The sequence below is a fragment of the Protopterus annectens genome, chromosome 9.part0 (assembly GCF_019279795.1).
Source record: "Protopterus annectens isolate FY-2018-M chromosome 9.part0, PAN1.0, whole genome shotgun sequence".
Classification (NCBI taxonomy): domain Eukaryota; kingdom Metazoa; phylum Chordata; order Ceratodontiformes; family Protopteridae; genus Protopterus; species Protopterus annectens.
The window spans coordinates 1,241,098,593-1,241,170,681 of NC_056743.1; positions in this window are offsets into that span (position 1 = coordinate 1,241,098,593).

Below are 72,089 nucleotides of genomic sequence, written 5' to 3' on the forward strand. Positions count from 1 at the left end.
AACCTGGTTTAAGGCTCCAGAGAGCACCCCAGCACTATCAGGATTCAACTCATACCATTCCTTTCGGCCCCAGAACTCGGACCGGAATACTAAAGATGGGGGAGTATCCATTTTTATCAAGGATACCCACACCTTCATGTTAGTGGCACTGCACGAGGCAGTGGAGACCATCAGTGTGTAACTAACAGTACGTAAAACTTATTTTTAGTTCATAGCCTGCTACAGATCACCCACCCTGTCTCAGGATCCCCACTCTGCATTCCTGAGAACATTGGAGAATATGAAGGTCTCACCAAACACCATGATATTGGGGGATTTCAACTACCCAAACATTGACTGGGAAAACTACTCAACTCCCAACTCTTTTGCCCAATGGTTCCTGGAGTTTATAAACTCAAATACCATGGAACAACTGGTCACCACTCCCACAAGAGGGGACATCATATTGGACTTGGTCATCACCAACATGTGGGCTCAATGTTCTACACTAGAGGTAAATCCCTCATTGGTAAGATCATACCATAAACTTATCACAATGGACATCCACATCCCGACCCCACCCCCAGCCAAGGAAACCACTGTGAAAAATTTCTCAAAAGCAAACTTCACACTTCTCAAGACCGAGGTGGAAAGTTTCAAAGCCCCCGGGCTAATGGAAAATGCTACCCAAACTGCAGAATCCTTTACAAATGCAATCTATGAGCACCTACAGGAATGCATGGATTGTGCTATCCCAAGTAAAACCAAGACTCACTCCTCCAAGAACAGGAGACCAGTCTGGTGGACCCCGGCCATAAATAAGCTATACAACAGAAGGAGGAAACAATCACATGACAAGGCAAAATCCCAAAAAGGGAAGGCATCCTTGATCAGTACTAGCAAGAAACTTCGATCCCTCATAAAATCATCAAAGGCCAGCTTCGAAAGAAAAATCGCCAAAGACTCTAAAGATAATCACAAGACGTTATTTAGCTACGTCAAAAATCTGGGTGGCAGCTCTCAGATCTGCTCTGAGCTGGTGCAAAATGGTACAAAATACACTGAACCCACAGACATTGCCAACATCCTGGCAGACAGGTTCAGTGCAAACTTCACCCCCGTTTCCCCCCCAAAAGGGCTTGTGTCTATCCCAGAAGAATGCAGTCCCCCCAGACATGACAGATACACAGGTGAAAGCAGCCCTCTCCAAAATAAAAAACACAGCATCAATGGGACCAGATGGTATCCCGGGCTGCATCTTACACGAGCTCCAAAACAAATTAAACCCTCACATGAATTCACTGTTCCAACTCAGCCTTACCACAGGTTATGTACCCAAAAAATGGCATACAGCAACAGTGATCCCGCTCCACAAAGGTGGCGCCGCAACGGATCCCAGGAACTATCGCCGTATAGGCCTGACTAGCCTGGTCTGCAAGGCTATGGAGCGCATCATCATGGATCTCATAAACAAAGACATTGGGAACTTCCAAACACTGGACCCCACCCAATTCAGCTTTGTTAAGGGCAGATCGTGCCTCTTAAACCTAGTTGACTTTTTTGAAACAGTTACCAAAGCCTTAGATGAAGGAAAGGTAGTCCACACAGCCTACCTAGTCCTTGCAAAGGCCTTCGACACAATACCCTACTCTGGTATCATAAATAAGCTTACCAGCTTAAATATCAACCCATATATCACAAGATGGGTTGCAAACTGGCTCAGGGATAGAACTCACATGGTCAGAGTCGCAGGTACCATGTCCGACTCTAAACCAGTTACAAGTGGCGTCCCACAGGGATCAGTCCTGGGACCTCTCTTGTTTGGTATATACTTCTCTGAGGTACAGGCTAACATGGGAGGACTCTGGCTGACCAAGTTCACAGATGATTGCAAACTGGGAGCCATAATCGACTCTCCGGCTGATACAAGCATCCTCCAGAAGGGGCTTATGGAAACTGATACCTGGTGTCAGAGACATAGCCTCAAGCTAAATGCAAAAAAAATGCATAGTCATCCCCTTTCGGAAAACTAAAGTGCCCACAAACTACCATATTGGAAGCAATCCACTAATTATGGAAGAAGTAATGAGGGATCTGGGGACCCAAGTAGATAGTAACCTCTCCTTTGGCAATCACATTGCCAAAGTGGTTAGAAAAACCTTCTATATAGCCCACCTAATCACAAAAGGGTTCTCATCTAGATCAAGAGAGGTCATTGTGCCCCTCTACTCATCGCTCATCAGGCCCATAATTGAGTACAATGCCCCATTTGAGATGTACCTTACCCGACACCTGAAACAGCTGGAGAGACCTCAAAAATACCTCAACAAGAGGATTGTGGGCCTCAAACAGATGCCCTATGCAGCTCGACTAAAGAAACTCCAGCTCTACACAGTTGCTTACTGCCTACTCAGAGACGATCTCTGCCTGACATACAAGGCCATGTCTAACCCGGAATTGTTGAACATGCTCCACCTCAAGAAAACCAGATCCATTAGAGCTACACACTCCAGGGATTTAAACCTTAGCACAACAATAAATAGGACATGCTGGAGGGATAGATTTATATCCCAAAGGCTTCCTGTGCTCTGGAATAGAATCCCAGTCCATGTTAGGCAAAGCCCCTCGCTGAGACTCTTCAAGAGAAATCTTGATGAGTGGATGGGAAATTGTAAATTTGCTCCTGGGATCACTTCTATAGCCCTGCTGGACAGATGCTCCGGAATCTAGTCTAAAAGGGAGGCGAAAGCCAACACATTCTGGCTAGGCTTATAAATGCCCTAGGGCAGATAGCCTAGTACCTACCTATGAACCTATGAACCTATGAAAAGTGCTCCAAATCTGACAGATTGTGAGGGCATCTCTTGTGCACAGCCCTCTTCAGGTCACCCCACAGATTTTCTATTGAATTTAGGTCTGGGCTCTGGCTGGGCCATTCCAAAACTTTAATTTTCTTCTGATGAAGCCATTCTTTTGTTGATTTGGATGTATGCTTGAGGTCATTGTCATGCTGAAAGGTGAAATTCCTCTTCATCTTCAGCTTTCTAGGAGATACCTGAAGATTTTGGACCAAAAGTGTTTGGTATTTGGAACTGTTCACAATTCCTCCACCTTGACTAAAGCCCCTTTCCAGCTGAAGAAAAGCAACTGCAAAGCATGATACTGCCATCACCATCCTTCACCATGGGAATGGTGTTCATTTGGTGATGTGAAGTGTTGTTTTGGCACCAAATGTACCTTTTGGAATTGTGGCCAAAAAGTTCAACCTTATAGAAGAAAAAATCTCAGTGTCACCACCATGGACCAATGTAAAATAATTCAAGAAATCTTTAACATCCAACAACACGATAAAAACAAGTCTCCTTATTACAAACGATATGCGTTTTCGGATTTCTCCTTCTTCAGATCGTATAATAGGAAGGGGAAACTCTTACATTTAAAAAAGGTATAAAACACCAATCAGGCATCAATTTCAGGACCAGCCCTGTGTCATTAGTCAATGAATAATTGCACCAATGGAAGACTGTGAAGGGAGACACTCCTTCTATTCAGCCAATCACTGTTCTCCTATTCTTTAGCATAGGTTTTAATGGTACTATGGCATTAAGTCCTGGCGATCTATCTGCCCTTAAGTTTATAATCCATTTAGCTTTGTTTCTCTCAGTATTATCCATGATATCTCCTTGTCTCATACTTTGAAAAGTAATTTCAATGGCTTGAAATTTAAAGTGATGTGGTGGAAATTGTGCAACATGACATGCTAATGCATTCCTGTTGACTATATTCCGAATATTACAAAGATGTCTTAGGATTCTATTTTTGAACAGTTGGTCCATTTTTCCAACATAATATGCTGAACAAGCCTGATGTACTGCAAGATAAACCAGGTGTTGTGTGCGGCAGTCAGCATAACAAGAAAACGAGTATACTTTCCCAGTGGTAGGATGCCTAAAAAAATTTGTTGTGTCTATACTGCTACATGCAGAACATCTTCCACAATGAAATGTACCTTTCTTCTTGCTAATAGTCCTGTGAAAGAAACCATCTTTTATACAGAGTATACGCTTTAAGTTCTTTTTGTTCCTAATAGTAAACTTAGGAGTATCAACTACAATTGCACGCAGCCTGTTGTTCTATGTAAGGACAGGCCAAAGCTTTTTTATCATCTCACAAAACTTGCTTGTTATTATTTGTGTAGGTTAAAATTAAATTAAGTGGGTCTTTTCTAGGAATATTGCATTTAGTTAACCCATTACTAGCATTGTCGCTCCTATGAAGAAACGGGAAGCCTTTGTCTTTCCTAAGTTGAGCCCTTTTCTCAACACTGATGGTGGTATCTTTGAGGCTGTAACCTCTTTACCCTAAATTGGCTTGAAGTTGTTCTAGCTCTCTATGATACTCAAATTCTTGAGTGCATAACCTGGAAACCCTAGTTACTTCATTCACCATAATATTCTTAGACACATGCTTATGATGTAAGCTACTTTTATGTAAATAGTGGTTTTTCCATGTGTCCTTCCCATGTATAGTAGTACTGACCTTTCTTTCTTGATCTAAAAACACCTTCACATCTGGAAAATCAATACTTGCAGGAGAGCTTTGAGCCATGAATTTGCAGGAGTGCTTTGAGCCGTGAATTTTAAAAAGGTGGTAGTTCCATTCAAATAAATTGCGAAATTCTCCAATTGCTGTGCATTACCTCTCCATAGGAGAAAGAGGCCATCAACAAAACAGCCATAGTAGATTACATTATTATACCATGGGTCCGAGGTGTTGAATTGACTTGATATATTGTTTAGAAAATTTTAGTCAGGCCTGGATGTTTTACTGTGTAAGAAAAGGCTTCCGTCTTGCAACCCTACTCCATAGGCCAGATATATGGAGAGTACCTGAGATTGTTGTCACATGTAGTACACAACCAGTACTTGCCAGAAATTCCTGCAGCTCCTTCAGTGTTGCTGTAGGTCTCTTGGCAGCCTCCCTGACCAATTTTCATCTTGTCTTTTCATCAATTTTAGAGGGATGTCCAGTTCTTTCCAACATGACTGTTGTCCCATATTTTCTCCACTTTTTGATGAGTTCCATGGTATATCCAATGCAGTGGAATTTTTTTCTTACCCTTCTTCTGACTGATACCTTTCAAAATTGAGATCCCATTGATGCTTTGTAAGCTCTCTGCAAATCATGGCTTTTGCTGTAGCAGACAACTGAGTAAATGTCAGGAAACTCCTACTAGAACAGCTGAACTTTATTTGGGGTTAATCATAGTCTCTTTAATTTATGGCAGGTGTGTACCCAAGAAAACTGAATGCTGTAATTAAAGCTAAAGGTGCTTCAACAAAGTATTAGTTTAAGTGAGTGCACACTTATGCAATCAGTTTATTGTACGTTTTTTATTTTTTATATTTTTTCCCCTAACAGATTTGCTTGTTTTTCAATTGAATTGTATAGGTTGTAGGTCACATTAAAGGTAGGAAAAGCTTTGAAGTGATTTTTTATGGTCTCATTTTTTATATCACAAAAACCTGGCATTTTAACAGGGGTGTGTACACTTTATTATATCCACTGTATGTTGCCACTTTTTCTTTACTTATGCTTGCTAGGGTCTTCCTCTCAGGTCACCACTGAAAATGGGTTTGTTTTCAAACTCATTTGGAGTAACCCAGTTAACAAATGTGAAATAAATAAAAATAAATAAAAATGATGGGAAATAGAAATACATTTCACACTATCATCCAATGTGGTAGTGATTAAATTATTCAAACCACACAGAGCTATTAGTGATAACTTAGATTACTTTCAGTTTAGTACTGCTCATCTGTGAATTCATCATCTGGTCCCGAAAAGCTGCTAAGGTTTGTATATATATCTATATCTATATCTCTCTTTCTATATAAATATATATATATATATATATATATATATATATATATATATATATATATATATATATATGGGTTCACTTCAATTCACTGAACTTTCAATTCACTGACTTTCATTTCACTGACACAATTTCACTGAAATTCATTTCACTGAAACTTCATTTCACTGAAAGTTCATTTCACTGACAAGTATTATTACAAAGTAAATGGAATATGCCCCCTTCCCCACTGTAGTGCAACCCTGGAGTTAGAATATATAGTTAGGGGGGTGGGGGCAGAGCCCCACATCGGGGGTGTGGGCAGCCCCCACTTACTTTCTTTACTAAGCAATATTATATCAAAACGTAAGAATATCATATGAAATGAAGTGGGGGGCTGCGCCCCCCACACCCCCCGATGTGGGGGGCTCTGCCCCCCCCCCCCTAACTATATATTCTAACTCCAGGGTCGCACTACAGTGAGGAAGGGGGAATATTCCATTTTATTGCTAATAATAGTTGTCAGTGAAATGAACTTTCAGTGAAATGAAGTTTCAGTGAAATGAATTTCAGTGAAATAGTGTCAGTGAAATGAAAGTCAGTGAATTGAAAGTTCAGTGAATTGAAGTGAACCCATATATATATATATATATATATGTGTGTGTGTGTGTGTGTGTGTGTGTGTGTGTGTGTGTGTGTGTGAGTGCGCATGTGCATATATGCATACACAAACACATGTATATATATATATATATATATATATATATATATATATATATATATATATATATATATATATTTTGATATAGATATATGTCTGTAGATAGATATAAATAGTTAAAGATATAGATAGGTCCGTGTGTATATGTATATGCACATTTTTGTATGTGTGTGTGTGTGTGTGTGTGTGTATGTATGAAGATAAATATCAATAAATATATACATATATACAGATATACACACGCGTGCACGCGTACACACACACACACACACACACACACACACACACACACACACACACACACACACACACACACACACACGTGAGCATATTAAAAAAAGAAGAATTTCTACAATAAAGCACAATTCATCTAAAATATTCAGCAAGTTTACCTTTTGGCAAACTGCTATGTTCAGGAGTCAGCGCATTGACAGAAAAAAAACTGTTTCCTTTTTTGATAGGTTTAAAAAACAGACAACTAATTTGGAGACATCATTTTTGGTATAGTGGTAGAGTAGTTAGTACCCTAATTTGTAGGGTTGGGGTTAGGAGCAGTGGTACGTACTGGGTTGGAGAAATCACACAAGAGTAAGGTAGATCAGAGGCCTTATAAATGGAAGAAATTGGCTGCATAGTCTAAATGCACTATAACAAACTTAAGGAAGAAGTTTTGGTTATGGTTGCTATAAGTCCTGAAGTACAAGCAATAATATTTTATAGCCAGACTTCTAACACTGATAACTTAGTAAGCACACAGATGCAAGATTAAACATGTTTTAAATCTAAGTTTAAAAGAAAAAAATAGTACAAAAAGACCCATGGTGATATTAGAGAAAGTAAATTTGTTGTTTAGAACCACCGATACAGTGGAAGATATAGCAGAATCTGCAGTACCACTGTTTTATGGAGTGCTACATCTTTCACCTTGAGGCAAGTTACTAATGAGAGTAACCCTGAGTTAGTGGTCTTACAAATAAGCCACATATTTTTTAAAAATGGCATAATGATAAGATGACACTGTAAGCAGGGCAAAAGAGGAATTAGAGGGAGATGTGTGTGTGTGTGTGTGTGTGTGTGTGTGTGTGTGTGTGTGTGTGTGTGTGTGTGTGTGTGTGTGTGTGTGTGTGTGCATGTTTGCATGCGTGTGTGTGTGTGTGTGTGTGTGTGTGTGTGTGTGTGTGTGTGTGTGTGTGTGTGTGTGTGTGCGTGTGTTCGTGCGCGCATGTGTGTGTGTGTGTGTGTGTGTGTGTGTGTGTGTGTGTGTGCATGTGTGTTTGGAGGACTAGATATCTATTGCAGAGATACCATTTTAAAATCATCATCTTCTCATTATAAAGCAAAGTATTTCTCCTACACCATTCAAATGTAATCTGAATGAGTGGAGGGATAACCGCAAATTCAACCTTAGCTTGGTGCTGCTATCCCTCATGCATAGAGGCAAGATGTACATTTTTTGCTCATCTCTGGGTTATTCCTACTTTAAATATAAGGTCTGCAAACTTCATGGGAATGTATGGCTAGACATCTAAAGATGCTGACAGGTCAATAGTTTGTAAGTATTTATGCACTTATGAAAATATAACCAGGGTTGTATGGGAGGACAGTGTAGATGTTCCCATTATTTCTTACCCTTAATTTGAGTTAAAAATGACTTTCTGTATGGTAGAAGCAATGAAAGAGAAGACATGTTGCACTAGATACTTGTGTCAAAATCATTTAGGACACTACTAATGAAACTAGCTCATAGTCATGTGTTAGGAGGTCAATTGTCGAGAGACAAAATTAATACAAGCATTTAGCCATATTTTACTGATCAGGCATAATGAAGGAGATAGATAACTTCTTGTCCAGAAAACAAAATACACCCCAACCTGGGTATAAATGTCCCCATATCATAATGTCTGTCTAAAAGGTTCCACTTAAACATATTATTATGGACATCTTGGTTCCTTTAGTAAAATCGCTGAATGGATATCAATATGTACTAATCATAATGGACAACGTTACTAAATTCCCAGAAGCAGTGCCATTACACAAAGTTATGTTAAGGCTATTGCTGAGAAGCTGGTACTGTTATTTGCTAGAGTGGGTATTACCAAGGTCATACATACATACTGACCAAGGTATTCACTTTATTTCAGGAGTGTAGCATCATTTATGTCAGGGCTTTAAAGTGAAACAGTTGAGGACATCTATGTGCCATCCGCAGATTGACTGGACAGATGAAATATTTAATAAAACAGTGAGAGCCATATTAAGGAAAGTTACAGATACATGTGGAAAATGTTGTTAATCTATTTTTTCTTTGTTGGCCAGGTTAGTCTCACTAGGCTAGTAGCTGCTTTTCAGGGGAGGCCCACGGTGGTATTTATACTATTATGAAAAATTTGGCTAGGGCATTAGGAAACTTCCTCTGCTCTTTCGTGTATGCTGTGAGTTCCTGCATTACTTTCAGCAGCAGAAATGTCATGGTGAGCATGCAGGAGACATGGCAGAGGAACAAGATTTCTGGGTTGTTGTGGATAATCTGGACAATGGCATTTTTGTAGAAAGAGAAGCTGAGGTGCAAGATGTGGAATGTGCAATCAGTCAGCATTTAGCTGACTTGTTGGATGAAAATGCAAATAATGCTGTAATGGAGATTGTGTCAGGTGATATGATAGACATTCAATTGTGTTTCATGTGGAACAAGGACAAACTGGGTGAAGTATCTAAAATGTTATGGTCAGAAGTCACTGACAGAATGGCAGAAAAGGAAGATGCTGAATTTGTTCCAGAGACTAGTAATATACATGAAAAGGTGTAAGTAGCAAAAGAACATATGCTGCTGTTCGGAATGAAAGGACTACACATAAAGGCACTGCATTAACTGTTACAAAAGGAGAAAGTGTACTGTGAGGATTCCAAGCAAAGTTTATGCAGGGATTGATAGGTACTATGTATGGGACAAGATTGTTCCATCAGGCTTTACAATAAAAGACATAAGATCATGTATTCATTTAGTTAAAGAACAATTTTGTGGCATGACATTTGAGATTGAAATTCTTATTGTCAATTTTTTTATGTTATGCCAAAACAATATATACATACATATATATATATATATATATATATAGAGAGAGAGAGAGAGAGAGAGAGGCTGGAATAATTTTGTGTTTTCACTGCAATGAAATAGGCTTAAAAAGAATATTTGTTCAATTCCAGACTGATTTGATAGAAGAGTGTGATGTTAACAATGCATGTTTGATATACGTTTTTCTGTTTCAAACATAACAAAATCTGAAAATAAAAATGGTTTCTGGAATGGAGTACAGGCTTAGAAGCAGTTTTAAAAAATTGGAAATGATTCAGTTAAACATTTACCAAGTGTGATTTTATGGAAGGACAGCCTTGACAGGGCTAGCCAACCAGCAGTGTGAACCTTGGTTCTAGATGATTGTCACCGCTGAAGTAACACCTCAATCTCCTGTGCAAAAATGACAAAAGGGGTTGTGGAGGGATGGATTTTGTAAATAGAAACAGGAGAACAGTTAGATATATAATTACTGTGATAACTTTAGGAGTAGTCAGTGTGGAGAGAAAGGCAGCATGATGAATAAATGTGTGAAAAGTGCAGAATTTGTCATCTAAAGGGACACGTGAAAAAAGAAGAAAATATTAGTAAAGATAATGTGGAAGCACAGATGCTGAAGAAGAAGAATACAGAGATTGGGAAAAGGCAGAAAAATGAAAGGAATGATATTAAAAGTGGGGAGGGGCAGGAGGAAGAAGTTGAAGATATTGATAAAATGGGTGATGATTGCAACAGTTGAAAGTGAGAAACAGAAGAAAGGGACATGCATTTTGCAAGGAAAAAGTATGACTGTGCTAGGGTAAGGATATGAAAAAGGAAAATTATTATTTTTTGACAAAATAATAAAAAGAAGAGGAAAGCGTGATGCCTTTTCCTTTCAGCTAATGTTAATAGCTTAATGAATAGAAGAAGGCGATTGACCATCTTGCAGTGGTGTAAACAGTGTAAAGCTGATGTAATTTGTTTATTGGATATGACCTGTATTACTGAACAAGAGAGATATTACAATTTAAATCATTATGGGAGGGTGAGATAATATGGAATTTGGAAAAGGATAGATGTTTAGAGTTTCTTTAAAGAAGAAATACAAGTATTACATTTCAAAAACGCACTCTTCCCTTGTAGTCCAAACCCAAAAAGCAGCAATACATGAACTAAAGATCAAGAACTGAATTTATTGAGCGCTTTCATTTCACTACAGTGGAAACTTCATCAGAAGTTTGTAGTTTAGGCAGAGCCAATTTTTGTTTGGTAAGAAGGATAGGAGAAATGAGAAATAGTAATGGTGATTTAGAATATAGGCAAAAGAGATTATGGAAATTGTAGAACATTTTGTAAAGAATTTATATAAAAAGATAGGTGAGGAGAAAAAGGTTTATGGGGGTTAAAACGTTTTTGGATGGAAACAATAAAGGATTTAGAAACACATCTTGATTTGGATGAATTAGAGATGGTATTAAGGAAGGTAAAGGAGGAATCTGTATCAGGTATAGATGATACAGGTTATGGGGTATAGAGGCTATAGAGGTTTGGCAAAAAAGATTATTTTAAAGATAGCAAGAGGTTCTTTAGTTTGATTCTCAGCTGAAGTGCCTTCTGTGTGTATAGTCTGCATGTCCTTCCTATGTTTATATGGTTTACTCTGGGTGGTCTGGTTTCCATCCAGATTCCAAAGACATGCAGTAGGTGGATTGGACACTATAAACTGGCCATAGGTGTGAGTGTCTTTGCATGTGTGTGGTATGGAAGAACAGCTGCAACAGGGCTAGCCACCCAGTGGAGTGAAGCTTGGGTCTAGTTGATTGCCACTGTTGAGATGACACCCTGACCCATGTGCAAAATTGGGAAAAGGGGTCTTGCAGATGGATGTATGGATGGTTAGAGAAAGGGCAAATTGAGGTAATCTGTGAAGACATTATATAATTTGCATGGAAAATGAAAGGGGAATCATTTCAAATTGAAAACTGGAGACCTACAAGGCTAAGCACTGCCTTTGTATAAGATTTTATTACAATTCTACAGAGATGAAATGGTATATTACAGGACATCACAGGTGAATGTATTTTTAGTATAAAAGGAAGAGGTAGTGAAGATTGTTTTAAGGTAGTCAAGATTTATTGGTTTTAATAAGTGAGACTGTGGATAATTTTGTTCATGAGAATAATGATGTACAAATGGCTGTAGGTGACTTGAACAAAGCATTTGATTTTATGGAGCTTGATAGTGGAAAATGTTGAAAGAGTATGGTTAAGGTTAAAAAAAACTTTATTAAAGCCAATTTATAGTTATAATAAGGTGAAACTATTGATTAATTATTGGTTTAGTCCTTAGATTCTTTTGAAATGAAGGGTAAATCAAGTATGTGTAATGAGTATCATGTAATTTTCTTTACTTACAAATGTGGTAGGGAGAAAAGTTTCAGCATGGACGAAGGGTGCTAGATATTATGTTAAAAATGATGTAGAAATTCCTTGTTTTTTATCTTATACTGATGATTTAGTATTTATTGCAAAAAATAAAAGTTGGATGAAGGAATTGTTGATGTATGTTATTAAATGGTCGAAGGTGGTTGGTTTATAGTTAAATAATGAGAAGAGTAGAGATTTAGGAAAATAAAAAAAATATTTATGGACTTTCTTTTTGTAAAGAGGAGATTGGTAGTTTGGGAGTAAAATTTGGAGGTAGTGAACTAGTGGTTGGGCAATGGAAAGCTTTAACTGAAAAAAAAATCAAAGTTGTGATAATTTATGGAAGTTATTTAGATTATCATATAAGAAAAAAGTATATTTGTTAAATTCAGTGATTGTGGGAAGGACTGGTTATTTGGCTAAGGTTTTTATGATGCCTAGCAATAAAAAAAAAGGAATTACTGGGAGCTGTGCTTTTTTATCTTGGGGGGGGGTCTAGATTAAATCAGATAAAGGGAGACGAGTTGTAATTGAAAGAAGGGGGGTAGGGTCAATAATTCCAATAGTATACACAGCATGTTTGTGTTGTTTATTTAAAATTTTAGAGAATGATAGTTTAGTGTTTAAGGTTTTTGAAGCTAAGTATAAAGACTGAAGAAATTGTAAAGGAAAGATAAAAAGAAAAAAAAGGTGTTTGAAAGAAAGAAACTTTAGAATTCCAGAATAAAATTAGGAGCTGAGATTTGAAAACTAAAGGATTGAAATAACCAGAAAAAAATGGTATATTGATGTGGTGGGAGGGTGTTATGGGATTAGTCCTTGGAAAGGATTAAGTAAAAATATTATTGAAGCAATTAGGTTAAGAAAGAAAATATTTAGAAGGCTAGTGAAATGTCAAGATTTCTTAATGGAAATTAGTGATAAATAGCTTACCAGTGAACAAATATGAAGTATAACATTTGCTTACAAAGATTATACCTATTTTGCAATAATATATGTTGGAGACTACACAACCAGCCAGATTCAATAAAACCTACATGGTCTGTTTACACTGTGTGTATGTGTGTGTGTCGCAGCACAGAGTGCACATGGTAGCAAACTATTTTAGATTTAGTAAGCAGCTCTACATGGTGTGTAGAGCATGCACATATGAGGTAAACACTGTGGCAGGCTAACTACAGCATAAGCAGCTGAATTATGTGCTAATCAACCAATCCAAGACGGAGGAGCTATACAACAAGCTATAAAGCAACAGTGTAGACTCAGTGCTGGTTTTCCCTGCAAATTCCAAAACCTATTGGAATGCAGCCATGGAAAGGAGTCTACACAGAAACAATGTTAGGGTCTGCTGTTTGTTTGTTTATTTATTTTTTTATTTTAGATTTGTTTACCAGTAAAGTCTGACTGGACACAAGTCCATTTTCAGCAGAGGCCCAGGGAGAAAAGCTCCAGTTATAAGCGATATAAGTTTTGTAGAAGTTGACAAGCAATGGCATGTAAAGAATTACAGACGTATTCACAAACAATAGTTACATAATAGTGAATAATGCAATTATTAAGAAGTAGACATTTACATCATGCATCCCACATGAATACATACAATTTGATGAGAAGAGAACATTTTCTGTACAGTAGAGAACTATTTTAGATACAGTACAGGTCAACTTTTGGTGTAGGTAACACTCAATAAAAATTAGACAGACTGAGGTAAGGCCTACCAGGACAGTTGCAAAAACAGAGCCAGGTATCTCTTAAATGAGATTTTAGGAGCTTTTTGAATTGTAGTACAGAGCAGGTAGAGGTTATTGGGGTTGTCAGTTCATTCCATATTTTAGGAATGAAGTTTGAGAAGAGTGAGTTTCCAGCTGAGTTGTTAGCTTTAGTGATGTTTAGGAGGAGTTTGTTACTGGAATGCAGGGCTCTGGAAGTGGTGTATGGTTGTATAAGATTTTGGAGACCAGGATTTTTTCTGGTTGATGCAGTATTTTGTGGGCAAAGGTTAGTTGATAAAAGTTTAGCAGTTGAGGAAGTTCTAGCCAATTTAGCTGTCTTAAGAGCTGTACAGTGATGTGTCCTGTAGGAGGCATAAGTGGCAAATTTGGCAATTTTATTGCAACAAGATACAAGTTTGGTTATATCAGTTTTGCAGAGGTTGTAAGAATTGTGGAGGCATATTGGAGAGTTGATAAGTGGTGTGTGCAAACGATAGTAGCTTTTGTGTTTTTTGTTAGAAAGTGCTTGTTTCTGTATAGAAGGTTTAGTTTCTTGTGGACCTTCTTAATAGTTTGAGCTATTTGAATATCAAATGTAAAGTTATTATCAATTTCAACCCCTAGTAGTTTAGTGTGAGTTATTGGGGAGATAATAGTTTTATTTTTGGATAGGATATTGAAAGACAGGGAAGATGAGGGGGGATCTTGTGGGGTGGAAGAGAAAGAGCTTTGTCTTTTTGGGATTTAGAATGAACCTTGAGTTATGGTGTTGAGGTCTTTCAGGGAGGGGGCTGTGCATATTAGAGTTGAGTCATCTGCATATTGTACCACTGAGGAATGAAGTGCAGAGGTGTGGCGCTGGTTGGTAAAGAGAGAAAATAACAGAGGCCCAATGATGGAGCCTTGTGGAACCCCTATGGCAATTTGGAAAAGAGGGGAAAGGTGGTGCTGCCATTTGATGGCTTGTTATCATCTAGATAGGTAGCTTTGGAAGAAGGAGCTAGAGTGGCTACTGAGGTTAAAGGAGTTGAGAACATTGATGAGTTTATTGTGATTTACCATGCCAATGGCTTTTGACAAGTCCAAAAATATTGCTGATACAAAATGCCCTTTATTTCTATGGTGGTTCAATGCTTTAGCAAAAAATATATTAGGGCTGTGGTGGTGCTGTGGGGGATGAAAACCATGTTTAGTGTTTAAAAGTAGTTTATATTCATGAAGGTAGTCCATGAATTGGGAATGTATGACCGTCTCAAGGATTTTTGATAAGGGTGACACGATGGCAATTGGACAATAATTAGTAAGTTCAGTGGAGTTAACTTCCTTGTGTAAATGTATAATTTGTGATATTTTCCAAATAACAGGTACCATACTCTTTGACATTGATCTATGGTTACTGGGTATGCTATTGCTTCTGCTGCGATTTGCAGAAAGTCAGCTGGGAGGCTCAGAAAGTCAGTTGGGAGGCTGTCTGTGGCTAGTGTGGTTGGTTTGAGTTTTTTGAGTAATTTTTTTATGGTATTAACAGATACTGGTTGTAAAGAAAAGTGATTGCTGCCATTTTGGGAGTTGGAGCTGTGCTGGGGTATTAGAGGGATGGTGCTGTTGACAGTGCTCTGAGAAGTAGCAAGGGCCTGGAAAATTTCTGTAAAGTATTTATTGAATTAGGTTTCAATATTATCAGAGTAGGTGGTTAATGATGGAGTGGGAGTAGCTGATTTATCTGGCGTAAGTATATTGTTAACTGCAGCCCAAACCTTTTGAGGGTTATTCTGGTGTTTTTTCTGGATGTTGTGACATTAATTGATTTTGTCTAATTTTACTACTTTCTTAGCTTTGTTTCTTAGTTCAATGAATGTTTGTCTTGTGGCTTGGGATTTGTTTTTGTGAAACTGTTCCCAAGCCTTATCCCTTGCTTTGATTAAGGATCTGCATTCTTTATTTAGCCAGGGTGCATAGTTAGCTTTTACTCTAATAGTTCTAGGGGGGTTGTGACAGATCAGCATGACTAAAAAGGTGACATTGAAGGAGTTAACAGCATCTTCTAGGGGTAGCTGTCTGAGATGTTCTCAGTTGCAGGTTTTTAAAGTGGAGATGAACTTGCTTGGGTTAAAGCTTCTTTTATTTCTGATTAAGCAGTAGGTGGTTTGGTTGGTTTGGTGAATGCTGGTTCATAGAAGAAAGGTTAGATGTTGGTCACTCAGGCCATCTAGGAGACAGCCTGAATGAGATGATAGTGTAGGGCTTTTAACTAGAATCCAGTTGAGGATAGATTGTCATTTGGAAGATTTGTCTATGCTCATAAGAGTTGTGATGAGTTAAGTGAAACCATGGAGGTTAACATGGGAAGCTGGAGTCTGGGAGGAGCAGTTGAGCCAGTTAATGTTAAAGTCACCCATCAAGACTGTTTCCTGTAGGAGGGAATTGGAGATCCAGTGTAGGATGCTTTCTAGTGTGGGAAAATTATTTCCTGGTGAGATATAACCACCTATGATATTAATGTGCTTTTGGGGTTAAGTTTTAATTTTACAAAGATTATTTCAGTTTTTCAAAGTCAGGGATGCTTAATTCTAAATAGTCAACTGTTAGATGATCTTTGAATAAGATTGCTACACCCTCACCTCTCTGGCTTTCCTGTCTTTATGTAGAATATTATACCTGGGAGGTACAATTTCATTATTGTTATTGTCAGGTTTCAGCTATGTCTCTGTTAATATTACAATCTCAGGAGAACAGACTGAGGGTAGGGAATGCAGATCATGAAGCTTATTTCCAACATGTCTTACATTCATATTAAGCAGGTGAAGGAAAGAATTTTTTTTGGTGTAGTAGTTCAAGGTTGAATGAGCTGCTTACTATATTATGAAGGGAAATGGGACCAGGATTTGGGTGAATGTCCCTGAAATGGTTTAATTGTTTAATAAGTTGAAAAAGGAATTTGGAAAGTTTTTTCTGTAGTTTGATGTGTTTTTGACAGGTATGGGACATGGTTGCTAGTGGGTGGAAATTGTGTGTATGGTAATCTATATGGTTTCTATAGGAAAGGAGTTGGACTATAGTATAGTTTATTGGTCTATTAAGGTAGGATAGTGATGAGGTTTGCTGGGGAAGATTGGCAGATTGAAGTAGAGTATAGTATGATGAGAGGGAGTATAAGAGTAATAGCAGTGAGTTAGTTGAGATGTGAAAGGCTGTTTGGTGCAAGTTTTTCCTGTTAAGGTGAAGCATTTTTATGGTACCATGTTATTATAGAGTATGCTGGGTGCAGAAGAGTTGGTGGCTGATGAATTAGATGAATAATGTTTTGTGTGTGGCTTAAGGGTTTTGAGTATTTGGGAAATGTGAAGACTAAGGTACTGTTAATTAATGGGGATGTGTGGTTTATAGTAGTTATGGTTATTGGATTTTGTTAGTTGAAAGCAAGCTTGTGATTGGCTGCTAATATGTGGGTGGGGTTTGTAAACTATCAATTTAGATGAAGTGGGGGGTGTGGGAATGGGGGTAGGGTAGGGGAGCAAAGTTAGCCCGAGCAAAGTGAGGGGGAATGGAAAGGGATGAGTATGAAACCATATTGCATTGAGCCGCAGAAACAATCTGTTACACAGGTGGAGACCTGTGATATGCAGTAGAATGGGGCTGTTATATTTAACAATGACAGCTGGACATAGAAAAGTAAGAAATATAGTGAAAAATGGGGGTGTGGGAATAGGATTCCAGAGTAGTTCCGAAGATGTGCAACTAGTGACTAGAGATACAGATAAATTCAGTGTTTTAAAGGATTTAAGACTAGCAGTGAATGAGCAAACATACATAAACTTATTCTTTGGGCTTCAACAGGCTTACAGCATCAATATGCAGTGGGGTATTTCAGTTGCTGGAGTTAGGTCACTTTGCTGCAGTTAGGTCACTTTCCACTGTTAGAGAATGTAGCAGAGTACCAAATAATAGCAACTTACAACACAAACTTATTCTTGGGGCTTCAGCAGGCTTACATTACCAATGTGCAGCAGGGTAATTCAATTGCTAGAGTTAGATCACTTTGCTGCAGTTGGGTCACATTCTACTACTGTTGCTTTAATTCATGTGTATTTCAACATGCTGAACTCTATCCTTCTGCTGCTAATAGGCCAAAGCCAAGAAGGAGAAGAGTTTTCAGATTGCATTTAACTTATCATAATCTACGTGATGTGGAAAATGTAGAGCACTACAGGTTGGATAGAGAGACTACAAGAACTCTGCAACCTCTGTCATCCTGAATTCAGAGCCAGGGAAAACTGAGGAGAACCCATACCAGTGGAGACAAAGGTATGTGTAGCACTTAGAACTTTAGCTACAGGTACCTTTCAAGGACCAACAAATGACATGCTGGAGGTGTCATGGGCATCAGCATCCAGGATCCTCCATCAATTCCCAAATGCTATACTCCAACATGCCAGTGACCACATATATTTTCCATGTACTCCTGAGGACAGGGCCAGAAATATGCAGGAGTTCTGCCCTGTAGCACAATACCCTAAAGTACTGAGTGCCATAGATTGCACACAAATAAAAATTAAGGCAGCACCCATGGATCAGGCAAGGCTCTACATAAATAGAAAGGGCTTCTACTCTACTAACTACTAAGTCATATGTAATGCCAAGGGACTCATCCTGAACATGTATGCTGGCAACCCAGGCAGTTGCCATGATTCATATATCTGGTATGCCTTGAACTGTATCAGATGTTCACTAGGGGGATATCCCACAGGGTCATTTACTGTGGGGTGCAGACTATGCACTGGAACCATGGCTGATGACTCCCATCATAAATGCACACACACACGCACGCACACACACACACACACACACACACACACACACACACACACACACAGACACACACGCACACACGCACACACGCACACACGCACACACACAAGCACACACGCACACACACACACACACACACACACACACACACACACACACACACACACACACACACTGAAGAATGCCATAATGAAGCACATGCTCAAACTAGAAATATCGTAGAGTGTGTGTTTAGGCTGCTAAAGTCGTGGTTTCAGTGCCTAGATACATTTGGGGAAGCTCTGGAGCACAATCCACATACATGTTCTGAAATATTCACTGTATGTGTCATGCTACACAACATCATCCTGAGTAAACAGCTTTATCAGGATGAACAAGGGGAAAGGGCACACATCCCACCATCAATGGTTAGGTCACCACAGCCACACACAGGTCAGGAGTCAGAAAGGGAATCCACAGCTGCTGTGGGTGTAGGCAGACATAGGCGTGCTCCATATGCCCTTGCATTGATTAAGAGGCAACACATAGTACACTCACTCACCATCTAAGGGGCTAAAACCTTCCTCCTAGGTATATACATATAATAACATTGATACCAGGCAACGTTCACAGTCTTTACCTACCCATGTAATGGCTGGCTACTGCTAGCATCAGAGTTATCCCTGATCTAAAACTGTTGCAACTGTTGGATTTACAAGGTAAGTGTTGACCCTGCAGTGTATTGTGTAATAATATGAATGAATGGTATATCCTTGCATGTTGTTACTTGGTAGTGTAAGCAAGTAAAAGGTGGGTGATTTGTACAGAAAGGATATGACATCAGAGACTTATGTGACTTATATGTGTCCATTATCAAGTGATAGGCCTCAGGCATCACAGATTCACATAGTCATACCTCGAAAAGTAGTGATGGTCACTGAATGTCCTGAGTTTAGAACCATTCATTTGTAATATAAAATCATTGAAGAGAGAAGTTAGAAAGTAATGAGACACATTTCAGTTTCAGGCTTCACAACCCTCACAGGATAACTAAGAATACTGATGCAAAAAATGCTCGATTCTATCAAGTGAATAACTTTCTAAGACCAATACCAGTCAAAGGTACAATTACCAATTCAACAACACAAATGCAGATATACTAAGCACTAAGTCAGCTATGCACCCTGAGCATCAGGCACAAGTGTTATGTATCCCTGAATCCAAAAGACAGAAAACAGGGATATAGCACAGTTGTCATCACTTGCACAGGGTGTTGCATGTATGTGCATGATGGGGAGGGGGCAGGAAGCCTAGGGAGACAAAAAAGTTGGTGGGTGTGTATGATTAAGAAAGAGAAGCAGGCAGACATTTGGCTAAAGTAACAAATGGCCAGTGAACAAAATGAACTTTACGCTTCAAAGCTGAACTATGTTACTGTTTTGTGTGTGTGTGTGTGTGTGTGTGTGTGTGTGTGTGTGTGTGTGTGTGTGTGTGTGTGTGTGTGTGTGTGTGTGTGTGTGTGTGTGTGTGTGAGTGTGTGTGTGTGTGTGTGTGTGTGTTTGTATGGGTCCTCCGGGTGAAATTGTGTTGTGTGAGTGTCTGTGTGAACACAGCCAAGCTCTGTGCTAGTTCTATGTCTTGGTATGTTGAACAGGTGTGAGCCATGCATGGTAGAGGTGGCAGTTCATCATTGTTGTACCCAACCATGAAAACTAGCTCTGCCAGGAGTAGCACTGACAGATCCATGCCCACAGTCAGATGCACTTCTGCTACCTGAAACTGACTGATGTCTGGTGAATGAGTTCCTGTCATGAGGATGCCCTGGACCATGACCCCATGGCCTGCCACATCTGGGTGTTGACAGCTCAACCACTGATGGAGCAGTGAAAGTGCTGCCAGTGTGGCAGCACGATCAGGCAAAGACACACTGAATAACAGCAGATGATGTGCCTGACCTATGCCCATGAGGATGCTTTTCCCCTCCCAGCAGACATTCCATCACAGACACTGCCCATTCCAGCATGTCATTCATATTCATCCGATACACTGAACATCCGATACACTGAATTGGCACATGGTGGAGGCAGTCACGCATGTCAGCTTGTGCTACATGTACAACCCTAAGCATGTCTCTGGAGGGCCTACGGGAACATGTCTGTGCCTCCATGATGGCCCTAAACCTTTGCTGAGTAGCATGGGAAGAGACACCTGGATCACGTAGAGACTAGGACAGCATTCCTCCTCTAAGCACCTGTAACTACCCTCCTTTGTGACATCTCACCCACACATTGGCTACTGACAGAGTCAACAGGTACAGAAGCCTCAGTAAACACACTTACCTGTCCAATATTTGAGGGCTCACTGGAATGAGTAGGCATAGGCCTACTGCTAGGGTTGCCAGCTGTCCGGTTTGTGACCGGACTGTCCGGTTTTCTGACAAAATGTCCAGTTAGAAATTTCATTTAAAACCGGACATTCAAAAGTCCGGTTTTGTGCCACAGTGCCACTGTTACATAGGCGCCAAAACCATAGAACGAGGGGGAGGAGCACCCCCCCCACTTTTACAGCTGCAAAACTATGCTATGGTATGGTCCAGTACATCTTTGTGTGTGTGTTCCTGCCGCCCGTGCAATTTAAAAATAAAGGACAGTACAGCTTTCATCTCATCATGGAGAGTTTAGTTACATATGCTGTCTGAATTGTCCAAGTGTTTTTGCTGCTTCCAGGTAAGAGTTGCTGGGTGAGGGGGTATGCTGACGTTTTGTGCTGACATACGCTGCTCTGTGTGTTCACACACAGTGTTTTATTCAATCTGTGGTGTGGAAACACTTTAATTTCTGATAGCTAGCACTTACGGGATTGAATAAAACACTCTTTGTCGACTTGGATCAGCGTTCGATTTATTATTTTACATTACATTAATTAGTACGTGGTGGTGCCAATTGTTTCGAGTCCAGACTTATTCTTTTGTTAATTCAGCTGTCATGAAGCCTCTTATTCTTCCGGTTACCGGTACAAAATTTTACTGGCTGAGTCATTTACGTCATGTGGTCTTATTGATGGGTTCCTAAATGCCTGCTTTTTTTTTTTTTTTTTTGTTTAAGTTCCTTAGTATCTTTAACTCCAAACAGACTGTGCCACCTTGGAGTGAGTTTGAAGATTTGTACATTACTAAAAAAAGAAAGCATTGCTTATTTATGCAGTTCTGCTTCTTCTTAGCCAAACAATGTACAAAGTTGTTTGCCTTTTGAGCAATAATACTCTTAAGGTTTAAGTGAAAGTACAACCAGTCAAGATTGTACATTTTTGTAGTGTGTTCATACAAGGATTTAAGGATAACTTGCAATATTCTACATACTCCAAACCCTGATTTTTCTGCGTAAATTAGAGTAGTTTGACATAGGATTTTTGTAAACAATAAACATGAGAAACAGCATTATACATAAGTCAACTGTATGCCTCATTGTCAGCAGTTTAAAAGTACATCACAATTTGTTTTGACTGTCACACTAGCAATTATCAATTGCAAATAGAAACCTTTCTCTAATGCAGTCAGTAGAACACTGAGTAGTAGGAAGTGGTACAGGATTCCCTAACTGCCCTCACACACAAATCAAATCTGTTTCTGCTTCTTCCTCAGTTTTCATGTTATGTGCTCAGGATAAGATATCTTTCTAAGCACTGCCTTAGATTATAGTTAAGCAGAATAAATCAGATTTGCTATTTCTTGGTGTACAAGGTTCTAAGAAGCATGGAACTCCGATTGTGACTTTTGAGGGTAAGAAAAATTCATACAAGAGACTGAAGGGGAAGTAAAATCTGTCAACAAAACTTGCAAAAGTAAGGAATGTCCTATGTAAATATTTGGTCTTTGAACAGTGACAAAGTACAGTCCTATTTAAGGAGGAGGTTAACAGTACAGAGGACCATAACTTTCACATGTGACACATTATGTGTTTTGGATGAAAATCTTCACCTTCAGCAACAAAATCAGCTTACTTTTTTGTCACTCCTATGGAGATGTTCCCTTTTCTTGAACTAAAAGGTATGAACATTGTCCTGAGATTGTTACTGGTTTATTTCTAGGTACTGGACAGTCACTCTCAGTGCTCAATTAGTAGCGCATTTGATTTGTAGGTAGAAAATAATAGGGCCAGTTACCCCACTCCTTGTAATCGGAGAGGTGCCACAAGTTTCAGCTGTGCTTAGCCCATATAGGAAACATCTGAGAAGACTGCTTGAAATCATTAAAGACATTTTTGAAGAGGAAAATAACACCATTTAAAAGTGTTTTTGAGCAATGTATTAGTTTGCAGGACAGATTAATGCTGGTAATGCCAATAGTAAAGCAGCATGTGTAGACAACCCAGGACATGAAATAAATTTGTGGCAAGAGAAGCTCACTATAGAGTCTCTCAAGTACAGTTTATTTAATGCAGAAATTAACACAAGCATATTTTTGCTAACATTCAATTTCTGAGTTTGTCAGTCTAATTCTAAAGTTTCTTAATGAAACGCTACAATATCTACAATTTTAAGTTTACTTTTGCTGTTTACTTGCAATCAGATTCATTTGGTCTTTTTGACAAGGCTATTAGTATGCCATATTTTTGTATATATTCAATATTCAATAATCTGCTTAAAAAATATATAAGTCAAAACACAAGGTGCAGGGTTTTAAGTCTCACAAGGAATAATTGGCTAAACTATAAACCTATCAAAATTCAAAGTGGAAATGAAGCAATTCTTTCTAGTCAATATTAGGTCCCTTATACTCTCCTAGATAAAATTACATTCTTGAGTATCCACTCTCCTTCGCCCTTTTGGCGTCCTTTTGTACTATTTTCTGCTGTTGATGATATTGTATACAATGCATATAGTATTATGACTAGCGATAATTTTTGTTAAACATAAATCACAAAATGGAAAAAGTGTAACAAACTAAACGTTAGACAAAATCATCTTGATCATAATGTGCGTTATATCCACTAGCACTTTTCAGTATTACCATGCCATGCATTGTAAATTACATAAGACTTTAACTTTCTTACATTGTTTCTGCATTGCTGGCATGCTTTTGCCTTAATTTTGTTTAAATACACCTAATATCTCTGTTCTACCCATCTATTTTTTTTCTTTTTCTGTATTAAATTCAAACAATTATATAAAATGATGCAGCATATGATTCCGCAGAAGCAACTGTTACATTTAATCTACTCAAGAGTCTTACTTATACTTTTAAATGACAAATTTCATGACTTCATTCAGAAATATCTAATTCCGGTGTGTGTGTGTGTGCGTGTGTGTGTGTGCGCATTGGGAAAAATTGTACCATCTGGTACGGAGTGTTAATGCTGAAGTAAAGATAACATTGCTTACTGTGCCCCTATTCTCAATACATCAATAGGAGTAGATTGTTCACCATACGGCTCTGCAGGCATCTGGAACAGAAAAAGAGGGCGTTCTCATTAGCTGATGTCACAGTGATGTCACAAAATGGGTGGGGCATGTGTGGGAGAGGGGGTGGGAATGGGTGGGGTTATGGGTGATGCGAGGGGCGTGACCTTAGTCCGGTTTTAGCCCCAAAGAAAGCTGGCAACCCTACCTACTGCCTGTGTCTAATGGAATTACAGGGGTTTGCTGAAAGTCAACATCAGTGTCAGATTCAACCTCTGCATCTCTGACTGTGCCTCTGCTTGGCCACCATTATCATCAGAGTCTGCTGATACTCTGAAACAGGTGGTAGAAGTCCCACGCTTAGACTGTCAGGATCACGTGTAATAATAAGCAACAAACACAGGAAAAAATAATGCTTACACTACTATAGTCCAATATATGCTAACAAACTAACAGTGGGGCTACTATTACAGACAATACAGCAATACAACAACAGTCAAGACACCAACATTGAAAACTAAATACTTCTTAAAATTGCTCATCAGTAGTGACATAAAAATGTTTGGCTTACCATGTCAGATGATTGTAGGCTCCCTATGCCAGATGGTGAATGGTCCAGGAAGAAATTAAGTGAAAGGTAAGGACAACATCATCACAATTAACAGTAACACATGGGGTAATACTTTTTGTCCCTTTGACAGGTCCAACCTAAGCCCATGTGTAATCAATCAGAATGTGTTGTTAACTGGAGCAATCTACAATATCCCCAACCAATGTCTTGTTAAACAGAACTAATGTATTGCTTTAAATATTTTAGTGTACAGGAGTATTTAACAACTGAGATACATAAGCCTACCAGAAGCTCCTCCTGAGACATACTTGCTGTCCTTGAAACAGTAGCACCAATGCCAATGGCATGCTGTTGTGTACTTTCCTGGGCTCTGTCTGGATTCTTGACAGTAGACAGGAACTCTTCCTTTGCTGTTAGTGGTGGCTGTATTGCAGGCCACCCTGGTCCCCATCCAATCACAGGTCACTACAGCTGCTCTCCTCCATGCAGATGTGATCATATCAGTGGCCCTATGGTGCACCTGTTCATATGTCCTGCTGTGGCCACCTGCTACATTCACATCTGCAACTATATGCTGTGAAATTGCATTCTGTCTGCCATATCTCCGCATTCCCCTCAAGCAGAAGGGCACCATGTTGCCTAAAAGCTTCCATGTTGACCTGATTCACAGGGTCACTGAAGGGAGTTTTTTAGGGATTGAGACACATGGTTGCCATTATTCTAGGTGTCCTAAATCACAACAGAAGGATAATACAAATAGGTATCACATAACTAAAAAAATTCCTGTTCCAAGATAAAACAGAAAAGGTAACATTTCACTATTACCCATTGGAGAAACATAAAACAGTCTAGTTATTTGAAATATGGACACCAGGAATTGTGTGGTTGTAACATATTACATTAACACACAAAGTAAGGCTAGATGCAAAACAAGGGAGAGTAATAATATCAACATATCCTTGTTTGTGTCTAAACAGAAATGCAGCATTGCTACCTTCCCAACACATTTTGCTAACAAACCATCAGTGAAATGCCAAAACTGCTAGCAAATGAACTGACACTGAAACGTGTGTACAGATTTAACACGGAACATTCCATTTTAAGCTATTGGCAATTGTGTACACCTGTGAAATGCTCTGACAAACATGTCCATGCCATCAATACATTTCTAAGTAATGCATACAGATTAAAGTAGCATTTGCTAATTAAAATATATTTCTATCTATCTATCTATCTATCTATCTATCTATCTATCTATCTATCTATCTATCTAATGACATTTCAGCATTTGCAGTACTTAGCTGAAAAACACAAGCATACATTTTCAGGTTCAGTATTCTTCTGTGCAAATATATCCCAAATGAATAGCCTCTTCTATGTTCTCTACATAAACAAGTCTCCTCACCTTCAGGTTCCCTAGCTACACTGTTGCCTTTTTATGGTGTAGATACAGGGCTGTGACCAAGATAAAGATCAAATGAGGTGTGAACTAATTAAAATTGCTGAATCCCAAATACTTGGCTCTGTGTAGCAGATGTATGCAGGCACTGCTTCAGTGTTTGTTGCTAATAGATTGCAACTGTGAATGATTTATGGTAGGGAGAAGGAAAACACAACAGCAGTGCATGCTAGCCTACCTGCAGTGAATCATAGAATCATAGGAAGTTACTGGGATAATGGCCCAAGGGCCCTTACAAGCCTTGCCAAATGTTACCCTTGTTACCATGATTAGCACTTATTGGCCCTGTCCAAGAGGGGCACAGGTGAAACCCCTGTAGTGAATTTACGGTTACCCATCCAATCATCCAGATTGTGTTTAAAAGGTTCAATGAGGTGCTTTGTTTGATGTGAAGTGGGAGTCTATTCCAAAGGTGTGGCAACCTTTGGAAGACAAATCTGTCCCCCCAGCAGGTTCTATTGATGTCACATACCAGGTTTAGGTCTTTAGAGTGACTAACTCATGTGCCATTTGACTTGTGGATGTGTAGTATTTCCAATAAAGCAGGATCAGAGATCGCCTTATATGCAAGGCAGAGATTGCCTCTGAGTAGTCTGTATGAAACAGAAAAAAGTGACAGTGATTTCAGCCAATCCACATAGGGTAGCTGCTGAAGACCTTGAATTTTCTTTGTGAGGAACCTTTGTGATCTCTCCAATTGCTGGAGGTGCTTTGAAAGGTACATGCCAAAAGGGGCATTGTACTCAATTATTGGCCTAATGAGTGAAGAGTACAGGGAGGTGATAACTTCACTTTTTCTTGAGGCAACACCTTTACTTATTAGGTGAGCCATATAGAATGCCCTTCTTACCACTCTGGAGACATGGTGATCAAAGGTAAGGTTGCTGTCAACCTGAGTGCCTAGATCATTCACCACTGAGTGCATACTTAGAGTATTGCCATTGATGTGGTAATTTGCAGGAACATCGCTCTTGCCAAAAGGAAAGATAATACATTTTTTACATTGAGTTTGAGGTCATGACTTTGCTACCAATCATTTGTTTGCATAAGACCTTCGTGAAGGGTGTTGACATCATTTGGAGATTCTATGACAGCACTCAGTTTGCAGTGGTCAGCAAACTTTGTCAGTCACAGTCCCTTGGTTTTAACTTGTACTTCGGAGAAATAGATTCCAAACAGTAGAGGTCCCAGGACCAATCCCTGTGGAACACCACTGATAACGTGTCTGCTGTTGGAGGTGGATTCCCCTATTTTGACTGTATGGGTTCTATCAAAGAGACAGTTCATAACCCACCTTATGATATAAGGGTTGATAGGTTCATAGGTTCATAGGTTCATACTAGGCTATCTGCCCTAGGGCATTTATAAGCCTAGCCAGAGTGTGTTTGGCTTTCGCCACCCATTTTAAATTAATTTTGCTATGCCTTTTTTTGAGGTTAGTATACTGTGCCTCTGTCTAACAGTGACACAGAAGTGATAGCCGGGTTAAACCTACGATCTCCCATCCACTCATCAAGATTCCTCTTGAAGAGAGTCAATGTGGGACTCTGCCTAACCTGGACTGGGATTTTATTCCAGAGTGAAGGGAGCCTCTGGGTTATGAATCTGTCCCTCCAGCATGTCCTATTTATTTCAGTGCTGAGGTTCAAGTCTCTCGAGCGTGTAGCTCGATGGGATTTGGATTTTCTGAGGTGCAGCATGTCCATTAATTCCAGGTTGGACATGGCTTTATATGTCAGGCACAGATCGCCTCTGAGCAGGTGGTATGCCACTGAGTAGAGCTGGAGTTTCTTTAACCGGGCAGCATATGGCATCTGTTTGAGCCCTTTGATCCTCTTGGTGAGGTACTTTTGGGGCCTTTCCAGTTGCTGCAGGTGTCTGGTAAGGTACATCCCAAAAGGGGCATTGTACTCAATTATGGGCTTGATGAGGGATGAGTAAAGAGGTACGATGACCTCCCCTGATCTAGATGTGAATCCCTTCATGATTAGGTGGGCTATATAAAATGTTTTTCTAACCACTTTGGCCACATGGTTGTCAAATGAGAGATTGCTATCAACTTGGGTCCCCAGGTCCCTAATGACTTCTTCTGTACTTAATGGATTACCACCTATGTGGTAATTTGTGGGCACTTTTTGCCAAAGGGGATGACTATACACTTTTTGGCGTTTAGCTTGAGGCCATGGCTCTGGCACCAGTTGTCTGTTTCTATGACACCCTTTTGGAGGATGCTTGTGTCAGCTGGAGAGTTGATTATGGTGCCCAGTTTGCAGTCATCTGCGAACTTGGTCAGCCACAGTCCTTCCGTGTTGGCCTGTACCGCAGAGAAATATATACCGAACAAGAGAGGTCCCAGGACTGAGCCTTGTGGGATGCCACTTGTAACTGGTTTGGAGTCTGACATGGCTCCAGCAATTCTAACCATGTGGGTTCTGTCCTTGAGCCAGTTTGCAACCCATCTAGTGACATAGGGGTTTATATTTAAGCTGGTGAGCTTAGCTTGTATCAAAGGCTTTTGCGAGGTCCAGGTAGGCTGTGTGGACCACCTTCCCCTTGTCAATGGCCTTGGTGACTGTTTCAAAGAAATCAACCAGGTTTAAGAGGCAGGATCTGCCCTTAACAAAGCCAAACTGGGTAGGATCCAGTGTCTGTAGGTCCCCAATATCTTTATTTATGAGGTCCATGATGATCCTTTCCATAGCTTTACAGGCCAAGCTAGTCAGGCGTATGGGGCGATAGTTTCCAGGATCCGTTGAGGCACCACCTTTGTGGAGAGGGACCACTGTTGCTGTACGCCACTCTTTGGGTACATATCCTGTAGTAAGGCTAAGATTGAACAGTAGTTTTATGTTTGGGTTTAGCTCTTCTTGGAGTTCATGTAGGACGCAGGCCGGGACACCATCTGGTCCCATTGATGCTGTGTTTTTTGCTTTGGAGAGGGCGGCTCTTACCTGAGCAACTGAGATGTCAGGGGGGCAGCACTCTGTTGGGATAGATATTTGCCCTTTTGTTGGGGAGTGGGGGGAGAAGTTTGCACTGAACCTGTCAGCTAGGATGTTGGCAATGTCTGTGGGCTCTGTGTATTTTTTGTCATTTTGGACTAATTCTGAGCATATCTGGGAATTCCCACCCAGGTTCCTAACATAACTAAAGAAAGCCTTGTGATTATCCTTAGTGTCCTGTGCAATTTTTCTCTCGAAGCTGGCCTTAGACGATTTTATGAGTGCCTGTAGTTTTTTGCTAATACTGATCAGAGATGCCTTCCCTTTCTGGGATTTTGCTCTATCATGTAGTAGCTTCCTCCTTCTATTGTATAGTTTGTTTATGGCTGGGGTCCACCAGACAGGATGTCTGCCTTTGGAGGATTGGGTCTTGGTTTTATTTGGGACTGCATGATCCATGCATTCCTGAAGGTGTTCATAGAATGCGTTTATAAAGGATTCTGCGGTCTGGGCCATATTTTCCACAGGCCCGGGGGCTTTGAAGGATTTCGCCTTGGTTTTGAGGCGTGTGAAATTTGCTTTAGAGAAGTTTTTCACTGTGGTTTTCTGGGCAGGAGGTGGGGTCGGGATGTGAATATCCAGTGAGATTAGTTTATGGTCTGATCTTACCAGTGAGGGATACACTTCTGGTCTGGAGCATAGTGTCCCCATGTTGGTGATGATCAGGTCCAGTATGTTTTCCCCTCTTGTGGGAGTGGTAACAAGTTGTTCCATAGCATTTGAGTTTATAAATTCTAGGAACCTTTGGGCTAGGGTGTTGGAGCTAGAGTAATGCTCCCAGTCTATGTTTGGGTAGTTGAAGTCGCCCAATATAATGGTGTTTGGAGAGACCTTCATATTTTCCAGTATTCTCAGGAAGGCCAAGTGGGGTTCCTGTGTTTGGGAGGGTGGTCTGTAGCAGGCTATAAACTGGAAGGCAGTTTTACCCACAGTTAGTTGCACATGGATAGTCTCTGATGCTTCGTGCTGTGCCACCAACCTGGAGGTGTGGGTATCTTTGACGAATATTGATACTCCCCCTCCTTTTGTGGTTCGGTCCAAGTTATAACCTGGTAGTGCTGGGGTGCTCTCGGGAGCCTTGAACCAGGTTTCTGTTACTGCACAGATATCGATGTTCTCCATGCTAAGGAGAGTTTCGAGTGCATGCATCTTGAGGTTTAGACTTCTGGCGTTGAGTAGCATTACTCTTAGTTTCTTATCCCTTGTGATACCTATGGAGGTGGGTTTGTCTTTTGAGCCTTGCCTAAAAAAGGCACTATGGGGGTAGCAAGCGCCTTTGCCAATATCCAAAAGCCCAGGGGTGACAGGTGCAAGCCGTCCCTAGCGAAGCATCGTGGCTTGTTGAGCATGTCATCCCAGGCTGACAGGCATTGGATCCTCTTTGAATGACACCAACACTTAAGCCAATTGTTGAAATTGATCATCTTGTCTTCATATTGTGGCATCATTCTTGGTGAGGGTAAGATGCTACTCAAGGTCAGGGTCATACCTGCCTCCTCTATATCTCTTTTCATGTAGTCCAGGGAGGTATGTCTCAGGTCATTCACACCAGCATGGACAATGACTGAGTCATATTTGTACTTGCCTTGGAGTGACCTGAGTGCTTGTGTTATGTGGCGGATCCTAGCGCCCGACAGGCAGCTCACCGTGACCTTCTCCTTGTTCAGCCTGGTGAGCGGGACGTCAGTGTGCCTGACGATAGAGTCACCTATTACAAGTGTATCAGGTGTGTTGTTTAGCCTTAAGGTCTGTGACTGTTCGGCACACTGGCTTTGTGAGCTATCTGCTGCACGTGTTTTGTTTTGGGGTAGCAGTTGCTTGGGTGTCTGCTTTGGAGGTCTCTGCTGCTTAGGCAGATTTTTATTTAGAGCCTCCGAGTATGTTTTTGTGTGTTTATGTGTTTGGTTTGTTGTCGTGGTAGGTCTATGTGAGACTGGAATTGTAGTGAGTGTGGTTTCCTTCTCCTCCTGACTGGTTACGCCAGTACTGAGTTGAGAGAGCTTAGCCTCCAGTTTGGCTATATGGTTGCATCTCTCACATGTGTTGGAATTTGTTGGGAGGAGGAGAGGGTTGTCTGTGTACATGAAGCAGTTGTAACATTGCCTCAAGATTCCCAGATTCACCAGCTGGACCGGAGAGGAGATTGACAACTGACCTTTGGACATGCTAGAATAGTATTGGGAATTCCTTTATAATTGAAAAAAAGGGCCAATGGGGAACAATGTACTCAAGGGGAGTTTGTGAGAGTGTAGTGCTTTTAATTTTTTGGAGCTGACTTATATAATTGCTTTAGTGAGCAAGTGCCAGGTAACTTAAATGCAATGTGCTACAGGTAACTTAAATGCAAAAACGAGAAACAGTAACTTTCTTTCAAGTGAAACAAGGAAATAAGTACAGTAAGCAATGCAGATATCACTAGGGATCCACAGAAGTGCTAAAAGGCCGCATTTTAGGTGGAATTAGCATTTCAGGGAAATAAACAAACAACAAGCATACAAATAAAGCTAGATTCAGCAGGCCTGGATCTAGTCTATGCTACAGCAAACAAGGTGTACCAATTTCAGTAAGAAACAGTTAGAATATGCAGGCACTATAAGCCTCTAACCAGAAATTCCCTGCTCAGAAAGGCAGAGTCCAGCCTCTCCTCCCACAAGAGTGCAGACCGCAATCCTTCTTAACGTAAAATAACTGGCCTGAAGCCCAAGTGCTTAAACCAGAACTAATACACTTTTAGAATAACAGACACTGAGCTCTCAATCAGCAGTTCCCAACTTAAAAGGATGTAAGCTACCTGTCCTGTCACCACAGTGCAGACCACAAACCTTCCTAATGTAAAACAACTGGTCTGAAGCCCAAGTGCTTAATCCAAAAGACTTAGAAATGATAGCTGCACTTTAATCAAGTTACTACCAGCAGTAATAAATACAACTGAATACTTTAAAGAATGCCTGGATTAGTGCTCAAGTTATACAAACAAAGCTAGATTCAGCAGGCCTGGATCTAGTCTATGCTACAGCAAATGAGGTGTACCAATTTCAGTAAGAAGCAGTTGAAATATGCAGGCACTATAAGCTTTAACCAGAAATTCCCAGCTCAGAAGGACAGAGTCCAGCCTCTCCTCCCACAAGAGTGCAGAACACGAACCCTCTTAATGTAAAATAACTGGCCTCAAGCCCAAGTGTTTAAACCAGAATTAATACACTTTTAGAATAACAGACACTGAGCCCTCAATCAGCAGTTCCCAAGTTAGAAGGATGTAAGCTACCTGTTCTGCCACTACAGTGCAGACCACAAACCTTCCTAATGTAAAACTGGTCTGAAGCCCAGGTGCTTAAACTAAAAGGCTTACAATGAGTTACACCAAGCAGTAATAAATACAACTGAGTACTTTTAAGATGACACAAAAGCAAAATAAAGTAGGAAAAAACACAAATATAGTAAAAGCAGATAATTTTTTTTTTTTTTTGGAAAGAGAGAAAGGAAAGAGAGAAAGGAGTAGCAGAAACTAAGCTGATTGGCCTTCTCAGATGCTCTCCCTGTACTGGGTAGAATGAGGTAATGACAATAGACTGGGAGGAGGGTCCCAGATCAAATTTACACTAGGTGCGGGCAACTGCAAAGCCACCAACTATAAAAACACTATACCAACAGGGAGGGAGGGAGGGAAACAAACAGCAGAAATGTTACTCACAGCTGAAAAGCAGCAGTGAGCCTTTAAATTAAAGTTTTAACAGCTAAAGGAGCCACAAGAAAAAAAGAGTTTAACTGCAACAAGTTATCATAAACAAACAACCCAACAGATGCTTAACAAGAGTGGACAATTTCCAGTTAATACCTCACACACAGAGAAACTAGCTAGAAAAAATACACAGTACACAAAGTGCTATAAACAACAAAGAAATAAAGAACAAAATAAACAAAAAACAGGATGCTTAATGTTATATATTGTAGCTCCGAGTTTGCTGAGTGTCCTTCCTTCGATCAGCTCACTGTAAAATGGCTGAACACTCACAACTGAGCTTCTGAGCACACAGAGAAACTAGCTAGAAAAAATACACAGTACACAAAGTGCTATAAACAACAAAGAAATAAAGAACAAAATAAACAAAAAACAGGATACTTAATGTTATATATTGTAGCTCTGAGTTTGCTGAGTGTCCTTCCTTCGATCAGCTCACTGTAAAATGGCTGAACACTCACAACTGAGCTTCTTAGGTAACAGAAAGTTGAAACCTGAGACAGCTTTTAAGAAAGAAATCTCAAAAGAACCAATGAGGTGCTTAGTCTAAGCTGTAGTCCAGGAGACCTCATTCAACCAATGACCTCAAACAATTCTCTCTCACTGAAATGCCTGATGGCTTTGGCTAAAACAAGATGTCCCTGAATTATGTGCTCAGACACACAGCCTCCACAAACACTAGGCCCAAATACAAGCCTGAATATGGAAATGCTACAAATACCCCACTACTTAGAACAAACTGCAGAAATGTTACTCACAGCTGAAAAGCAGCAGTGAGCCTTTAAATGAAAGTTTTAAACAGCTAAAGGAGTCACTAGAAAAAAGAGTTTAACTGCAACAAGTTATCATAAACAAACAACCCAACAGATGCTTAATAAGAGTGGACAATTTCCAGTTAATACCTCACACACAGTGAAACTAGCTAGAAAAATACACAGTACACAAAGTGCTATAAACAACAAAGAAATAAAGAACAAAATAAACAAAAACAGGATACTTAATGTTATATATTGTAGCTCCGAGTTTGCTGAGTGTCCTTCCTTCGATCAGCTCACTGTAAAATGGCTGAACACTCACAACTGAGCTTCTTAGGTAACAGAAAGTTGAAACCTGAGACAGCTTTTAAGAAAGAAATCTCAAAAGAACCAATGAGGTGCTTAGTCTAAGCTGTAGTCCAGGAGATCTCAGTCAGCCAATGACCTCAAACAATTCTCTCTCACTGAAATGCCTGATGGCTTTGGCTAAAACAAGATGTCCCTGAATTATGTGCTCAGACACACAGCCTCCACAAACACTAGGCCCAAATACAAGCCTGAATATGGAAATGCTACAAATATCCCCACTATTTTATTTATTTTATTTATTTTATTTTATTTTATTTTATTTTATTTTATTTTACATTTGTTGACCAGGCTAGTCTAGCTGGATACATGTCCATTTTCAGTAGAGGCCCGGGGAGATAAGCTCCACTATACAACTTTACTGATGCTAAGTATAAAAACTATTAAGAACTACATTCAAATATAAAAATATAGAGATAATCAAGTGGTATAAAAAGTAATGGAGTGAAGAAAGTATGTAGAATAAGACAGCAAGTAGTATGTAATAACATTTACATAGAGAGGGAAGTGGAAAATAGACGAAAAGAAGTGAATTTAGATTGGGTGAAGCAAGTCAGAAGACATGAAATTAATGTTAGTCAGGATTGGTACAGGGGCACAGCCATTGTGTTTTGAGGTAAAGCTTGAGTTTTTTTTTTAAAGAGAGATTTTGAGGGAATAGATGAGAGTTCAGAGGGAAGCAGGTTCCAATATTTTCCAACAGTGTTTGAGAAAAGAGAGTCTCTGGCCTTGTTGTTTGATTTGACAGTGTCTATAAGAAGTTTTTGTGCAGATCTAAGGGACTTTAGGTTGTGGTACGGGTGAATCAGGCTTGATAGTATAGGGGTTTTGTCAGGTTGATAAAGAATTTGATGGGCTATGCTAAGTTGGTTAGTTTTTAGTTGCTGTTGATATTCCAGCCAGCCTAGTTGTTTTAGATTATTACAGTGGTGGGTTCTGTAAGGGTTTCCTGTGGCAAATCTGGCTATGTTGTGGTAGGAGTTCTCTAGTTTTGACAGATTTCTTTTTGATAATTTGGTAAAAATTGGGGAGGCATAGTGAAGGGGTGAGATAAGGTGGGAGAGGGCTATAGTTGTCCTAGATTCTGGAGTGAGGAAAGGTTTGATTCTGTAAAGAGAGCCAATTTTTTTGTTAATGCATTTTAGTGTGTTGTTAATATGGGCATCGAAGTTAAGGTTGTTGTCTATGGTAATTCCTAGTAGTTTGGTAGTTGATTCCTGTGATATAGGTGTGCCATTTGTTGATGTTATGGTAAAATCAATGATGGGAGATTTTCTTGAAGGTGTAAAAAGGAGCAGCTTAGTTTTTTTTATAGTTGAGTAGAAGACAGTGCTGGGAAAACCAGTCTTCTACAGAGTTAAATATGTGTTGTGTGAGGGAGTGAAGGTGTGATACAGATGTGGCGGAGCAGATAAGTGTTGAATCGTCTGCGTACTGTATGCATGTGGCTTGGGGAGCTACATGGTGTAGGTCATTGATAAATAAAGAAAACAGGAGGGGACCTAGTATAGACCCTTGTGGGACTCCAATGTTGACAGGTAGCTGGGAGGATAGAGTGGAGTTCCAGAGTACTGTTTGATGTCTGTTTTGTAAATAGGACTTAAACCAGTTAAGAGATTGGGTATCAATTGAAGTGGATTGGAGAATGTGAATGAGTATTTGGTGGTTGACCATGTCAAAGGCTTTGGATAGATCTAAGAAAAGTGCTGAGGAGAGGGTGTTATTGTTGCAATTTTTGTTGATTGTGTCTGTAAAGGAGAGGAGGGCAGTGGTGGTACTGTGGGATGGTCTAAAACCATGCTGGGTGTTAGAGAGTAGGTTATTATGGAGAAGGTGTTGAAGCAATTGTTTGTGTATACACCTTTCCATGATCTTAGATAGTGGTGAAAGAAGGGATATGGGGCGGTAATTGGATATTTCAGTAGAATTTCCACCCTTATGGAGTGGGATAATGTGGGAGATTTTCCAGAGTTTAGGGACATATCCTTCAGTGATGGTTCTGTTGATCAGAATTGAGATAGGTAAGGCTATTGCTTTAGCTGCTAATTGCAAGTATTCTGCGGGTAATAGGTCAGCAGAGGGAGTACAAGGTTTGAGTTTTTTTTAGTAGGGAGAGAATATAAGTAGTTGGGACTGGTTGGAAGTGAAAAGTAGGGGGTGGGTTTAGTTTGCTCATTGCCATGTGTGTATTTTTGATGGGAAGTTGACTTGCTAAGGTTTGAATAGTTTCTATGAAGAAGGAATTAAAGGAATTTGCTGTTTGGTTGGGGTTATTTATGTCAGAGCCTTGTGGGTTGTGTGTGACAGGTTTACTTGGATGTAGTAGTTGGTTTATGGTTGCCCAGAATTTTTGGGGGTTGTTTTGGGGAGAATGCTGTGGTTTCAGGTAGTAATTTTTTTGTCATTCATTATTAATTTTTTGGTCTCATTTCTTAGTTGCTTAAAGTTTTGGAAGTCTGTGGCATTTTTAGTTAAGCGAGATTTGTTCCAGGCTTTATTCCTGAGAGTGATTTTTTCTTTGGTTTCTATTGATAGCCAGGGGGCAGGTTTAGTTTTGATTCTGATGGAGCGTGAGGGGGCATGATAGTTGAGGATAGTTAGAAACTTAGTATTAAAGGCATCAACAGCTTCATCTAGTGGAAGATGTTTTAAGGGTGTCCAGTTGCATGATTCTAGTTCATTTTGAAACATCTCCACGTTGACGTTTTTTTTGGATCTGATTGTTCTGGTTATTATTTGGGTAGGAGGGTTGGTTTTTAGCCTGATGATGTAGGTTAGTAGGTGGTCACTTATATCATCAGGGAGTGTTCCTGTATTATAGGTATGGGGTTGGTTGTTGGTGAGTATCCAGTCTAAGGTACTTTGTTTTTTGTTAACTTTATTTATTCTAGTGGGGGAGGTGATGGTCTGAGAGAATCCATAAAGGTTAATATGGCTAGTAGGTTGTATGTTGTTACAAGATTCCCAATCGATGTTTGCATCACCTAAGATGATTGTCTCTTGGGGTAAGTTCAGTGATAGCCAACATAGGATCTTTTCGATGGTGGAAATGTTATTACCTGGGGGTAGATAGATGCAGATAATATAGATTGATTTGACTGGGTTTATTTCTAGTTTGGTAATAAGAATTTCAGCATTTGAGTCCTGGGGAGGTTTTTGGTGGTATGTAGTTATTTGAAGGTTAGATTTAAATAATATGGCAATACCTCCGCCTTTTTTTGATAGTCTATCGAGACGTAAGATGTTATAGCCAGGTGGAATGATTTCACTGTCTTTTGTTGAGGGTTTTAACCAGGTTTCTGTTAGGCAAATTATATCAAAGGAGTACAGCTGTAGGAGAACATGTAGTTGAGTTGTTTTATTATTAATGCTACGTATGTTAAGGTTGGCTACTGAGAGTGAGCTTTTGGGTTGTCTAAGCAGTGGGTTAACAAAGGCGTCTAGTTTACTGGATTGATTTAAGGAGGTGTCAGTTGGGCCTGGGTTTGGGTGAATATCTCCATTTTTAAGTAGGAGGAGTAGGGTTAGGTAGGTAACTTTTGTGTATTTACTATGTGAGAGGGGTATCCTTATGGGATTGGGGTATGCAAGTTTGATATGGGTAATTCTATGATATTTGGGTAATAGGTAGCTAGGTATTGAAGTTATGTTGATGTGATGGTTGGGGTAGATGGGAACTAAGGAGGCAGTTTGTTTGTGTGGTGTGTTAAGGTGTGAGAGTAGTGGTTGTTCATAGGAGGTAGTAAGGTGTGCTAATAATAGAGTGATAGTAAGAGAGAACATGATTATGGTACGTTTGATAGCTAGGGTGGGATGTTTAAACATTGTAAAGGTAGATTTTAGTTGTAGTTACTAGTACAAGTGTTGCGGGTGTGGTATTGTTAGAGTAATTAAGTGGTATGTGTGAAAGGGTGTGGCTATGGGAAGAGGTAATGGGAGAAGAGAGAGCTGGTTGGATAGTTGCAGTTGGGTTGTAATTGGAGGAACAGGAGGGGGTGTGTGTCTAGGTAGGTATATCTATAGATGCACTGGGGGTGGGTGGTATTTGGGGGTAGGGTAGGGGAGCGGAGTGAGCCCGCAGGGCGAACGGAGCGGGTAGAGACAAGACAGAGAAGTTAGGAGGGAAACTATCAGTAATACAGGTATCTAAAGGTAGGAGCAGGTAAGTTGTGAGTTGGAGAAGGTTAAATGATACAGGAGAAAGAAGAAGAAAGGCTTCCTGAGGGGTAAGCAGTAAAAAGTACCAGGTAGGTTGGGGTGAGAACAAGTAAGATGTTTGATAGTAGAGGCTTTCAAAGTTAGCTCAGTAGCTTAGGGAGAGGGAGAGAGATAGATAGTGGAAAGATGCCCCCTAGTGGGCAGGACAGGGAAAAGAAGGAGTTAGAAAGGGAGCATCTAAAGTGTGGGAACTGGTGAAGAGAAGGAAGTGTAGTGAGGAGGAGCAAGAATGAGAAGAGGTGTAAAGGCTGTTTGGAAGGCACAGGGACAGGGGTTTGGCTGCTGTCTGCACAGATTCCCAGTGGACTTACTAACCCTGATAGTGGTGGTGGATACAGTCTATATTACAAGGTAATCTAGTCCATAACATACTCTCTTTGTTTTCCTTGTTAGTGGGTTCAGCAGGCTGGAAATAGTGGCCACAGGCGTGTGGAGTAGGGTCCTGACACCAGGTAGGCTGAGGCTCTATCAGGAGTAGGCAGAATTCAACTTGGGTACTTTGGGGAAAGAAGGGAAAGCAAGGTAGAGGAGAGAGAACAGGGTTAGGAGTTTATCTTGTACTTTGAGAAACAAACAATAGCAGTATTAGCAAACAAATTAGAACTTCAAACTTAGACAATGGCTAACAAAATACTTATAACATTGCAGATAGAGGTGAGAGGAGGGTGAGACAGCAGGTAACACAGTGGAATGATAACAACAGTGCAGATGGAGAACAGATACAGAACTGTGCAGGGGTACATTAACTGTGCTTGTATGAGCTAAAACAAGAAGGCCAAATATTGCCCTAAGAAAGAGATAAATCTCTATCTACACAGTAGCTGGTGAAAAACAATGGAGGGAAATAAAAATGTTATCTTTCTGTTATACTAGTGCCGTATTCCACATTGGTGGAGTATAGCATCAATACGGTCGCACTAGATAATTGATGCATGTACAGGAAGGGCTAGGCAACATGCATGTCTCAGGTAGCGTCTATGTTGGACCGATGACCCAGTCCTGTGCCACGTGGGTGGCACAGTAAGCAACCTGTAGGCAGAATCGTTTTGGCCTCAGAACATTCGAGGCATAAGTTCTTGTTTTACACTTAAAAAAAAGTACAGAGATCTAGTCAATGATATCTAAAACAAAGCATAAATGAAACTACAGATATCTAGTCTGCAGTTCAGAGAGCAGGGGTAGTTATAACAAGTGAAAAAGGGTCCAGGTGACAAGAGTAAGGGTCGCTCAGGTAGAGCTTTGTCTCAACACAGAATGGAGTGTTTAAAGTGTTGAACGACACATAAATAACAGTAGCACACTTGTCGCTACGCAGGGGTAGTTATAACAAGTGAAAAAGGGTCCAGGTGACTAGAGTAAGGGTCGCTCAGGTAGAGCTTTGTCTCAACACAGAATGGAGTGTATAAAGTGTTGAACGACACATAAATAACAGTGGCACACTTGTCGCTATGCCACAGCAAATAAGTAAAGGCTGATGTGAATGCGTGGAGGAGCAGGGAGACAACAGTGAAAAACAACAAGTGCAAACCCAAATAAGACCCCACAGAGCAGATAGGCAGCTGTAAACAGTTAAGAAAATATAGTCTAAAACCTTAGTCGCTAAGACAGTGTAACTATGCGGATTTAAACAGTTGATAAATACAGTCTAGATCACGCAGCTGTAAACAGTTGAGAAAATACAGTCTAAACCTTAGTCGCTAAGACAGTGTAACAAGTATTCCTACTATACAGCTTTAAATAGAAGATAACACAGTAACAACCTTAGACACTAGGTCAGGGTATCAACTAATTTGAACAAGCAGCCATAAACAGACTAAACCTTGGTCGCTAGTATTAAGTAACATAATATAGAACGTGGTATGCACCAGGGACAGTAATTAACCTTTACATGGAAACTAAGTCACATTCTCAATAAACAGTTAAAGCGTTGGTAATCCAGTGTACACAAACCACAGTACCACTTACCAGGGACTAGCGAGCAGACAGCAGCAGAGACCCTCTAGTGAAGAACTAAAGGAAAAACTAAAGGAAAAAGGGCGCCACACAGGTCAAGGGGTATAAATAACCTCCCACAAGATAGTGTGACAAATAGGAAGGGAAGACATATAATATAAGTAAGCTGGGTGGAGCCAGTGTTAGATACGTCGTAGAGGACAGCAGGTTAAGGGATCAGCAGGGAAGACATAATGAGAGGAGCAGGAAAAAAAGGCTTACAGCTAGTAGAGAGGAATTTGAACAACAAGAAACAGGGATATAAACTTAACAGTGAGAGGACAGGTATCCAGCAGTTAGAGACAAGACAGAGAAGTTAGGAGGGAAACTATCAGTAATACATGTATCTAAAGGTAGGAGCAGGTAAGTTGTGAGTTGGAGAAGGTTAAATGATACAGGAGAAAGAAGAAGAAAGGCTTCGAACAAACTGCAGAAATGTTACTCACAGCTGAAAAGCAGCAGTGAGCCTTTAAATGAAAGTTTTAAACAGCTAAAGGAGTCACTAGAAAAAAGAGTTTAACTGCAACAAGTTATCATAAACAAACAACCCAACAGATGCTTAATAAGAGTGGACAATTTCCAGTTAATACCTCACACACAGTGAAACTAGCTAGAAAAAATACACAGTACACAAAGTGCTATAAACAACAAAGAAATAAAGAACAAAATAAACAAAAAACAGGATACTTAATGTTATATATTGTAGCTCCGAGTTTGCTGAGTGTCCTTCCTTCGATCAGCTCACTGTAAAATGGCTGAACACTCACAACTGAGCTTCTTAGGTAACAGAAAGTTGAAACCTGAGACAGCTTTTAAGAAAGAAATCTCAAGAACCAATGAGGTGCTTAGTCTAAGCTGTAGTCCAGGAGACCTCAGTCAGCCAATGACCTCAAACAATTCTCTCTCACTGAAATGCCTGATGGCTTTGGGTAAAACAAGATGTCCCTGAATTATGTGCTCAGACACACAGCCTCCACAAACACTAGGCCCAAATACAAGCCTGAATATGGAAATGCTACAAATATCCCCACTACTTAGAACAAACTGCAGAAATGTTACTCACAGCTGAAAAGCAGCAGTGAGCCTTTAAATGAAAGTTTTAAACAGCTAAAGGAGCCAGTAGAAAAAAAGAGTTTAACTGCAACAAGTTATCATAAACAAACAACCCAACAGATGCTTAATAAGAGTGGACAATTTCCAGTTAATACCTCACACACAGTGAAACTAACTAGAAAAAATACACAGTACACAAAGTGCTATAAACAACAAAGAAATAAAGAACAAATGTCTAGCTGGGAGAGTTTGTCAATAATGCCTGAGTGAGAGATAGTATCAAATGCCTTGGCCAGGTGTAGGTAGGCTGCATGCACAGATTTCTTCTCATTGAGGCCCCTTGTAACTGTCTCGAAGAAGTCCACCAGGTTTAACAAGTGTGATCTCCCATTGACAAATCCAAATTGGGTAGGATCTATTGTTTGGAGATTACCTATATCTTTGTTGATAAGGTCTCTCCCTTTTTAATTTCTCCAAATCGTTTGGGTTTCTAATACCATGATGGGAATGGACCCCATTCCTAAGTCAAAGTATGATTAAAGTCCATGAAATTAGTATTGTTTCACTCTTTGATGTCAGCCAAAAGTGCTCTTCGCAGCACTCACAATGTGCCTAGTAACGACTCCTCCTGTAATTCATATAGAGTATGGAAAATAAGATTTTAGAGTCTTTTTTATAAGACCTGTTGCTCGTACTACTGTTGGAACTATTTGGGTATCTTTCTTCCACATTGCTATTGTTTCTGCTTACAAATCCTGATATTTTATAAATGTGTGTTTCTCTGTGCACAGGACACTGTAGTCACTGGGTGCGGCAATTTCAATGGTCAATGCTAATTGTGTCTTCTTTTCCTGGACCACTATATCCGGTTTTCTAGCATCTATCTTTTGAACTGTTGGTAATGGATGCTCCTGTGTGATGTATACTTCCTCATTTTCTCTGATGCTTTGTGGTTCATGTTTCCAGTGTTTTTTCAACCACTGCAACCCCATAATGTTTGCACAATCCCCAATGCAGCAGTCTTGCGACATTATTATGCCTTTCAGTATACTTCTGCCATTAGTATGTCACAACCAGCAACTAGGTATGTGACAGTTTCCAATTCTGTTTTACAAAACCTACATTTGTCTGTTTCTCCCACATGTTCAATGGACTTTGTAAACCAATGTGTATGTAGCCCACTATCTTGTGCTGCCAATATTAACTTTTCATCTCCTAGTTTGAATTCACCTCTCCTTAACCATTCCTGTGTTTGTTCCTGATTAACGTGAAATTCTTCCAGATGTTTTCTACACTTGTAACTATATTTATGCATTTTCCACATTTCTTGCCTTTTCATCTGATCCTTCACCTTATATTCTTTCTTTTTTTTTGGCACATTCAGTTGCTGCCTGATTTTTATCTACTTCAAGTTTGATTTCCATTCCTGCTTGACACTGATATGCTTCTGCTAAGTTAAGCAGGGAAGTCATCTTAGATTTATTCTACTCATGTTTCAAAACTTTCACTATGTCTGGGTCTCATGAGGTCAGCAAATATGTGTAGAGTTTCACGATTGCAGATCTATACATGTAATCATTTTCAAGGAGGCCCATCCCTCCTTCAGAACGGGGAATATATAATCTTGGTATACACTGATTTTTATAAATCATTTGGAGAGCATGACACATCCTTCCTGTTTTAATACCTAATCTAGCCCAACACATTTTGAGGCCAGTCAGTCACTCCAGAACTGTAAGTTAGGACAGGAAGAGCAAATTGGGTTATAGCTTGGATTTTGTTCCTAGATGTCAATGCTGTCTTCAGGATTAATTTAAGTCTTCTAAAATATTCCTTACTAAGTTTTATTCACATTTGTTCATGTTTTAATGCTGATTCTTCATCAGTTCCCAAGTACATATACTCAAGTTCTTTTATATCCCATTCTTGTCCCAAACTGATGTTTTTCTGGTGCTGCTGTTTTCCTGCTTTAAATGTTGCTTTTGCACATTTAACAAAGACAAATGACATTCTAATATCATCTGAAAAAGTTTTAATAACTCGAATCTGTGCTTTCAGTTCCTCATATGATGAGCTATACACTTTTAAATCATTGACAAAGAGAAAATGAGAAGTCCTTAGACTTTGTTGTTTTCTAGGAGCCAAATTACCGCCATGGCCTAAGCAGGGCTGGCCTTAGCGAAAATGGCGCCCTAGGCGAAGTAGTGCTCTGGCGCCCCTTAAGCCCCACCTACACCACACTCATGAAACATCCCTATTTGAGCCACACCTACTGGGTCATTCCTCAAGAAAGCCACTCCAGTCATTTCCTTAAATTATTTAAATGCATAGGAAGAAAAAGATGGCTTGTAATGTAGTTAAATTGCAACTGCCTTTGCATATGTATTTTATATTTGAAATACCAGAGCCAGATCATGGTCAAATACAGTTCTAGGAAGGGTAATAGACTGCCACCCCAGAGCAGCCCCTCCTGCAGCAACAGCCCCCTCCTCATCCATTTCAGTATTCCATTATTTGGTTATCTCACCAGTTACCACACATATGTTCTATTATTTGCTTCTATAATGATTACAGATATTAAAATAAAATAGCACACAGATAGCCATTTGCTAAACAAACAATACAGTCTCACAATGAAAACAGACTTAGCATGAGCAGTAAACGTGTCTGCCCTTGAAACTCACATTCATTGAAACAGCATGAAAACTCACATTCATTGAAACAGCATGAAAACCCACATTCATAGAAATGCATCTGGTTGGTGGAGAATTAAGTTTACCTTTTGGCTGTTTTCAAAACAGACTCATTGAACACTTTTTTTGGGCCATGCATACCATGTATTTATTCTTTAATTCACTTTCCTAATTGTATCGAATTATATTCCTTGTATAATACAGCACCACTTGTTAGAATGTGTTTTAAATTTGTAGTTTTAAACATTCTTTTAATAAGCAATGAAACAAAATTTATGAACCAAACACTAACCATTTCAGAAAATTTCAACAATAAAAGGCCACTCAAGACTTCTGTCATTACAATCCACCAATATTACTCCACACTCACAGTCTCTGCAGAAGTAAAATCATCTGAATTCCACATTAAAGAAATCTATAACTAATGAAGAGGTTGCTACTGACAAACAACTTTACATATCAATCTACAAATTCAGTGCCTGCTGACCTTGAAAAATTAATTGTCTATATTACATTAACAAATTGGTAAGGTGGTAATATTGCAATAGGAAATGACTAACAAGTTCACAGTCACTAGGCATCTCATACAAAAGGACATACTCAGGAGTGTAAAAGCCTATACCCCCTTATAATGCACCAAATAATCACCAATCATATAGGCACTGCATATCAGCACTCCATCTACATGGTGTGGGACTGGAATCCACAGCCTTCTGCATCAAAGGCAATTATGCTAACACTGCTTTCACATTCTACAACACAGTGTGTCATTTGATAAACAAAAAACAGTTAGTTGCACACTGAAAACATTTACACTTGTTACAGTGTGTTAAATTTGTAGTTTTGAACATTTTTCCAGTAAGTAATGAAACAAAATGTATGACCCAATGAATAAATAAATCAGTAGTCAGTTTCAAAAATCCTTGTATTAGTGGCATTCTTGACATGGATTGTTAGATGATTCCAGATTTGTGCATGGTATTTGGACCCAGATTTGTTTTGCATTGTAATTGAATTATCACATCACTGGAAATGGATTCAAAGGTGCAGGGAGCCTGTATATCACAAGTCTTTTTGTATGAGGTGGGCATTACTCATTAAAATGCAGCATGACTACTAGGATGCATGGCAGCTGATCTGTCATTTAATAGGCATCTAGACAGCTCTTTTTAGGGTACTGCAAGGATGCTCCCAGGAAAGTGCTAGCAATATAGAGTGACAGATTTTATTAAATAAAATGTAAAGGCCATGCATGAGTTTTAAGATGCAGTCTTTGGGGCAGAGAATTTTCTAACTCTGGCATTAACACATTTTTTTCCAGAAATGTTCTTTGCTTCTGGGGTAGGGGGAGCCATGGAATTTTTAGCAAAGCATAGCTTTTTGTTGAGTGTGGTTTGTATGTGATTAGTATAGCTGTCTAGGGATATGGTTGACCTCAAGCTTGTTTTCAAATGCTTAAATTAATCCACATTGCTGAAATAAAAAGTCTCATACAAGGCCCAGTGAGAAGGCAGCTGTTCCATAGATTGTTTTCTTCAGGTTCAAGGCTGATATGCTGTCCTGGTAATCATTTATTTTCTTATGGTAGGTGTGAGGTGAATTTCTCGTGAACATCCTGTTGTTTGTATGCAACAAGAACTGTGTGATTGGAACATCTTCAGAGACATAATTAAATGATAAAAACAGTAGTGTCTAACACTGAGCATTATTAAAAACTGGTTTTAAATAGAAATGAGAAGATAGTGTGGTTTCATGTTTGACCTTCAATGTCTTGTCTGTCAAGTGATATGAGATTCAAATAAAAGAACCAGCAGCAAAGGCTCTGCTTTCCAGTGTTTTGAAGAATATTGTGCTGGGCTGCAAGTACACAAGGACACCTGAGGATACCTATGTGGACTTCACCTCAGTACACAAGGACACCTGTGGATACCTGTGTGGACTTCACCACAGTACACAAGGACACCTGTGGATACCTATGTGGACTTCACCTCAGTACCAAAGCCCACAACATCTGTGAAGTACAACTTTCTGTTTTTGCACATTGATTACTCTTACTGTATTTCTGTGCTTGACTGGTAAACTGACATAATCCTTCACACTTTTCAAAGCTAAATATCTAGTATATTATTCCATGGCTTGGAAAGAACCTGCATCAGTCGCCCTGAATTTAGAGTCTGATTGGAGTCTCTTTTCTAGTGCTCTGACATATGATTTTTAAAGGAATACTGAGGAATATGATCCTCCTATGTCTACCTTTCTTAAAAGTTGGGACCACCCCATCTTTGGCAGTCTAGGGGTACTGTCCCTGCCATTTGTGCATCACTGGAGAGGAGCATTAGCCAAACTCTATCAACATCTATAGACAGATCTCATGCAGTTCTGCAACATTACCACCACAGAGGCCACTGACTACCAGTTCAGTTACAGCTATGGACCCAACTCACTTCAGATTTCAGGCACTACTTCTGATGGGAGGACATGTTTTTGAGTTAAGAATTGTCTAAGAATGGGCATAGAGGTAAACCATACTGCACTCCAGATGACCCATGTTCAAGTAGCAATAGGGGCACTGGAGGGGCCATGACGGTAGAATGGGAGTAAATAGCTGACACTGACTCACCAATCCTGGGAGGAGGGAGGTGGTCTAGGCTCACTGCAGTAGCCATATTAAGAGCTTCATGAGCTCTGTGCTGCAAATTGTATACCACTTGGCCAGAAGTTTGTGGGTGTGTGGAAGCTTGTATGCACCTCTTGAAGACAGCAGTTGTGGAGTTTGCAAGGCTGCCATGGGGTGGTGTTAGGGTTAGGGTTCACTCCTTGACAGCACTATTACATTTCCATAAGTATCTTCTATCTCCTCACCAATGCTGGTCATGTGTTGGGTTGAGTCCAAGGGAAGATAAGGCAAGTCCAGTAGAGCTGATGAGCAGAGAGAAACTGGTAACATCTGATGGGCAGTTGTTGGAGGAAACTGTCTTAGAATGGTCTTTTCTCCTCCTGATAGTCTTTCCCAGTAATGGTCATCACTCTCCCACCCTTGCTTAACACAGCCCGAGCAAAGTCCTGCCCCCCCCCCCCAATATGCCAAACACTTTGCCAGAACTTCTCAGATGCCACCTGACAGTCTTTCTATATGGAATTTTCAGATTACTTCTATGACTATACTTTCACTTTGGCAACCCTTGTCAATGTGATCCTACAACAGGCAATATCCAAACTGTGGGCACTGCTCTTTTGCTGGTTTCTCAGTGGTTGAAAACTTGAATATGATCCTGAATGGTTTGGACTCAATGACCCTGGCCTCACCTGGAACACAGTTAAAATCTTTTCAGCAGTAGGTGTTGAACTCGTGTTATGCAGTCCCTGCCATATGTTCTGAGACCTTTACTGATCATTTAGATGTTTTTGTTCTGTTCAGCTAATGTTTTGTCTGGCAGATCCAGCTTACCACTAAGTAATATTTAGCTGACAGCTATGGTGACAAGCATATGGTCCTCCCAGACCTAAAGTGCTCTGATACCAAGTGCATACTTGAATCTTCTTGTGTTGCAACATGTTTTTGTTATGAACAATCTATGACTTGAACAGAAGTCCTGTAACAGCTGTCTACTCTCCATCAGATCCAGGAGGCCTTTCCTTCCAGTTGTGCCTATTTGGCTGTATCCATTCTATCCCCGTATAAACAGTGAAGTCTTCCACTAAAACAGCAAAGACAATGTGATCCATGTTTTGATAATTGTTTTACAACATGTATAAATGCTTTTTTTAACTTCATAATCCTTGTGGAATAGAAATGGTCAAGGAACATTTTTAATATTATTCAACAAGAATTTTTTCATTGCTCAAACTGTGTTTGATGCTTTTTTCTTTATGGCTTAGCTGGACAGCTCTAATGTCTTAGCTCTAGGCCTGGTGGGCATGGGAAGAATAAGGTCCAGTGTCATGTGTATTCCCAATCCAGATGATTGCATAGCCTCGATTCCTGCTGAGTTAAAAATACTTACATGGCAAATGTTTTTAAATCCAGTTCCTCTGTAAATTCAAACCTCCAAAAATTCTGTAATGTCATATTCTGTTCTGCAAATCTTCTGTTTTTGATATGGCTAAATTATTTCCTTCCATCCCAACTAGGGCTCTTTCAATGAGGTACATTCCAATATCTATTTTGGAAAACTATATATATTTCATTTATTAGTTTTTTTGTTGTTTAGTGTAAGCAATGTTTTAATTTTTTCTTTCTTCAAGAAATTCCATGTCAACATTTACATTTCCTACACAACTGTTCCAGAGAAACTTCTGTCTCATCTTCTCTAACTCATTTTGCCAAGTGATTCCTATTTTTATGCTTTATTTTCTTCAAAATCTTTCCCTATAATTTTCTGTCTATGTTAATATTTCATTTCTAGATTTGGAATTTATTGTCTTTTCTATAGAAAATTTCATCTTTTGGATTCCTGTATTTTCCATTCTTTTCAATGCATCACTTTTGTCTGTGGTCTTCTTGCTCCATGTTATTTCTCTTTTCACTCTGACTTGTGGAATAATCTTGTCTTGTCTATCTTTTCTTAAGGCCTTGACTGCCTGACCATTACTGGGGAAGACTATCAGGAGGAGAAAAGACCATTCTAAGGCAGTTTCCCCCAACAATGTAAATGTACCAAGTCCATCTTGCCCCTGTTTCCTTGGATCATTTTCTGATGTGGTACTCCTGCTTTTTTTTTTTTTAACATGAACTTTGTTTGCAGCTCTGTATCCAAGGTCTTTCAGCTTTCTTACATTAGCCAGTCTCAATAGCTTTCTAATCCAGTTTACCCCCATTTTATGCTGTCACAGCTACATGGTTGATTGTCTATTATTTTCATTTACCTGTCTTTGTATGACAGAACATATTATTAATTTCACTTTTTGACAGCTTTCTTTGCTGTCTTTAATTTGTTTAAATTCTCTAAAACTTCATCTACTTTTAGTCATGCAGATTTTAAAGTTTACGCTGTGATGCTAATTTTAATCTAATTAAACTGTACGCATTAGGAGCTGAAATTCTAGCTCCAACTCAACACCATCTTGTCAGACCAACCAGGAGACTCTGTGAATGAAACTTTGCTTTTAAAATACACCTTTACCAAGGTGTCTTTTTAGTAACTTGAATAACATAAAATTCAAATGAAGTTACAGCTAGCCTGCATAATGAAATTCATTAGTTTGGAGAAAATAAATAAGAGATAACCACTGCCCCTTACTTGACTGTTTACTTGGTTCTAGTAGTTAATATAATGTTAAGTCTGGCATTTGCAGGGAATGTTTTTTGTCTTTTTTTCTTTTTAACATTTTATGCAAAACAGTTTAGCATTCTGATAATTTTAATCTGTCAGGCAAGAGAATTACAAAGCACAGCAACTGCATATGAAAAAGAACATCTACCAGCTGTATGTAGGTTGACCCTTGGAAGCTCTATCAGTTTTAAAGAACTACAACTGAATATGTAAGGGGTTGACAGCATATTTTTACATAGAACAATTCCTGGTCATGTATGGCTTTGTATGCATGTATATACACACACACACACACACACACACACACACACACACACACACACACACACACACACACACACACACACACGCATACATATAATATGACATGAGGAGGAGCACATTTCCAGGAATTTGAATCTTTGCTGATATAATCTTCAAATCAGTAAATTAGTTGGACAGCCAGTTACTGAAGTAATATGCTTCTAAAAGGTTAATCAAATTAAACAATGGTTTCTATAAAGCTATCTAGTAATTAGCTCTGTGCAAAAGCTAAACCAAATATTATATAGCTTTTTCCAGTTTTTGTGTAATCCTCTTGTGTCTTCTGTCATGTTATATTGCACTGTATATGCCTTTGTCTGACTGCCTTTCTTTTTGTTTTGCATGGAGACTAGCTAGAATAACTGGACAGATACATTGGACCATAATTATGTTTCACTTGCATCTTTCTACACACGTATGGTTCCTTATTTATTCAGGGTGTCTGTTTTATTCTAGCATCTTTCCCTTTTCCATGTCCTCCTTTATTACCCATTTGTGCTTTAAACCCTTCTTTTAAACTTGGGTACAAAATCATCAGTTTATGATTACCTTTAAATCTGAACTTGAGTTTCAGTCCAAATATATCTGCATGTAGGCTGGTGTGATTAGATACTACTCATTGTTGAAAGCAAGTTAATTATGGGTGGAAGTGAAAGTTATTTTAGTGTCTCCACCATGCAAGTATTACATCGTTTGATTATTTTTAAACTGCAGTTTGATTAATGGAATGCACTTTATTTTTATATTGCGTGTCTAAAGCTCTTCAGTCTGTGTATGTAGTGAATGATCACAACTTCTCTTAGGACATTTACTCAACTTGCTATATACTTTATACTAAGCCTATGAAATATATACAGCTGGTGTCAGTCAATAAGAGCGGCCACTTGCATCACCTCCAGCATGTACGTAAGGCAGGGGGAGGCAATGAGTGACAGGACATGGCTGAGGGCGGGGGCTTCAGTGGGGGAGGGCGCAATTTTTGCTAGGCTAGCTTGCTAGCCTCTCGGCGGTGAAAGAAAAAAAATGTTTTTGTTGTTGTTGGTCGGCTTTCCCGGTTAGGAATCATCACAGCAGAACTCCGCTCCATAAATTGCACCCTTTTGATGCCGGGGAGGGCGCAATTGTAGTCTTTAGGGCAGCGGTGGTGAAATTTAAAAAAAAAAAAAGAAATGTTGTTGTCTGTTCGGCTTTTCCCAGTTAGGGGTCATCACAACAGAACTCCGGTCCGTGAATTGCGCCCTTTTGAGGCCGGCCTGCATGGCGCCCTAGGCGGTCGCCTAGTTCGCCTATGCCTAAGGCCGGCCGTGGGCCTAAGCTGTTAAGTAAACAGCTTAATGGGTTAAGGGTAAGGCAAAACAGCAATGGTGACAGAGAGTCACCCTGGAATATCTCCCTTTGAATATTTATTTCTGGGATAATATTTTGTCCTTTATCATGGCTTAATTGTAAAGTGGTCTGCCATTGTTTCATGGTCACTGTGATGTATGCAATCAGTGTAGGGTGTATCTTATACATTTTTAAGAACTCTTTTATCCGTGAATGTAGGATACTATCAAATTCTTTTTTGTAGTCAATCCATGCCATACTTAGATTCTTTCCCATTTTACAGTTCTCCACTATGACTTTATTTAACAGCAAATGATCCTTTGTGCCATATGATTTTCTTTTATTGTCCTTTTGTTCTTTTGCCATAATTGAGTTTTCTTCTAAATGACTATAAACTCTGTCAGCATCAGTTCCCATGTATAGTTTATACGTCGTCGGAAGGCAAGTTATTGGTCTATAATTTTTGGGGTAGCCTACAGGTTCCCTCCTAAGTAGGAGTATTGTTCTACATGTTGTTAGTCAGATTGGTGTATGTCTGAGGTGCGCATATAAATAGCTCTTACTCATGGCTAGGTCTTCATGCAAAGATGTTAATACTTTTAACCAAAAATTAGGTACTGCATCTGGGCCTGGGGTTTTCCAGTTAGAGGATTTTCTTAACTTTGTTTCAATCTCCCTGGCTGTTACTTCATCCCATTTCATATCCTGTGCCTTTAAATTTCTTATTCTTTCTTTTATTTCTTTTATCCATTTCACATCTTTGTTGTGTTCCACATGATCTTCATAGATATTTCTTCAAAATCCATCTATTTCTTCTTTTTGGTAGTCTTTCAATAATTCCTTTTACCTTGTTTCCCACTTCTCTGTAAAACTTTCTTGGGTCATCAATAAATTGCTTATTTTGTACATTTCCTTTACATTTATCTGTGTATCTTCTAGGTTTTCCCACCTGTGCTGAAATTTTTAATTTATTATTTGCGATAGTGCATGATAGTTCCTGGTCTGTTCTAAAACTGCGCACTGCTTTTATCACATCTATCAGCATTTTTGTTGATCTAGTCCCTCTTCTATAGTCTTCTAACAGTGACACTTCTTGTCTTAATTGCTTTATATTTTTTGGTTTACCTTTGAAAGGTTGAAAATCAACCTGCTGAACGGCCCTTTGTCCAAACCGGAATGACGAAAACCGTCATTCCGAACTGCACCGATGTTCGAAAATCAGCAAATCAGAAAACAGATTTGCTGATTTTCAAACTACAATTACAAATACAGATTGTAATGCAGGGGGGCAAGCCCCCCAGCACCCACCATGTGGGGGCTGTGCCCCCACCCCCTGCCTTATTATTCTAACTCTGAGTTCACACTACAGTGGGGAAAGGGTCCACTTCCCGATCCCCACTATAGTGCACTTCGCACCCACAATGCCGATTCTGCAATGTGCAAATGTCAATGTGCATTTGTTCATTGCACATTCACTGCATTTCTATTTGGGTATCTGAAAACTTGAAAACATACTTCCGCACAACTGTCTTTCGACAATGTGCGTTTCAAGTTTTCAAAGGTAAACCTATTTTTCTCTGTTCGATACTTCCATGATGGTATTCAATTTATCCCCTTCCTTTCCCCTCACTACCCTGTGCTCTTGTGGTAGAACTTTATCAGTTATTAATTTAGCTGCACAGTAATATATCCTGTTCACTTCTGTTATATCACATGGATCTCTGTGGACAGTCCTAATTACTGTGTTCATTTGTTTTATCAGATTTCTAACTTTTGGGGTTTTATTAACCTTCTGCAGTCCATTTCTTTCTTTGGGTCTTTCAGCGTTTCCCAGTTAGGGGTCGCCACAGTGGAACTCCGGTTAGCAAATGATTGGCAGTGGATTTTTACGCGCCAAGTTGCCAGCACTGATGCACAACCTTCAATGAAGGTACGCCCATTCATGCATGTCTCCACGCAGAAGACACTCTAGCTGAGAATTGAACCGGACGGCATCTTACTGTGAGGCGACAATGCTACCGCAGCACCACCACCGCAGCTAGTCCATTTCTTTCATTGATTTTAGTATATCTATCTATGTCCATTAAATCAAGCAACTTTTCCTTAGTTCTTTTTCTTCCCGACTGAGGGCTCATCCTTTGTTTTCCACTTCCTGCAGGCATTCTGTAGAAAGTTCTACAGCATCTTCATGTGGCACCTTCTCTTCAATTTTATCATATGCCATCCATTTCTCTGTCATATGCGAAGTCACTGGCCTATCACTCCTCAACATTGACTGCATCAGAGTTTCCACAGTCTTCTGCTCCTTCTCTTGCTGTCTATCTTCAAGTGAACTTTTATACTGGTTTCCTGTGGAAGGCTCCAAAATATCTAGTTATGACACCTGACCAATTGTTTCCTGTTCCACTGGTTTCTCCTTAATTTGGATATCCATTGCTTTGTCTTGTTGTGGTGCTTTCTGCATTAGATTTTCTACACTGTATCCTTCACTTTGTAGGCCCTCCATAACCTCAGTTTCTATGTCTTCAACTTCTCCATTACTGATCTCCTTTTCTACTTTTCATCTTTGTCTTCTTATTTTTTATATTGTAAAATTTTTCATATCTGGATTCCTTTGCCTATATTTCTCTTGAAATATTTTTGGTGCTGCTGCTTTTGTATTGGTTAGTTTTGCTTTCTCCTCTGCATAAATATTGCACCATAGTAAATCTTTTTTTCTTTCCCATGTTCATATTTCTTCTTCAGATGTCTCTTGATCTTCCTGCTTCTCCTTACTTTGGGGACTCACTCCATCATGTCATGATGTAGTTTGTGTTAGATCTTTCTACATTAAATCCTTAACTTTGCAGAAACTCCGTAACTTCAACTTCTATTTCTTTAACTTCTGCTTTGCTAATCTTCTTTTCCACATTTCATCTTTGTGATATTATTTTTTTATTGTGAAATTTTCCATATCTGGATGCCTTTGCCTGTATTTCTCTTTGAATAGTTTTGTGGCTGTCTTCTCTATATTAATTAACTTGGCTTTCTCCTTTGCATAAATATTGCACCATATCAAATCTCTCTTACTTTCCTGTGTCCATATTTCTTTTTTATACTTTTCAAAAATGTCTAGGTTTTGTTGTTTACATTTTCGCACTTCCTCAGATGCTTCTTTTTCCAAACAGATCAACATTTCTTGAGCTATATACTATTTTTCAAAAATCTGTTGGATTAATGAACACAATTTTTTATTTGAAACTTCTGACAGTTTTTCCTGTAAAAGTATTTTCCTTTCCTCTGATTTATCTCTTAATCTCTTTGTATATCCTCTGTTTGGTAATTCTGGGCATTATACATAATAGTAACAATATATAATTTATTTCTTATCCTCAATAGTCCACTCTGTCTTCTTTATGGCTCTTCTTTGGCCTATCAGTTTTTGTGATTTTTGTGGACTACTTCCTTCTACAACAGGGGGACCATCCTAAAGTCCATCATGATTCTTTCTATGGCCTTGCAGATAAGGCTAATAGGTCTGTAGTTCTCGGGGTCAGTAGAAGCACCACCTTTGTGCAGGAGAGATAACTGTGGCTGTTTTCTATTCAGCTGGGATGAAGCCGGTACTTTGACTGTGATTGAAAAGAGTAGCCAATGGTGATGCTAATTCTTGTTTGAACCCATGTAGGAAGCAGCCTAATCAGGTCCCATTGAAGCTGTGTTTCTGGCATTAGAGAGGGCATTTGCAACCTGCTGTTTAGACATACAAGATAGGGGACAGGTGGTAAGGATGTCATGAAGTACTTGTGGTGGGGACTGGGGAGTAAAGTTTATACTGAATCTGTTGGCTAACAGGTTAGCTATGTCCACTAGCTCAGTGTATGTATTATCGTTAACTACCAGTTTGATGCAAATCTGAGCCTTACCTTTTAGGTTATGGATGTAACTAAAGAACAGCTTATGGTTATCCTTGGTTGAGGAAGCTAACTTAGATTTGTAATTTACCTTGGACGACTTCACAAGAAGTCTTATTTGCTTATTTAAGTTGAGGAGGGAGTACCTCCAGTTTACAGCCCACTCCTTCTTACTCTTGAACAGCAGTTTCTTCCATTTATTGTAAAGCCTGTTAATGGCGGTTGTCCACCAGGCAGGTTTGCTTTACCTTGAAGAGCTTGTTTTAGTCCTAAGAGGTACTGCCAAGTCAATGCACTTATAGAGGTGCTTGTATGGGGCACTGGTGTAGAGCTCAGCATAGTTACCAGTTCCATCTGAAGGGAAAGGTGCAATGAAGCTATTTATACCATTCCAGAAGAGGTTATAATCTGCTTTGAAGAAGTTTTTAGTCTAGTTGCTGCTAGAGGAGGGTCAGGTGTGATAGGTACCTCAAATGAGACTGATTTGTGGTCATATCTCACTAGGGATGAATTCAAAGTGGGAGAGCTACAGTGGTCTCCCATATTTGTAAGCACCAGGTCCAGGATGTTGGCACCCCTGGTGGGGGTGTCAACCAGCTGGTCCAGGCAACTGGAGTTGACATAGTTGAGGAACCTATGGAAAGGTGAGTTTGAACATGAGTAATTCACCCAGTCAATGCTAGGGTAGTAACAGTTGCTCAAAATTATGGTGTTAGAATGTATTTTGATAGATTCAAGTTGATCCAAATAGGCAGAGCGAGTGTCCTGATTCATGGAGGAGGTTCTGAAGCTGGCAATGACTTGAATAGGTGTCCTACCAACATTTACTTGCACCTGAAGTATCTCTAGGGCGTTATACTGTTATATCAATCTGGAGGTGTATTTATCCTTGATAAATATTGATACACTGCCTCCTTTAGTTTTCTTGCCTTCAGTTTGTGGTCAGAATGTGTGGAAGGAGGTGTAACCCAGTATGGCTGGGGTGCTCTTCATAGCCTTGAACCAGGTCTCCGTGACTGCACAAATGTCTGTGTCCTTCAGGGTGAGGACTGCATCCAATGAATGCAGTTTCATGTTAAGACTCCTAGCATTTAGCAACATGACCTTGAGGTTGTTTTTGGTTGGTATTTTTACATTGGGAGTTTTGTCCTTGTGACACTTCCTAAAAAAGGCACTATGTGGGTGGCAAGAGCCTTAACCAGTAGCTGAAATCCTAGGGGTGACAGATGAAGACCATCTCTGGCAAAGCATCGAGGTCTGTCAATCCTGTCATCCCAGGCTGACAGATACTGGATCCCCTTAGAATAACACAAAAAAATAAGCTAATTATTGAAGTCAATCATTTTCTGTTTGCATTGAGGATTCATTCTAGGTGAAGGTAAACTACTGCTTAAGGCTAAGGACATACCTGACTAAGACACATAGTTAAGAGTTCAGTCATGTCTGTCTTCATATAGTCCAGGGAGGTACGTATCACGTCATTCACACCAACATGGACTATGACAGAGTCATAATGGTACCTGTTGTTGAGAGCCTTGAGTGCATATATGATATGGAAGATCCTTGCACCTGACAGACAGCTGACTCTGACCTCCTCCTTATCCAGTCTGGTGAGAGGGACATCTGTGTGCCCCATGATGGAGTCTCCTATGACTAATATGTTAGGTTCAGTGTTTAGCCTTATTGGCTTGACAGGTGAGACACTGGTGCATGGGCTATTGTGTGTATTATGTTCTGTAGAAGAAGCATTATGCATAGCGTGCTTGTGTGTTTGGGAGGTCTCTGGGGTTTAGGTGAATATTTGGCGAGGACCTCCCCGTATGTAGATATGTGTGATGTGGGTTTGGGTGGAGTAGGTGGTGAGGTGTGCATGCTGACAACCCACTCAGTGTTAGATGTACTGACTGGCATGTGAGAGGGCACTGATTCAATGTTTTTAATATAGTTGCATCTCTCACATGTTAATTTTGTGTGGATTAGAAGTACAGGGTTGTCTGTGTCCATGAGGCAGCTGCTGCACTGCTACAGGATGCCTGTGTCAACCAAGCTGGCTGAAGACACTGTGGTAAATTACCTGTTCATAGTGCTAGGTGAATTTATTTAGTCAGAAACAGGAATATAGTCAGAAAGGGGTCACACATAGGAATAACTAGTGGACAAGTTGTGTTAATACCTCAGAGGCTATGCTTAATGCTACACTAGTAGATAGAGTGAAGCCTCAGAAAAACTCTTGAGACCATTATTACAGTGGGGTGCATACACAGCTTTACTAGTACTGCCTCTTTGTCCAAAAATGTGCTAAAAATGAGGAACTACACTGTTGGGATACAGCTGTATCTAAGGGAAAAATTGTCAGAATTATCCGACTAAGGCACACAATTGCACAGCAGTCCACAGTGCTGCATGACGAGCAAACAAGCAGAAACCTGGTCAAGGATGGGGGTTAAATACCAGAAGGTTAAAACCTAAAATAACTTCAAAAAAGCTCAAAAGAACTAATGAAGCCCTAGACCAGCCAACTTTTACCAGCCAAGGACCAATCAGCTCAATTCTCTCACTAGAGTGCAAAAGAGCCCTTTCTAATCCAAGATGGCCTGGGTGTGTCAGGTTAGACTTGCAAAGTGCATAGAAGTCATTTTATCAAGGTTGGAAATGTAAGTAAGCAGCACACAATTCACAACATCCCCTTCATATGTTGACAACTGTATATTATTGCTATTTAATATCTTCACACATTTTAAGGACAATGCTATATGATGCCTTAGAGACTGCATGTCTCAGACTGCTGATCAGGTAAGACAAAATGAGGAACAAACACAGAGAGGTAAGACAGAGCTGCATTTGTGCAAGCAATAATCATAAATGGTTGTGTGATCACTCAGTGCACTACATCTGAAATTAATGCATGCACAAATCACTGTTATGTGGTTTCTTAGTACCGTGGATAATGTTACAGTTGGTTGTATGCAGAATGATTTCATTTCACTGATGCAAGGCTGTTTGTGTGGCAAAGAGGGATAAGGCATCCCTACTGTGTTCTAAAGGTTCATCAGAGTAAGAGTTCAAGTTCAGACCTATGTAGAAATATTTCATGAGTACTAACAAACATTTTGTAGGGTTTTTTTCATAACTCTCTTTTCTTCATTTCAACTACTTTTCCCTTATATATGTTTTATTGGCCAGTGTTTGCATGGTGAGTGGCTTTGCACAAAAATGGGAAATGGCAAAAATGAATGCCAGGTTTAGCTGTGCTTTTCTCATTTGTGCAATGCTTAGTAGTGGACAGACCTGGACTAGTGGCCCACACTGGAAGCAGACAGGACACCTGCAGACAAGGCATCTGTAAAAGTGTAAAGGTCAGAAAGGATACATTATTGCAATTTCAGCTTTCCATCTCGCAATGTTGCATGGTGGTTGTCAAAGTTTCCCAACATCTGCAGCCACTGAACACCTGCAGACAGGATGCAGACAGTCAATTACTGAGAACAGATACATTCAATTAATTCTGTTGGGCAATGTGCAAACATGCTGTGGTGTTGTGCAGCTGTTAACACAGAGAACTTAAGAATGACTAGGAAATTATGGAACTGTCATGCAACTAGTTGTGTGGCAGCAGATTTGAGTGTAGGGCTAGAATACAGATGGTCCTGGGTACTAGTACAGGGTGTGCAACTTATTTTTACTGTTGTGACAATGCAGCTTGTAACAATGAAATGAAAAATATACAAGTGTTATTTCAACATTCTTGTGGCAATAGGTGTAAGTGTAGGGCTGCTATACACATGGTCCTAAGTTCTAATACAGGATATTCCATATGTTTTTACTGTTGTTCCATTTCCCATTATAGTTACTCTCACTTATAACACTTCAGATAGTGGAGCTGATATGAATTATATGTATGAGAGATAAGACACCCTTATTGTGTTTTCGGATGTATGACCAAGAGTATACTCTTTACTATATTTTTATAAGTATGATTCTGCTACCTGGACTCGGATGGCCTTTACAATTAAATAAGACACATACATAACTGGAGCTATATACAAGAACCTTGTCAGGTCACACACATACATGTACAAGACCTCAAACTGTCACCTGTATTTATGAATGATTCCTGACTATGTGTGAACAGCACTTCTTCTACAGCAAAGATGGAAATTATTGCTGTGGAAGAAAATGTTCTGTCTGTTATGCCTAGGTTTGAATCCCACACTTTAAAAATTGATTTTACCAGTGTATAAAGCCAAAAACAAATGTGTCAGTTCATGACATTTATGCCCCCAGTGCATGTCTGCAAACTTAACTCAACTAAGATGTACCTTCAAATTTCCAGTATATATTTCCAAGTTACAACAGCACCTCAAACTAAGGGCAAGTGTCAGATTAACCTTCCAATGTAAAATATTTCTTTCCTCCTTGCTAGCACTTCTGCTCTCCACTTAACATCTCACAAATGCGATTGGCATTGTTGCTCGGGTTTGCTCACGACCAGTAAATGCGATAACAGGAATTGACAGGAAAGCATTCATTGCCATTGTTCTACTTCAGTTGTTAGACATGTCTGGAGTTAGAGGGGAAACTGCCCAGTTTAGGACACAGAGGTGGGGTGCCCAGGAGTCCAGGATATTTACTGGGCTCCTAGTAAAGCAGTACAGACAAAGGCTTCTGCAGGGGGACTATTCCAGTTTCCAGTATAAGTTTGAGGCATGGAGTAGTTTGGCTTAGGCTGTATCCAGTGTTACTTGCATTCCATGCACTGGAGAACAGTGTAACCATCATTGTAATGACCTACAGTTGAGCAAAAGGGATACCCTCAACCAGTGGTTGAATGAATTTTAAACTGCTGACATCCCAGAGCTGTGTAAGTATGATAAAAGAGAATAGTTGTAATACATATAAAGCTAAATATAGGCAAGACTGGTATGCATAATGCTCTTTTGTTGTGTTCTGTCCTTCCACAGCTAATGCCAAAAGAGAGTTCAATAGACGAGTTCATGCTGAGTTCATGCTGATCAAATAGAGGCACTGAAGGAAGCAATACATATGTATGCAGCACAAGAGAAGTATTATTGTAGCTTTAAAAGTTAAAGATAGATTTTTGGGTTTTATACAATTATAGCAAATTGAGCATGCATATCCTAACTGTAAAACCAAGTATGTATGCATTAGTCTGTAGCAAAAAACAACTTTAGGAGTCAAGTATAAGACTGTAGTCAGAGGTTGTGGGTTGAAATACCATGAGTAACAACTATACAATACTGAATTTCCTTAATAATATTACATTAACTTAAACTCTATACAAGTGGCATAAATGCCCTGCTGTTAACTGTAACCTATACAATTGGAACAAGCATATGTACAATATATGTACATTTCAAGGATTACTTTCAGTAATCTATAGTTATAGTGTGTATTTTTTATGATGTATACTTAAATGTAATACTTCAGATAAAATAGTTGTATAACTGTGTTAATGCATTGTATGTCACATATGATGGTACCAATTTTATCTTGTTTTTCTCTCAGTCCATCATTTATCTCTCTTTTTAATTTTCTATTATTTGTCATCAAAATATCTCCACATCATCCATCTGTACCAAATTTCTAAATACTTCACAGCACAGAGAGGTAAGCCATCCTGCCCTTACTTCACCAGATCTAGCATCAATGCCCAGCACATCTTGAACCCATTCTGGCAGCACTGCCTGTGCTGCCCCTGAACTATCTATGCCCTCAGGTATTACAGTATTAGCCCAGCCGCTAGTGCTGTGGTAATCTCCAGGACCAGTGGTGGAAGTAGAAATGTCATTATCCACCAAGAGATGCCAGGGTTGGTGCATAGTGTTGTGCACCACCCTATTGATGTTGGATTGAGAGGCTGCTCTCCCTCATGGTACATAGGCAAAAGAGAGGCCAAGCACTCCAGACACTAGCGGAGTAAGGGGACAGTGATAACAGTCCTGTGGGTGAGGACAAGATTCTCACTGTCTCCATGTTTGATGGGCATGAGTCTGTGTTGTCCCCTACCTCACCCCAATCATGGTGTCCCCAACCTTTTGTGTCCCTCACTGTCCCTGTTTCTTGTTTTGTTTCTCTTGCTTGCATTTGCTGCCTCACCTACCCAACTTAACTGACCCAGAACTACCTATGCCCCTTACTCGGCATTCCTCTCTTACTAAATAAAAAAAAATGGGCACCTGTCCCACAAAAATATTTGTCCCATACATAGCTCTCCATTTCGCACACATGCCTTCTTGATACACTTGATTTGGTCCAATTGGCTATACAATAGGATTATGTTGTTGTCACCCCTCCTTCTGAAGGTGACAGTCGAAACTCAGCTAATATTCTGCACATATTCTAAGGTTTTCACTGCTTAAGAAATGGATAGCTATGTTTTTTCCTAACTCCTTCCTGCATATTCCTGTATTGCTTTCCCTTTGTTCTTCCCCCTGCTTGCTCCCCATTTCACCACTTTCCTATCTACCCCCTTTTAACACCTATAACCGGTCCAAAAATAGAATTACACACAACACACATAAGTACCAGAAAAAGCAATGGATCCCTTCATCTTTGGGTCTATGTTTGTGTGGAATTTGACTACACTATGCCAACACACAGCAACACATGTACTATAAAGAATTGATGTCATTGCGATATCACTGTTTATTTAAAAGTATTAGATACACATGGATTTGAACCCAGTATCATCTGGGCTCAACAAGAAATGTAGCAATAAATTTACATCTGCTGCCACAGAGTCAGCTAAGCAGCAGGTATGTTTCACAGACTCTTTACAAACTCTTAAAATTTTAGCAATGTGGCTCGTGTTTGTGTACTGCTTAACTATGTGCAAACAGGGAAAGTAATGGAAATATGTATCTTACATGTGCAAATGATTTGCCAACTGTTGTGGAAACCCGCTGCTCACTGCTGCACTATGAAAAGTCACTTTAGCATGTATTAGTGCTGTTTACTGTCCATTTACTCTTTATGCATCTACATATGAAAACATAACAAACTGAAGACCCTACCTAAAAATATGTTACATATTTACAGTACAGCCATGTGTTGCCTCCCCCCATGCATTGCAACCCTGGTCTCACAGTACTTGTAAACAAATATATATTCTACACTCCATAAATTAATGCAAATGTGTGATATGCAATGGACATCAATCTGGTAATATGCAGAACTAGGCAACGAACGAAAAAGCTTCACAAACTGTTGGAATAAACAGCGCGAAGAGGTGAAGCCAGGAACTAGAACTATCTTCACAGTTGAACATGCCAACTCATCTTTCAACTCACCCTGGGAAATATCAACCTGTAAGCCTAACCAGCCTTATCTGAAAGGCTATAGAATGAATCATCATGGACCTTACCCACAAGGACATAGGCAACCTTCAAAACTAATGACACAATCCAGTTTGGTTTTGTCAATGGTAGAGCTTGCTTATTAAATCTTGTGAACTTCTTTGAGAATGTCACCAAAGTCCTGAGTGAGGGAAAACAGTACATACTGCATATTTGGATTTAGCCAAGGCCTTTGACACAATCCCCATTTACATATCTTAGAGAAACTCTCCCATCTGTGGATTAACCCATACATTACTAGATGGGTAGCCACCTGGCTCACAAACAGAGCTCATACTGTCAAAGTTCGGGAGTCCACTTCCACCAGTAAACCAGTTTCCAGTGGAGTACCACAAGGATCTGATCCTCTACTGTTTGGAAATTATTTCTCTGAAGAATAGATGGCCTGTGCCTTGCCAAGTTTGAAGATGACTGTAAACTGGCTGCAATCATATAGAGTTCACCAACATTGTTAGCATATTACAGAAAAGGTTGACACATTCAAACGATTGGTACCAAGCTCATGGACTGAAACTTAACACAAACAATGCCTCATTGTCAACTTTGGCATAGAAGTAGCCCCTGCTAATTATGATATATGTAGCACTCCTATGAGCACAAACTCAGCGGTGGGAGACTTGGGAGCACAGATTGATAGCAATCTAAACTTTGATCACCATGCGTGCATAGTGGCAAGAAAAACATTTTACATTGTGCATCTCATAAATAAGGCATTGCATCCAAGGCCAAAGAGGTCATGGCTCCACTGTACTCTACCCTTATCAGATCACTAATTGAGTGCAATGTTCCCTTCTGTATGCACCTCACCAGACACATGTAGCAACTGGAGAGACCACAGAGATTTCTGATCAAGATAATCCATGGCCTACATAGCATATACATGGAAAGAGTGAACGTCCTGTCACTGTACTCAGAATCATACAGGATGCTGAGAGGTGACCTGTCCCTGGCATACAGAGCAGTCTTGGACTCAGCCCTAATGGAAATGCTAGACATCTGCAAATCAAATTGGGCAAGAGTAACTTGCTCCAGAGACCTCAACCTAGCCTGTGACATAAACAGAACATGTTGGAGAGACAGATATATCTCCCAGTGATTGCTGCTCTTCCAGAATAGGTTCTCACTGCATGTGAAGCAAAGCTCCTCAATGACCCCAATTAAAACATAACCTTGATGACTGGATGGGTGGTTATAAAGTCACCCCAGGTGTGGCAACTATGTCACTTATGGACAGGAGCAGTCAAGTGCTGCTCACCAAATTACTCTGCCAGCAATGACCATCTAACTATGGTCTATAAGTGCACTCAGGTTTTTACACAGCTAGGCTTGTAAAGGTGTGTTTGTGTGTGTGTGTTCCCACTGCATGTGAAGCAAAGCTCCTCGATGACCCCAATTAAAACACAACCTTGACGACTGGATGGGTGGTTATAAAGTCACCTCAGGGGTGACACCTATGTCCCTCATGGACAGGGACAGTCAGTGCTGGTCACAAAAGCACTCTGCTAGCAATGACCATCTCACTATGGTCTATAAGTGCACTCATGTTTTTACACAGCTAGACTTGCAAAGGTGTGCGTGTGTGTGTGTGTGTGTGTGTGTGTGTGTGTGTGTGTGTGTGTGTGTGTGTGTGTGTGTGTGTGTGTTTGCACACTTGCTTGACATTACAGAGAAACTTTTACACCAGCATGTGGGACACTGTTATACTATATTCTTCTCATCGGACACTGCTGATGTCATCAACTATATCTGATTTGTGGATGTGCACTATTTCCACCAGGACAGTGTTAGAAACTGTCATGGAGGTCAGGCAGAAGACACCTCATCCTATACGATACAAATTACAGTGATATGGCTTTCAGTCTACCCACATACATTATGATATGGTTTGTAGGCCCTGTGTTTTCTTGGTGATATACCCCATTGTCAGTCCAGCTGTTGCATGTGCCTGGTGAGGTACATGCAAAAGAGAGCATTATACTCTATTAGTGTTCTGATGAGGTTTGAGTACAGTGCTGTAGTATAATCCTCAGATCTGAATACAATGGCATGACCTAAGATGTGCACAACACAGGCTTTCAATATCAGTGTGGACACTTGGTGGTTGAAGTTCCGATTGCTATCTATGTGTGTTCCCAGGTCTTACATCACTGGGTTTCTGCATAGCGGGAGTGTTGTCAATGCTCTAATTAGCAGGGAATTCCACTTTGCAAAAGAACTAAATAAAGAAACATTTTTGCATTTATTTATAGACAGTGTGGCTTTGTCACAAATCATGTGTCTGTGTTAGCACCTCCTGTAGTATGTTATCATCATTGATGGACTCAATAATTGTACCTAGTATACAAGAATCAACAAATGCAGTAAGCCAAAGCCCATATATGCTAGCCTGAACTGTCATAAAATAGATTCCAAACAGTAAAGGGCTAAACACAGATCCCTGGGGTATGCCAGTGGTGACATTTCTACTGGTGCAGGTTGATTTCCCAAATGACACTGCATGTGTTCTGTAGGTGAGTCAGTTGGTTACCCAAATAGTGATATAAGGGTTTATCGCCAGCTGGGAGTGTTTCTCAATGATACCTGCAAGTGGGATTGTGCCCAAACCCTATGCCAAATAAGGATAGCCAGTATGCACTGTCTTACCTTCATCCAGGTCTATCTCACAGAATCAATGGGCTGTGACAACATCACAGATCACCTAGAGAATGACTGAGCATATAGCATACACCTTTCTGACATGGTTGAATTCACAATTCAACACACCATCCAGACAGACTATGTTTCTGTGGAAGGGTGCACATCAACATGCATGCATCTGAGTTGGGGGGGACAGCACCCAATGCATGCATGTATAGGCACATCCTAACTCTCTTTATCTGTAAGGTAGACCAACATGTCATTATGGCCCTTTGCTAAATGAGCACTTGTAATAGCTCGGCTGTGTTCAACAGACCGGTATGCGTTGTTAATGCTACATCATGTCTGTTACATCTTTTTAGGTTAGATGTTCTCACAGAGGTCATCAAGGACATGCATAATGACAACACTATCATCCTTTTGAACTTAACAAGCCCAAGGTATTTGACAGAAATCCGCAGAGACAAATTCACTCAGTGCTGTCAGATGTGGCTATAAACACCTATATCACCAAGTGAGGAGACCACTGTATCACATACATGGCATCTAATTATATTGAAATGTGTGAAGTGACGTATATCTCAGGTCCAATGATCAGATATGTATATCAGGCTGTATGCTAGGCCCTTTCATAGGTTCATAGGTTCATAGGTTGGTACTAGGCTATCGGCCCTAGGGCCTATGCAAGCCTAGCCATAACAATTCCCTGGATATTTCTTCCCACAATATTTCCTGTCCATTATTTAAGTCACAGACATCAGGAATTACATACAAATCTTGTGTTCTCACAGATGTCTGAAGGGCTACAGATTGTGGGCAATCATTGACTCCAAATGTGATATTATTATAATACAGACAGTATCAACAAACACCAAAGATTGCTGCCACAGTCATTAAAACACCTGTAATGAAACAAAAACATGGGGGGATGTGTTAAATCAGGAAAACAACTACCCAAGGATAATGTAAACATCACACCCTATAAACAGACCACTAGGTGTGTGACCTGTGTCCTGTGGTAGATGGTATGTGGAGACTTCCACTATGTGGCCACAGTGCTGACTACTCCCTTATATGTGACACAACTACTGAGTATGTGAAGGATATCCGCATTACAGGCCATAATAATGCCATAGTTCACAACCTTCATCATACCAATCTTCCAATTATGTGTAACTGAAGAGTACCACCTTTGCTACAGTGATCAGTCACACATCTTATTGGCCATACCTAGTTATTCTTTTTGTGGCATAAACATTACTGTCTGATGGTGCAAAACTCTCAAGCCATGGGTAACATTCATGACAGTGTGGATTGTGCCATACATATATGCCACATACACCAGTTAATTAGCCTATATTGATCATAATGTCACATGCAGTTATAGCAGTGTCCCTCCTAACATCTTCAGCAGATGTTACAGTGCCAGGACAGTGTGCATAATTACCCTCATAGAGTGCAGACATGTCATTCTAGTTGTACAAGTGTGTTTGTGTAAAACCATCTCTGATCACTCTAAATCACACATGTTATGTCAGAGACATAGGATTACTGATGGTATTATTCTGATATTGTCCATGATTGTGTGCGCTTCTTTTACTGTTGTCCATGAGCCTTTTCCTGTATCCTACTTGCTGGAGACCTCTGCTGAGATTACATTCATATTCAGGCAAATCAGTTTGCACAGCATCACAATATGCACCCTACCCAAAATGTATATAACATCCCTGATAGATGTCCTCTGCATTGTTCATGTAAGGATGATTATCTCACACAGACATCTTCCCCATTGTTATGCCACCTTGTAACAGTCACATAATAGACATTTTCACTGTGCAGTTCATACTGTACCATATTGATAAGTGGTTGGCATTTCTGCTACAGCTGTCTTCCATTGACATGTCCTCATCTGCTGTACATTAGGTTGTTTCACCTGTCCTCTTTCCCTGTGCTCATTTCTACACTTTGTCTGTGTGTCCCTATTCAATAAACACATTTCCCTGAGTGTTTATTTTACATGACAGTCCATGTACCCTTACAGATCATTTACACAAATTCGGTACAGAATGCCTGGAATGGGATTTCACAATACTCTTCACTGTATACACTGTCCTGTACTGTGTTTGGACCATATACATAACTATATGTTAAGCCTGGTAATCAATGTGGCATTCTGCGCAATCCCCCTAACCTACTGTGCTCTGAGGTAAACAGGTTTGCTATTTGTGTTGCTTTACATGGTTTCCTACGAAACCATGGTTATTTACGTTTCAACGCGGTGTGCAGCATGAATATGTAATTAGTGCAGCTGCCCACAGCGCATCACTGTGCATACACATAAACTCTGTGTAGGCTTCATATGAAGCCTACATGGACTTTATTGAATATCAGGGAACATGTTTATTAGAGTGCAAAAAGGTTAAGAGGTCATGGGAAAACTATAAAAAGAAAGGATTGTACATGGTATAAGAAAGTTTGAAGATATTAATATGAATATGATAATGTATGTTTTCTATAAGAGGGATTTGAAAAAGTTTTTTTATAGATGTGATAAGGGTCTATTCATTGGGTGCGGAACATTTGGAGGACAAAAATAAAATCTGTGATTTAGCTGAAATTTGGCAAAAAATAGATTTTGGTTGTATCAACAAGAGTGGGGGGAAATTATTAATATTATTTTTGGTGATTAATAATGTAAAATATTGTATATATTGTAGATATGCAAGTGATGTAATTAATGCATATATTCCAGTTCTGTTACATATGTTACATTTATAGTATATATAATATAAATAAAGCACTCCTAGTCTTTCTGATATTTACCATGGGATCTTTTACATCCATCTGATTTACGACCAGCTCAAGAAAAAGGGACTTCAGTTTAACATCTGATCTGAAGGATGGTACACTCTGGAGTGCAGCATCTTCCTTATACTATACTGTAGTATCTGAAGTTGAACCCATAGCCTTCCGCACCAAGGAAGAGTGTGCTAGTTGCACCACTGACACTAAAATCTGGAATCAGTTATTGCCCTACCTACTATTTGCAATCAGAAAAATGTCAAAACTTTCAACTTCGCTATGGCAGGTTTCCAAGAGGGCTGGTTTGTATTTCTAAAGAAACTTGGGAAGATGAAAAGACGCCATTTGTACGTGTGAGAGAACACTATGTTACTTTGCAGGATATATTAAAGTTGGTAATGCCATAGTAAGGGAGAAGATGCAGAGAACACAAGGACATGCAATAATAAGTCTATAATAAGATTAATTGACAGTGTTAGTGCTCGTCATGGAAAGCAAATTTTTGCCCCAGTGGAAAGGGCCAGTTGAAGTTTTGGAAAAATTTAATTCAGTTATCCATAAAGTTAGACAGCTAAGAAAAAGAAAGATAGAATAATTGTATCATGTTAACATACTGAAGCCATGGAATGAAGCAAATGATTTTTCAGAGAAACTCTAAGCAGAAATTCATATAATACAAACCAAAAAAATCCTCTACCTGATGTGCATATAGAAGAATCCTTTCCAAAAGTGGGAAGTTAGAGAATTTTCAAGAAATAAAACCATGTTCTCAGAAACATCTTGGAAAACTGGGAAAGTAAACAAAAAGCAGAAGTAATATGCATTTTTAGTGACAGAAAAGACTGTTTTCTTACACTGGTAGAAATAAAGTCAGGTGCTGTAAGTTTCAACTGACTGTATCATTCTGCTAATCTGCCTCTGTTTTATTACATGTAACAGCCTACTACACTGTGCCTGTAGAATCTGTCTAATCTCATGTTTCCCAAAAAGCTTTGAAATTGAGAACATCTTTTCTTGATAGTACATCAAAAGTAAAAGCAGTAAAGGTCATAAAAAGTAAAGTACTTTCTTCTATGCGTCAGATGAAGACTTTTGTTGGGCTGGTGGGGCTTTACAGAAAGTTTGTGCGTAATTTCACAACTGTTGCCTGTCCTTTGACAGACTTCACAAAAAGGAAAGATGCAGGCATGGAGCAATCATCTTATGAGTCAGATAGAGCATTAAATGTACTAAAAAGGATCCCATGTTCTGAATCCCTGCTAATAACTCTTGATTTTTCTTGCACTTTTACCTTATACACTGAGACTTCATAGTGCTGTCTCAAGGCACTCAAAGTGAGGAGCACCCTATATATATCAGTGCTGTCTCAAGGCACTCAAAGTGAGGAGCACCCTATATATCAGTGCTGTCTCAAGGCACTCAAAGTGAGGAGCACCCTATATATCAGTGCTGTCTTAAGGCACTCAAAGTGAGGAGTACCCTATATATCAGTGCTGTCTTAAGGCACTCAAAGTGAGGAGTACCCTGTATATCAGTGCTGTCTTAAGGCACTCAAAGTGAGGAGCACCCTATATATATCAGTGCTGTCTCAAGGCACTCAAAGTGAGGAGCACCCTATATATATCAGTGCTGTCTCAAGGCACTCAAAGTGAGGAGTATCTTATATATCAGTGCTGTCTTAAGGCGCTCAAAGTGAGGAGTACCCTATATATCAGTGCTGTCTTAAGGCACTCAAAGTGAGGAGTACCCTGTATATCAGTGCTGTCTTAAGGCACTCAAAGTGAGGAGCACCCTATATATCAGTGCTATCTTAAGGCACTCAAAGTGAGGAGTACCCTGTATATCAGTGCTGTCTTAAGGCACTCAAAGTGAGGAGCACCCTATATATCAGTGCTGTCTTAAAGAACTCAAAGTGAGGAGCACCCTATATATCAGTGCTGTCTCAAGACACTCAAAGTGAGGAGCACCCTATATATCAGTGCTGTCTCAAGGCACTCAAAGTGAGGAGCACCCTATATATCAGTGCTGTCTTAAGGCACTCAAAGTGAGGAGCACCCTATATATCAGTGTTGTCTCAAGGCACTCAAAGTGAGGAGCACCCTATATATCAGTGCTGTCTCAAGGCACTCAAAGTGAGGAGTACCCTATATATCAGTGCTGTCTTAAGGCACTCAAAGTGAAGAGCACCCTATATATCAGTGCTGTCTCAAGGCACTCAAAGTGAGGAGCACCCTATATATCAGTGCTGTCTTAAGGCACTCAAAGTGAGGAGCACCCTATATATCAGTGCTGTCTTAAGGCACTCAAAGTGAGGAGCACCCTATATATCAGTGCTGTCTTAAGGCACTCAATGTGAGGAGCACCCTATATATCAGTGCTGTCTTAAGGCACTCAAAGTGAGGAGCAGCTTATATATCAGTGCTGTCTTAAGGCACTCAAAGTGAGGAGTACCCTATATATCAGTGCTGTCTTAAGGCACTCAAAGTGAGGAATACCCTATATATCAGTGCTGTCTTAAGGCACTCAAAGTGAGGAGCACCCTCTATATCAGTGCTGTCTTAAGGCACTCAAAGTGAGGAGCACCCTATATATCAGTGCTGTCTTAAGGCACTCAAAGTGAGGAGCACCCTATATATCAGTGCTGTCTTAAGGCACTCAAAGTGAGGAATACCCTATATATCAGTGCTGTCTTAAGGCACTCAAAGTGAGGAGCACCCTATATATCAGTGCTGTCTTAAGGCACTCAAAGTGAGGAGCACCCTATATATCAGTGCTGTCTTAAGGCACTCAAAGTGAGGAGCACCCTATATATCAGTGCTGTCTTAAGGCACTCAAAGTGAGGAGCACCCTATATATCAGTGCTGTCTTAAGGCACTCAAAGTGAGGAGCACCCTATATATCAGTGCTGTCTTAAGGCACTCAAAGTGAGGAGCACCCTATATATCAGTGCTGTCTTAAGGCACTCAAAGTGAGGAGCACCCTATATATCAGTGCTGTCTTAAGGCACTCAAAGTGAGGAGCACCCTATATATCAGTAGGATGCTGAGCAATGCAGGAAGGAAATACTTAGCTACAGAAAGAGAGTGTCTAGTAATAAAACTGGATTTCTATGCCTTGAGATTCTACTTGTTAGTCAGACTCTTCATGCTGGTAACAAATCATGCTCCCTTTGCAATGGCTAAGTAGGAAAGGTGTGCCATCGAGCACTATCTCTCAAATCATTTCAGTATACAATGAACCAAAGACTCAACTTTGCCATTAGAAATGCTGAATGGAGGTCCAGAATCATGCGAAAAGTATTGGGGGCATGACAGAGAGCTCTTTCTGTACGGAAATGCTATTTTTTTTTTTGCTCTTCACTTGAAGATCTGGGTTGTGGATTGGCTGCTGTGCTGTAGTATTGCAGGCAGCTAATCATACAGTAAGCTTTTGCTCTTCTTTTTTCTTTTTCATAATAAATTTTTATTGAAATATATTTTCCAAAAACATTACAAAAATACAATAAACATCACACACATAATACACTATAACTACTACAAACCATTTATACAATATCTACATGAAATGCTTCCTATATTTGATATATTCCTAAAATCAGTATCATGCTAATATAATATTGAAGACCTTTTCCCATATTTTCGGGTTATTAATATTTTTGTTAGTTTGTTTCAGAAGTAATTTATGTGCTAGTATATGTTTTATAGCCACAAGCTTAAAATTATTCCATGATGTCTTATGTGGTTCTAGCCAATTTGTGGCTATATAGAGTTTCATCAGCAAAAAAATATTCATACAAATAATAGTTTGCGATCTGGAAAGCTCTCTTGGAGGAATGTGTAGAATCATAAATTCCCATGACAGTGTAGAACTTTGATAATCCATCTTTTGCAGTTGTACTTTAAGAGAGTTCCAAAGTTAGCTTTTGCTCTTCTAGTGAGAGCTGGGGAGCATGGATATGATGGTATGGGAACGTCTGGTTTACTGGCATCATTCAGAAATCTGAAGACTTTTTTTTGCTGTTTACTTCAAGAGTTGCAGGGGCATGTGGATTGAAGGCTTTACTGTAGAAAGCCAATTGACTGACTTCCTGCAGTAAGTAAAAGTCGTTTTTTTTTTTTTTTTGTTGGGGGGGTGCAAGTTCATTGGACTGGGGAAAAATTCTAATTGAACCAGGTATGACTCTGGGGTCTATGTCATATCAGTGAATTGCCACATTGTTGAACGTATCATCTTGTCGACACTGTAGGCCATTGAACCATTCTGACTGAGACTGCATTACTGTAGGGATCAGGAAATTTGCCCTTTTCCCCACTGTAGTGCAATCTTGGAGTTGTTATATGTAATTAGTGGGGGTAGGGGTGTCGATGGCCTGCACTGTCAAAAAGATGACATTCGACAATGTGACCATTTGCTGATATGACACACACCCATGCCTCTGCCTCAGATAAATGTACCTTGAAGTACACCAGTACCATTATGACTCTGTCGTAGTCCATGGTAGGGTGAAGTCTCTGGATTATATGAAGAGAGACATGACTGAACTCTCAGATTATATGTTCCAGGTAGGTATACCCCCAGCCTTAAGCAGCATTCTACCTTCACCCAGGATGATGTCACAATATAATCAAAAAATGACCGACTTCAGCAACTGGCTTAGCTTGTGGTGTCAGTCCAGGGGGATCCACTGTCAGCC